Source organism: Sapajus apella, unplaced genomic scaffold (assembly GCF_009761245.1).
Source record: "Sapajus apella isolate SASKATOON/1434 unplaced genomic scaffold, GSC_monkey_1.0 scaffold14, whole genome shotgun sequence".
NCBI classification, from domain to species: Eukaryota; Metazoa; Chordata; class Mammalia; order Primates; family Cebidae; genus Sapajus; species Sapajus apella.
Genome location: NW_022436954.1, coordinates 5,334,357 through 5,399,479, shown reverse-complemented (window position 1 = coordinate 5,399,479; position 65,123 = coordinate 5,334,357). Strand labels below are relative to the sequence as shown.

Below are 65,123 nucleotides of genomic sequence, written 5' to 3'. Positions count from 1 at the left end.
CCTCGGCCTCCCAAAGTGCTGGGATTACAGGCTTGAGCCACCGCGCCCGGCAAAAGCTCACTGTTTTAAAGCCATCCTAACCATTCTAAAAGCTACAAACATCACAGGTTTATCTAGGTAAAAATCTTTAAGTTAAATTTTAGAAGATATAAAATTCCCTTCAAAATAATTAGTCTTATTTTTTAATTTATGAGTTCTCTTTTATTTGTAAGCCAATTTGATAGCATGCTAAATACAACACACATCACACAAATGAAGTGACCTTACACAAGACAGATGGATCCAATTACTTATAAAATTGGGACCTGTCTACCTCAACAAATTTTGTTTACCCAGATATGTAGGGAAGACAGGAAGAGGCAGGAAAGGGGACCCTGTAGCATCAAATAAGGAAGGGAGGAGGTAAACCATGTTGCTCTGGTGGCTCAGAGTCCTTGAGCCACCGAAGAAAAATGTTTGGGTGGCCACTTGTCTACCACTGCAGAAAGCTGTCTGTTGGGTCATGGGTCCAGGAGACTGAGTAATTTTACTTGAGCAAGGTGGCTCGTTGGGACATATGGAAGGAGGTTAGTTCTAAGATTGATGGGGAGCTTTTTTGTTGGGGATGGTTAGGACATTCTCATTATAAATGGTCCTTTTGCTTATGGTAGGCACATTGATTCTGGACCAGGAGCCAGTGAGTTGCCGATCTTGTGACACTTTCTCCGGATTGGTAATTGCAAGGTGGCAGGGGGCTTAAAGTAACAGTTAACGATTGCACTTTTTGGCTATTTCTTTTCTTTTTTGAGACAGGGTCTCACTCTAGTTGCCCAGGCTGGAGTTGCAGTGGCATGATCTCAGCTTACTGCAGCCTCCTGGGCTCAGGTGATTCTCCCCACCTCAGCCTCCTGAATAGCTGGGACCACAGGCACATACCACCATGCAGAACTAATTTTTCATATTTTTAGTAGAGACAGAGTTTCGTCATGTTGCTCAGGCTGGAGCTATTTCTTTTGTCTTTTTTTTTTTTTTTTTCTCTACCTTTTTTGCCTGTCTCTAATATTGTAAATTTTAAAGGTCAAGTTTACATATTGGCTTATAGAGGTTTGAGGTTCCATTGCTACTTTTTTTAACTTCCTCCTAATTTCAGGGGCAAGTTGAGTAATAAAATGCATACCCAGGAGAGTTTGCCCTACTGGGGAGTCTGGGTCTGCATTAGTATATTTCCTGAGTGCCTCAACAAAACAACCCTGAAACAGAATGGGTTTTTCATCTTTTCCCTGAGTTACTTTTCTAACTTTGCCGTAATTGGTTGGCTTAACTACACACTTTTTTGTCCACCATTTTTTCCCATGGCACAGCAAGGAGACAACAATACTTGCAAGTCATGGCAAGTTAAATTTAAAAATGTTAACAAATTCTTCCATAAAATTTTCTAGATTCTCTGAAAACTGGCCATATTTTTTTGCATAAAGCCAAATCTGACATAGAAAATGACACATGTATTCTAAGTATTACCCCATTTCCATCAGCCACCTCCTACAATGGACACAAGTTTTATTTTAGAGGTTGATATGGGGCCCCACTATTGGTGGTACTGGTTAGGCTTACTACCTTGGGAAGTGAGGAGTATAGACTGGGGCTAGCTGGATAAGGGTGGCTGATGACCTTGGGGTGGACTCCCTCAGAACTGGGGTACTAAGGAGACTCCAGGAAAGATGTAGGCTTTCTAGGGGGAGCAGCTAGGAGGGGAACCCTTAGGTATGGCTTCCTGGTTTCTGGAAGTAACATGAGCCATAAAAGGGCCATAAATGCCTGTACATAAGAGACCTCCTCCCATTTTCCTTCTTTTCTACAGAATAAACCCAATTGTAAAATAGCATTGCAATATATAGAACCAAATCTATATATTAGGCCAAATCTCTTGGTTTTCTAATTTGTTTTGGACCCAAGTGGTGCTGCAATTATAAATGAGTCTCTTTTTCTTTAAGTTGAATTTCAACTTGCTCCCACAGCCTAAAAGACACCCTAGTGGTGAGTATTCTGGGATGTTCATCATTGTCTCCATGTCCAACAAGAATTTATACTGGACATAGAAGTCTTTCTTTTTAATTTTAATTTTTTTTTTTTAAGTGGAGTTTTGCTCTTGTTGCCCAGGCTGGAGTGCAATGGCATGATCTTGGCTCACTGCAACCTCTGTTTCCTGGGTTCAAGCAATTTTCCTGCCTCAGCCTCTTGAGAAGCCGGGATTACAGGCATACACCATCATGCCCAGCTATTTTGTATTAATTTCTTACTAGAGACAGTGTTTCACCGTGTTGGTCAGGCTGATCTCGAACTCCTGACCTCAAGTGATCCATCCATCCATCTCAGCCTCCCAAAGTGCTGGGATTGCAGGGGTGAGCCAGAAGTTTTTCTAAGCCTAGTGAGAGGGAAAGCAACTGGGCTGTCATTATTTTTCCCTTTTAGATTCTCACTTCCTGCAGAAGTGTAAGCAAGGCATTATGAAAGTGGAACAGGCGTTTTCCAGTGGATGAAGTATGACAAGAAAAGTATTTTTATCAAGCAAAATGTAGAAGGAAAGAAAAGTGTAAATGAAGTGACAATAAGAAAAGAAAATGCTCTTACGGAAAATAATAACTTTAAGGCAGAAAACAAGAAATGGCAAGACCAAGATTCTCCTAGGGTTGGTCTCTATCTCACCATCCTGAGACGGAGTGCCAATGACAAAAACCCTTGGAGTGTCTAGGTGGCAGCCAACAGTGAACCCGAAAGGCCTGGTTGGGGCCACAGAGCAACATGACTCTGGTGTTCTAGTGTCAACACAACAGGGGACCTCTCAAAGACAAGTGTTTTGCTTTAAACAAGTGCCCAAATACAGTCTATCAGGAAACAAAGCAAAAACTACAAATGAAACATACATTTCAGAGCAAAAATTACAATAAAATAAAAGGCTGGGCATGGTGGCTCATGCCTGTCACCTTTGCAGTTTGGGAGGCTGAAGCGTGTGGATTGCTTGAGCTCAGCCCAGCCCAGCCTCTGGCTAGTCCTACAGCTCTGCAGCATTTATTGCTGTAGCACCAATCACCGTCTCCCTTACTCCCATTCATTGTCTTGCTGCTTCTCATTGCCTCTCTCTGATTGCTGCCTCTCCTGTCTCACCGTCTTGCCAATTGCTGTCTACCTGAGTGCCATTTCTCACCGTCTCTCATTGCTTCACCCCTTTGCCAATCACTGGTCACCAGTCTCACTGTCAATCACTGTCTCTCACCACCTGTCCACTGACTGCTGCCATCTCTGCTGTCACATCACTTCTCTGCTGATCACTCATCACCACTGTCTCACTGCCACTTCACCAATCACCAATAGCTGCCATCTCTGCTGTCTTTGTCGTCTTTGTGGTCACCATATGATACAGAACAGGTGAGCCCCAAAATTGGGGCTTAGCTTGGGAGAGTTCTTGGCTTCACCCAGGGAAGAATTCAAGGGCAAGCCAGTGGTGTTAAACAATAGCAACTTTTACTGAACGGTGCAGCTCCTTGCAGAGCAGGGCTGACTCATTGGCAGTGCACCCAGAGTAAGAAATGTGTGGGCTCTTGGCAATTGTGTTTATATTCACTTAAACACATTTTCAATTATATTCAAATTAAGGAGTAAGTCAATGCAAATTGAGGGGCTGGTTATTCAGAACTTTCTAGGAAAGGGAAAGTCTAACTTCTGAGTTGTTGCCATGGAATTTGTAAAATGTCTTGGTACTTGTGGGAGTGTCTTACACTAATGAAAAATGAGGGCAGCCAGGGATCACTTTCCTTACTAGCTACTGGTTCCTGCCAGTTGCCTCACTTTGTTCTGTTTTGGTCAGCAGTGTTTTGATCAGAAAACAAGTCCTACTGGTCTCCTACCTCAGAAAGAGCATACAATTGGCTAATTTGAATAATCTGGTGGGTGTGGGGGCATAGGGACTGTCCCTCGTTGTCTAGTACCTGGCCTGATTTTATTCAGGGCAGGAGAAATACTGGTTTGGTGTGTGAGGGTTAGATAAGAAAGTAGTTCAGAGTATGGGCTCTGGATCACAGGAAAGATGGAAACAACTTTAGCCATTAGTTTGGCGCTTAGGTTAATGGGTGCTATATAAACAAATACAGAATCTAAGTAAACACAATGCAGAGCTCTGAACCAATGACCTACATGTGATGTTTTCTCTGTTTTGGTCTTAATACAACAGTCTAGGAACCAATGGTTAGAGGTGGGAGTGGCTTCTCTTACTTATATGCAATGACCGTCTGTCTTCAACTGTTTGGGCGGCTAAAACAAACCACCATACGCTGGGTGATTTATGAACAACAGAAGTTTATTTCTCACAGTTCTGAAGCCTGGGAAGTTCAAGATCAAGGCACTATCAGATTCGGTATCTGGGGAGGACCCTTTCTGCATTCACAGATGGCGTCTTCTTGCTGCATCCTCACATGGGGGAAGGGGCAAGGCAGCTCTCCAGGCCCTTTTTAATAAAGGCACTGATCTCATTCACGACAGTTCCAACCTCATGAATAATCATCTCTCCCCAAGCCCTATCTCCTAGTTCTATCACATTGTGGGTTGGGATTTCAACCTACGAATTTTAGGGAGACAAACATTTAGACCATAGCACCATCTCATTACTTTTTTCATATCTTATTGACATAGTTTTAGACTTACAGAGAACTTGCAAAAGTAGTACAAAGAGTTCTTAAATACTCCTCACTTGGCTTCTCCTAATGGCAGAGGCAGCCCATCTGGAGCCACAGCTGTGAAGATGCAGGCTGCAGCATGGGAGTTGTAGCAAAGGAGGTGCAGTGGAGGATGCACAGCAAGGCTGTGAGCCCGAAGGAGCCAGCTCCCGCTAGGGAATACACAAAGGCCTTGCCCCATACTGAGTTGGTGGGGCAGGAGCCAGAGCCCCTGGTGCAGCTGCAGTCACCCAGCCGCAGTTCCAGACCCCAGCTTCCCTGTGCTTTTGGAAGCCCAGGAAGCCTCTTGCCCTCAAAGGCTTGAAAGTGTCTGCTCCCACTCCCTGGCCTCTCCTTGCTCCTGGCACCCGCTCTGGGGTGGAGCATAGTTGTGGCTGAGCCTGGGCACTGACACGCCAGCCCCCTGCTGCCTTGGCTGCCTCCAGACTTTGGGCACTGATAAGCATGGGAGGGAGGCCAGGGCCAGCTGGGTTCAGGCCTGCAGGTGCCCCTCAGCAAGAACATCCTGGGCACTGTGGACAGCACGTTGATGGTGGCAGGAGGCAGACTGGCTCCTGGGTAGAAAGGGGTGGGTCCAGTGAAACCCTACCTTCAAGTCAGGGACTGCCTGAAGCCCGGGGACTGGGCTGCCAGTTCTGGGTGGAGTCCAAAGTCAGAAGTGAAAATTTATGGTGTTTTTTTCCAGGCCTGCCCATGGCCATCCATGGACCAATCAGCACGACTTCCTCCCTTCTGAGCCCATAAATACCCAGGACTGAGCCAGACTCCAGCAGACTTCAGGAGTGCCAGCAGAGGGAAGGAGCTATACACTTTGGGTCTCCCGGGCTCTTCAGGATGACGTGCCTGCAGAAAGGAGCTACCTACTGGGGTCTCCTCTCTGCTGAGAGCTGGACATTTGTGGAGACGACCTGGCTGCAGAAGGGAGCTACTCACTTTGGGTCTCCTGAGAGCTGTTCTGTTGCTCAATGAAGCTCCTCTCCATTTTGCTCATCCTCCAGTTGTCCATGTGCTTTGTTCTTCCTGGTCTCAGGACAAGAACTCAGGACCTGCCAAATGGCAGGACTGAAAGAGTTTAACACAAACAGGACTAAAACACACCTCCTCCACACACACCCCTTGCCATGCTGTGAGAGATAAGAAGGAGAGAAGAGCTGAGGCCCTTTGAGTGCCCCAGACCAGGAGCTCCCCAAGCCAGGGCCGTGACAGCCTCTTTTGGGCTCTGTGGTTCCTGGCATCTCCAAGCTTCTGGGTGCCACTGTGTTCCCCTCGTCCAGATGCAGGAGCTCACAGTGCAAGCTGTGTGTGATATATCTGGTCCAGCTGCAGCCTTGCATGGAGCCAGCACATGTGTCGACACCTAGAGCTGCCTGCCCTGCAGCAGCAGCCAGTATGACTGCTTTGTGCAGTGTCTAGACCCCACACTCACTGGTGCACACACCCGTTGCTTGCCTTTGGCAGGTGTGGGCTCTGGGCTGCTGGCACTAGCCAAACACAGCCTGCCAGGCCAAGTGGGTGGAAGGAGCCCAATGGGTGCAAAGCCCAGGTATAGGCACCGCAGGCCACAGAAGTTTCCAGCTGACGAAGCGGCACCCTAAGGATTATGACACTAATGTTACAGTCTTCCATATCCATAGTCCAATGATCAAAACGAGGAAATCTACACTGATAAAATAAGACCAACTGACTGATCTTTAGTTGTTATTAGACTTTTGCCAGTTTTCCCCTGAATGCCCTTTTGCTGGTCTAGGACTGACTCCAGGCTCTCACATTGCATCTGGTTTCCATGCCTTCTAGTCTTCTGTCTGTGATGCTTGCTCTGTGATTCTGCGATGACTGTGACTTGAGCACTGGCCATTATTTTGTTGAATATCTCTCCATTAGGATTTGGCTGATGTTTTCTCCTAATTAGATGGATGGTATGTATTTTTGGCAAGAATGTCACATAAGTGCTCTTGTGCCCTTCTCAATGCAGTACATTACTGCTCCTACTGCTGCTGGTTTGCACTGATCACTTGCTTAAGGTGGTGTCTGTCATCGTCAGAGTTCTTCACTGTGAAGTTACTAGTCTTTATTTTGTAACCATAAGTGTCTTATAGGGAACTATTTTGAGACTATGCAAACAACCTGTTCCTCATCATGCTTTTGCCCATGTGAGCACTGATTCATGATTCTTGCCCGAAACAATTATTATTATGGTGTTTGCCTAATGGTGATTTTCTATTTCCATCATTCTTTCTACATCTGTTTTCTTTTCTGAGACAGGGTTTCACTCTGCTGCACAAGCTGGAGTATAGCAGGGCACTCAGGGCTCACTGCAGCCTTGACCTTCTGGGCTCAAGCAATCCTCCTGCCTCAGCCTCCTAAGTAGCTAGGATTACAGGCACACACTATCATGCCCAGTTAATTGAAAAAATTTTTTGTAGAGATGAGGTCTTATTATATTGCCCAGGCTATACATTTTAAAATTTGCATTCTGGGGCTGTTCTTTCTCCCTAATTTATTTATTCAACTATTTATTTACATCAACATGGGCTTATAGATATTTACTGTAAAGATTTTAATTTAGGCCAGGCATGGTGGCTCACACCTGTAATCCCAGCACTTTGAGGTGGACAGATCACTTGAGTCCAGAAGTTTGAGATGAGCCTGGGCAAAATGCTAAGACCCTATCTCTACTAAAACTACAAAAAACTAGCCAGGCGTGGTGGTGCAAGCCTGCAGTCCCAGCTACTCAGGAGATTGAGGTGGGAGGATCACTTGAGCCTGGGAGGTCAAGGCTGCAGTGAGCCCTGATCATGCCACTGTACTCCACTTTGGGTCATAGAGTGAAACCCTATCTCAAAATTAAAAAAAACGTTATTACTCTCATTGTTTATTTTGTTGCTCAATTTGTTCCAGATGTGGCCATTGAGATGTCTTTCAATTTTGCTGCTTTTGTACATTCATCATTTAAAAAAATCTTATATCAATATTTATTTCACCTATTATAAAATTCTCCCTTTTAGCTGGGCATGGTGGCATGCGTCTGTAGTCTCAGCTAAGCTACTCAGGAGACTCAGGCGGAAGGATCCCTTGCCTCCAAGACTTCAAGATCAGCCTTGGCAACATAGCAAGACCCCATCTCAAAAAAAAAATCCCTTTAAAGTGTAAAATTTAGTCATCTCAATATATTTGTAAGACTCTGGAATCATCACAGCTATCTAATTCCAAAATATTTTCATTACCCCAAAAGGAAATGCCGTATCTGTTTGGTCACTTCTATTTCTCATTTTCCCCAGCCTCTGGCACCACTAATTTACTTTCTTTCTTTAAGAATTTGCCTGTTTTGGACATTTCATATAAATTGAAACATATAATATGTGGCTTTTTTGTGTCTGGCTTCTTCTTTCACTTAGCATAGTATTTTCAAGGTTCAACCATGGTGCTGCATGTATCAGTATTTCATTCCTTATCATGAGTGAATAATATGACATTGTATGGCTAAACTACATGTTGTTTCTCCATTTACCCATTGGTGTATATTGGTTTGTGCTGTGGTTTGAATATTTGTGTCCCTTCCAAACTTCATGTTGAAATTTAATCCGCAATGCAGTAGTATTGAGAGGGAGGATCTTTGGGAGCTGATTAGGCCATGAGTGACCACTGAGGACACTACAATAATGTGCCGTCTCGGAAGCAGAGACTGAACCCTTCCCAGACACCAAGGCTGCTGGAGCCCTGATCTTGGATGTCCCAGCTTTCAGAATTGTGAGAAATAATATTTTATTGTTTATAAATCAGCCGGTCTGTAGTATTTTGTTATAGCAGCACAAGCGGACTAAAACAGGTTATTTCCACCACGCCCGACTAATTTTTGTATTTTTAGTAGAGACCAGGCTTCACCATGTTGGCCAGGCTGGTCTGGAACTCCTGACCTCAGGTGATCCAACCGCCTCGCCCTCCCAAAGTGCTGGGATTACGGGTGTGAACCACCGCCACTGGTGCGATGATCCATTTTGAGTTAATTTTGTATGAGCTGTGAAACCTGGGCTACGCTTCATTGTTTACCTGTGTCTGTCTAGTTGCTCCAGCACCATTTCTTGAAAAGACTGATCCTCCACCTGCTTTTGGGCCTTTGTTAAAAACCAGTTGAATATATTTATTTAGGTCTTTTTCTGGGTTCTTTATTCTGTTCCATTGATCTGTGTGTCTCTCTCTCCACCAGTACCATAATGTTTTCATTAGTATAGCTAACAGTAATCTTGAAATTAGGTAGAGTGATTTTTCCCACTTTATTATTCTTTTTCAGTTTTAACTATTTTAGAGCCTATGCCTTTCCATATAAATCACAGAACAAACTGTCCGTGTCAACAGAATTCCATCCTGGAATTTTAACAGGAATTACATTAAAGCTACAGATCAGCTTGAGTCCAGGAGATTGAGGCTGCAGTAAGCCATGATTGCACCACTGCACTCCAGCCTGGCAACAGAGCAAGACCCCGACTCTAAAACAAAGCAAAAAAACCCCTATAAATCAATTTAGGGATAATTGATGTTTGCTATGTTACATCTTTAAATACATGAACACAATATGCCTCTCCATTTATTTAGGTCTTTTATTTCTTTCATTAGCACTTAATTTTCAGGAAAAGGCTGGGCGTGGTGGCTCACACCTGTACTCCCAGCACTTTGGGAAGCCAAGGCGGGTGAATCATGAGGTCAGGAGTTCAAGACCAGCCTGGCCAACATGGTAAAACACCGTCTGTACTAAAAATACAAAAATTAGCTGGGCATGGTGGCACATGTCTGTAATCCCAGCTACTCAGGAGGCTAAGGGAGTAGAATTGCTTGAACCAGGACCTGGGAGGTGGAGGTTGCAGTGAGCTGAGATCCCGCCACTGCACTCCCGCCTGGGCTACAGAGCAAGACTCTGTACCCCCTATTCAAAAAAAATTTCAGCAAACATATCCTACACATATTTTGTTAGGCTTATACCTGAGTATTTCATTTTCTTTTTTTCTTTTTTCTTTTTTAGTTTCATCTAATAAAGCAGAGTATTTTATTTTATTTGGAATGAGTGTATGTAGTATTGTGTTTTAAATTTTGGTTTCCATATGTTCATTTTTAGTATATAAAAATGTGAGTAATTTTATGTTACTCTTCATCTGCAAATTTGCTGAACTGACAATTAGTTCTAGGAGGTTTTCTGTTGTCTTTTTACTTTGTTTGTGGTGATTTTTGCCATGCAATTTTTAAAAATGTAGTCAAGCTATCATTCTTTTCTTTTCTTGTCCCTGGATTTTTTTTTTTTTTGAGTCAGAGTCTCCCTTGGTCACCCAGGCTGGAGTGCAGTGGTGCAATGTCGTCTCACTGCAACTTCTGCCTCCTAGGCTCAAGCAGTGCTCCCACCTCAGCCTCCTGAGTAGCTGGGACCACAGGCAGGCACCACAACGCTCAGCTAATTTTTGTACTTTTTGTAGAGAAGGTGTTTCACCGTGTTGCCCAGGCTGGTCTGAAACTTCTGGGCTCAAGCGATCTGCCATCCTCAGCCTCCCTAAGTGCCGGGACTACAGGTGTGCACCACTGCCCCTAGAGGATTTTATTTTTTTTAACATGAAGTCTTACTCTCTTGCCTAGGCTGAATTGCAATAGTGTAATTTTAGCTCACTGCAACTTTGAACTCCTGGGCTCAAGCAGTCCTCCTGCCTCAGCCTCCCAAGTAGCTAGGACTACAGGCATGTGCCACCATGCCCAAATAATTTTTTTAACTTTTTGTAGAGACGGGATTTGGCTTTGTTGCCTGAGCTGATCTCAACCTCTTGGCCTCAAGTGATCCTCCCATCTCAGCATCCTGAAGTGCTGGGATTACAGGTGTCAGCCACTGCATTTGACCTATTTTTTTTTAAGCGGTCAGAAATTCGGTGAATATATTTTGTTTTAATGTCTGACAGAGCTAGTCTTCATCACAGTTATTCCTTTTTTGGTATTTTTCTGGCTATTCTTGCAGGTTTTTCTATGTAAATATTAGTTATCAATTTATGTAATGCATGTAAAAACTTATTGGCATTTTTATTGGGATTGCATTAAATCTATTAAGTAACTAAAGGAAAGTCAACATCTTTATAATGTTGAGTTGTTCTACCTGTTTGTATAAGTCTATCTTTGTGACTTTTGGGAGTATTAAAAAATTTCCTCATATAAGTTTTGCACATATCCTGATATTTTTATTTCTAAGTATTCAATCTTCTTCAGTACTATTTAAACGAGTTTTATCATTATGTGCTCTAACTATTGTTTGTTTGTATGAAAGCTATGGCTTCTTGTCTGTTAGCTTTATATGGTATTACTTTACTGGACTTTTTAGTTAATTTTATTCTTGATTTGAGTTTTTCCAGCATTGTTGGCAAATAGAGATAATTTTACTTCCTCTTTACCAATCTTGCTTTGAATTGATTTATCATGCTGAATTGCAAAGGCTAATACCTCTAGACAATGTTGAATAGTAGCAAAGATGGTGAGCATCTTTGCCTTGTTCCTATCTAAGTGAAAAACACTTTTAGTATTTCTCTTTTAAGTAAGATGCTGGCTAAAGCTGTGATGTTTGGATATAATAAGAAATATATACTTGGTTTCTGTCCCATTTTCTGGCATAGAGCTTCTAATCCTTTGGAATCTCTTGAGTTATAGGAGCATCCATTTTCCCCTAAAATCTATTTATTAGGAAGAATGACTTTTCAGAATTCTAGTAGCAAATCATACTATAGAAGTATCAGACAGAATTCTAGGCCTTGATATATTGTCTCAATGTTATAAGAAGTTGACTTCCAGATCAACATAGTCAACTGAAAAATATCCTTTGTTGATATCTTTCAGAGTCCAAGACATGATTTTCTGACTTTTAAATCTTTTATTTTCCACTTAGTGGCAGAAAGGAATCTCTATTATGCAAAACTAATCTGAAAATTAATAGTTACATAGTGGCTACAGAAAAATTTTCTGTAACGATGTTAAATGTGATTCTCTGTTCATTGCCTAATTCTCACCAAATAGAGCAAGTAATTAAGGTTTCATAAACACCTTTTAGAATAGGCAACATTACATCAGAGGAGAATGGTCATGTTATTTAAAGTTGGTTCACCACTCTGCACCTCATTCTTATGTAGAAACTTGACTGACCACAAACCCAAATATTTAACATTTAAATATCTGTGTATTCATTTTTATACTTCTTGAAAGTACTTCTAGGAGTTCAAACATGAACTGCTAACAAGTTCCTCTTGGTGATTCCTGGATGGGGCCTGGTCACCAGAAAGATCAAGCCATAATGAGAAGCTTGGACCTTTCAGTCCCAACCGCCATCCTCCGGGAAGGGGAGAGAGGCTGGAGGTTGAGTTAATAATCAGCCATTCCTGGGTGATGAAGCCTCCATAAAAATCCTTGAACTACAGAGTTTGGAGAGCTACTGGGCTGCTAAACACATGAAGGTGCCTGAATGGTGGCACGTCCCAGAGAGGGCAGGGAAACTCAGCAGCTCTTCCCACGTGCCCTGCCCTGTGCCTCAGTTTTGTCTGTATCCTGTGTAATATTCTTTAGAATAAATGGGTAAATGTAAGTAAAGTTTCCCTGAGTTCTGTGAGCTGCCCTAAAAGTGATCAAACCCTAGGATGGGTTTGTGGGAGCCCCTGTTTATAGCTCACTGTACAGAAGCACATGTCACAGCCTGGGCCTTGTGACTGGCTTCTGAAACGTGGGCAGTCTTGTGGGACTGAGCCCTTACCCTGTGGGTTCTGACTCTAACTTCAGGTAGATGACGATGATGTCGGAATTGAATTAAATTATAAGACACCCTGTTAGTGTCCACTAGAGAATTGTTTGGTGTGTGGGTTTGATCACCCACACATTTTGGTGATTAGAAGCATTCTGTGTTGAGTGTGAATGTAGACGGAAAAACAGTCCATTGTTTCCTAACTCATACAAAGGCTAAGGTGCTATATGTGGGAAGTCTTTGCTTTGCCCAGTTCTGTACGCACATTTTTCAGTTACTACATTTTAGTTAAATAACTCCAGTCCCCTCCACCAACATGGTTCAAACTTCATTTACCATGGCATTTTAACTGGGAGTAATTGTGTAATGTGCAAATCTTGCTGCTGGCTCTTTAGTCCAAAAAACATGACATAAGTAACAGATGGGCGTCATGATTAGGACATCACTGCTTTCGAAGTCTGATGGTGATTGCTTGGTCAGTGCCAGTCTGTTAGTTCATGCAGACGTCAGTCAGGTGTATACTTGGGTTGCCTCCTTGTCTCTCAGTGATAAAACAGATATAACATTTTACAAAATTGAATAATTGGGCCAGGTGCAGTGGCTCATACCTGTAAACCCAGCACTTTGAGAGGCCGAGGCAGGTGAATCACTTGAAGTCAGTAGTTCAAGACCAGCCTGGCCAACATGGTGAAACCCCATCTCTACTAAAAATACAAAAGTTAGTCAGGCGTGGTGGCAGGCACCTGTAATTCCAGCTACTACCCAGCGGCTGAGGTAGGAGAATCGCTTGAACCTGGGAGGTAGAGGTTGCAGTGAGCAGAGATCGCACCACTACACTCCAGCCTGAGTAACACAGTGAGACTCTGTCTCAGAAAAAAAAAAAAATGAATGGATGATTAGAAGGGGGAATAGCTAACAAATATAAAAGTACAGCAAAAAAAAAAAAAAAAAAAAAAACAAAGAAGAAGACAAATAATTGAAAAAGCTGTGGTATGAGCTATATTGAAAGTCTGATGAATATCATAATATGGTTTGGATGTTTGTCCCTTCCAATTCTCATATTGAAATGTGACCCCCCCCACAACGTTGGAGGTGGGGCTTAGTGGGAGGTGTTGGTCATGGGGGTGGATCCTTCAGGAATGGCTTGGTGCCTTCTTTGTGGTCATGAGTGGTGGTAAGTTCACATGAGATCTAGTCATCTAAAAGAGCGTGGCAGCTCCCCCTCCCTCTTTCTTGCTCCCTCTCTTGCCATGTGATACACCGCTCCCCCTTTGCCTTCTGCCATGATTGTAAGCTTCCTGAGGTCTCACCAGAAGCAGGTGCTAATGCCATGCTTCTCGTACAGACTGCAGAACTGTGACCCAAATAAACCTCTTTTCTTTATAAATTACGTAGTCTCCAGTGTTCCTTTAGAGCAACACAAAATAAAATAAATGAGATAAAGTTGCTTCAACATATTTTTTATTTTATTATTTTTTGTTTGTTTCCCAGGCTGGTCTCCAACTCCTGAGCTCACGTGATCCTCCCACCTCAGCCATCCAAAGTGCTGGGATTACAGGCATGAACCGCCACACCCAGGTTGCTTCAACATCTTTTAGTTTAAATTGCACTGTAAATAGAAGTTGTTTGTGGTTGAAATGGAATGTTTACTTCTATGTTGGACTGAAGACTGTAATTTGTTAACAATCTCCATCGGTTTGGCCAGCATTCAGGCTGACGCATTGAAGTTAATTGCCACATTGACAGAAAACAGTAATTTCAAGGAGACTGAAGAAGAAACTTTTACTAACAGTAAAAGGTGGTTTGTTTCATCATTTCAGAAGTTGGCATGCGTTGATTAATATGAAACTAAGTACAGATGAGGATGTTGCTGTGAAATCTGCCCCCAGATGTCAAGATTTATTTATTTATTTATTTTAGTCAGAGTCTCGTTCTGTTGCCCAGGCTATACTGCAGTGGCACAGTCATGGCTCACTGCAGCCTCCAACTCCTGAGCTCAAGCAAACCTCCTGCCTCAGCCTCCCAAGTAGCTGAGATGATAGGCATGTGCCACCACACCCAGCTAGGTTTTTAAACTTTTTAAGAGATGGGGTCTTGCACTATTGCCCAGGCTGGTCTTGAACTCCTGAGATCCCCCCACCTTGGCCACCCAAAGTGTTGAGACTATAGGCATAGACCACTGCACCCGGCTGATTTTATTTTTTTAACTAACCACTATACTAACAAGGATCAAGGACAATTATTAAGGCAGCCAGTGGTCACAAAAATGATAGATATCCTGGAAGAAATGCCGCTGGCAAAAAGTTTAAAAGAACTTGGAGCTATTTCACAACATGGGAAGTACAAAGGATAAGATGTTGAAAACTTAGAAAGGAGTGTGACAATTTTCCAAGGCATGGAAAACATGTTCTTTTTTTTCTTTCTTTTTTTTTTTTTTTGAGATGGAGTCTCACTCTTGTTGCCCAGGCTGGAGTGCAATGGCATAATCTCGGCTTAATCTGTCTTCTGGGTTCAAGCAATTCTCCTGCCTCTGCCTCCCAAGTAGCTGGGATTATAGGTGCCCACTACCACACCCAGCTAATTTTTGTATTTTTAGTAGTGACGGGTTTCACCATGTTGGCCAGGCTGGTCTTGAACTCCTGACCTCTGCCTGCCTTGGCCTCCCAAAGTGCTGTGATTACAGGTGTGAACTACTGTGCCTGGCCAGCATGTTCTTTCTATGTCCTAAGTTAAATGACACGAGGAAAACAAGCACTATTCACACTACTCCTGAAACGACTTTTAAAAAGTAATAAAACACTTGTTTGTAATGTTTTAAATTATAGTGTACTTAAATAGGTATGTGTTTTTCTATTTTTTCCTTTCTGTATACATTTATAACTGACAATAAGAGAGCTTTTAAATTTTTAATAAAAATGTGTAATGGTCATGCAATGATCATAATTTCCCCCTGGATTATTAATATCATTTCGCATGACTTCAGTGTGCATGGTCATTCTTATGGTCCTGCTCTATTCTGCAAAGTGAATTTTGTTGAATGTTTTTTAAGAATCTGTGGAGATAACTGCTTTTTCCCTTACATCTTCACTATGGTATAATACGGTATGGTAGCATTGAACCAACTTCATATTCCTGGAATAAATTTCGCTTTTCTTAGTGTGGTATTATATCCTGTTTATTACTATTTTATTTAATATTTTTTTGAGATGGAGTCTTGCTCTGTTGCCCAGGCTGGAGAGAAGTGGCGGGCTCTCGGCTCACTGCAACCTCTGCCTCCTGGGTTCAAGCGATTCTTCTGTTGCTGGAATTGCAGGTGCATGCCACCATGCCCAGCTCATTTTTGTATTTTTAGTAGAGATGGGGTTTCACCATGTTGGCCAGGGTGGTCTTGAACTCCTGATCTCAGGCGATCCGCCCACCTCAGCCTTCCAGAGCTGGGATTACAGTTGTGAGCCACCATGCCTGGACTTTTATTTAGTATTTTTATGTTAACATACATCATTAACATTGGTCTGTATGGAGTTTTTGACAGTTTTTAAAATCAGGTTTAGGTATCAAGAATATACTTGCCTCACAAAATGACCTAGAACGTTTTCCTTCATTTTTAATATTCTGAAAAATTCATAGCACATAGAGATTTTGAAGACTTGTAGAGATCCCCTGTGAGACCATCTGGGTCTTGTACTATTTTTTTGGGAATAGATCCTTAATAAATAACTTTCATCATTTCTTGTATGGGAAGAAATCTGTTTCTGTTTAGGTTCTTAAAGTTTTAAAAGCTTTTAACTCCAATAGGAGCAATTTTGGTCATCTGTATTTCCCTGAGAAGTTATCCATTTCATCTAGGTTTTCATTTATTTGCATACAGTTCTGCAAAGTAGTCTCTTAATAATTTCTTTAAATTTCTGTTTCCATGATTTTCTCCTCTTCGTCTTTCTTATTTCGTATATTTGTGTTTTCTCCTTTCTTTTTTTTTTTTTTTTTTTTTTTAGATACGTTGGGTTTATTTTTTCTGTCCAGAGTACAGTGGCACAATCTTGGCTCACTGCAACCTCCACCTCCTGGGTTCAAGCAATTCTCCGGCCTCAGCCTCCTGAGCAGCTGGGATTATAAGCATACACTACCAGGCCTGGCTAATTTTCTTTCTTCCTTTCTTTCTTTTGTAGAGATGGGCTTTTGCCATGTTGGCCAGGCTAGTCTTGAACTTCTGACCTCACGTGATCCACCTGCCTTAGCCTCCCAAAATGCTGGGACTACAGGAGTGAGCTGCCCCACACGGCCTCTCCTCTTAATCAAGTTAACTAGTTGTTTGCCTATTTCAAGGGTCAGCAAACCTTTTCTGTAGATGGCAAATATTTTATGCTTTGTGAGCCATACAGTCTCTGTAAGAACTGCTTAACTCTGCCATTGTAGTACAAAAGCAGCCATAGAAACAGTATGTGAATGTGTTCCAATAAAACTTTATAAAACTTGTGGCAGGCTTGATTTGGCCTGCAAGCCATAGTTTGCCAAAGCCTAGTGTATTTCATTAATTTTCTTCAAGAAACCAAGATTTGGCCAGGCGCGATGGCTCATGCCTGTAATCTCAGCACTTTGGGAGACCGAGGCGGGTGGATCACGAGGTCAAGAGATCGAGACCATCCTGGCCAACATGGTGGAACCCCCATCTCTACTAAAAACACAAAAAAATTAGCTGGGCATGGTAGCGCATGCCTGTAATCCCAGCTACTCGGGAGGCTGAGGCAGGAGAATTGCTTGAACCCAGGAGGTGGAGGTTGCAGTGAGCCGAGGTCACACCACTGCACTCCAGCCTGGTGCCTGGTGACTGACTAAGACTCTGTCTCAAAAAAAAAAAGAAAAGAAAAGAAAAGAAAAGAAACCAAGATTTTGATTTATTAATTAGGTCTACTTTTCTCTATTTTCTACTTTATTAATTTCTGGGTTTTTTTATTATTATTATTTCCTTCTTTGTGTTTTCTTTGGGTTCACTTTGTTACTCTTTTTTCTAACTTTTTTGAGTTGGGAATTTAAATCATTTTCAGCCTCTCATTTTTGCTGACAAAAGGGTTAGGGCTGTGAATTTTCTTCTGATTCTTGATTAAAATATATCCCATAAGATTCTGTATTGTTTGCATTACCACTATTTTTCAATTCTGTAATTTCAGTCTGTATTTTCTTTTCCCTTGAGAATTATTTAATAGGCTGGGCATAGTGGCTCGGGCCTGTAATCCCAGTGCGTTGGGAGGTCAATGCAGGAGGATCACTTGAGCCCAGGAGTTCAAGACCAACTTGGGTAACTTAGTGAGATCCTGTCTCTACAAAAAAATTAAAAAAATAAATAGCCAGGTGTGGTAGCACACATCTATAGTCCCAGCTACTCAGGAGGCTGAGCTGGAGGATCACCTGCGCTGAGGAAGTTGAGGCTACGGTGAGCCATGATCACACCACTGCACTCCAGCATTCTGTGTGACAGAATGAGACCTTGTCTCAAAAAAAAAAGTTATATAGGCCAGGCGCGGTGGCTCACGCCTGTAATCCTAGCACTTTGGGAGGCCGAGGTGGGTGGATCACCTGAGGTCAGGAGTTCAAGACCAGCCTGGCCATCATGGTGAAACCCCATCTTTAAAAAAAAAAAAAGTTATATAATAGTTATATAATACAAGGTGTTTTCCTAATGGTTCTTCACTTGGATCTGTGTGGGGGTCAGGGGAGAATTCCTGACGGAAGGGCCTTTCAAGTTTTGTTTGTTAATAATTTTTAGTTTTATTGCATTATAATCAGAAGATATTATAAAATCTATAATTTTATGAGTTTATTGGTGTTTTCCTTATGACCTAATTCAAGTTTTACAAATATTCTGTGAGTGCTTGAGAAGAAAGTATGTTCCCTATTGGCATAGAATCCAATATATATATCCATGAGATCTACTGTATTTATTATGTTGTCTAAGTCTTCTAGCTCCTTACTCATTTTTTGTCCTCTTGATCTGTCTCATGTGTTTCTTTGCATCTCCTGTGGTATTTAATCCCTTAAAATTGGTTGCTATACTACTTGGTGCATAAATATTCATAAGTGTTACAGCTTTGTGGAGAATGATGGCTTTTATATTAAAACATACCTTTTGTCATGTTTAATGCTTTGTGGCTTGAATTCTACTTTGTCTGATGAGATCACTACCTCTACTTTTTAATTGTTTCCATTTGCCTTGATACCTTTGTCCATCCCTTTATTTTTAACCTTTCTGATCATGTTGCTGTGGGTGTTTCTCTTGTATATAGCATATGTATAGTTAGGTCTTGCTCTCTGAGCCAAATTCAAAACCTTTTTCTTTAAATAGGTGAGTCAAGCCCCTTTACATGTGTCAGTAAAATCGGTCCATACTCTGTCATAATATTACATAATTATGTTTATTTTATATTTGTTATTTATTTATGAGCTATATTCTTTGCTCTTTATAAATTGGTACTTAGCAAGGCTTTTATTTTTGCTCTAGGGTCTACCTTTGTACTCACATCTTTAAAAATCTCTATCTGGATTATCCATTTAAACTTAAAAAAAATTTTTTTTTGCCTTTCTTTTTTTTTTGAGATGGAGTTTCGCTCTTGTTACCCAGGCTGGAGTGCAATGGCGCGATCTCGGCTCACCGCAGCCTCCGCCTCCTGGGTTCAGGCAATTCTCCTGCCTCAGCCTCCTGAGTAGCTGGGATTACAGGCACGCGCCACCATGCCCGGCTAATTTTTTTGTATTTTTAGTAGAGACGGGGTTTCACCATGTTGACCAGGATGGTCTCGATCTCTTGGCCTCGTGATCCACCCGCCTCGGCCTCCCGAAGTGCTGGGATTACAGGCGTGAACCACCGCGCCCGGCTTGCCTTTCTTTTTAAAATTTTTTTTAACGTTTTTTTGAGACAGAGCTTCCTTTTGTTACCCAGGCTGGAGTGCAGTGGCATGATCTTGGCTCACTGCAAACTCTGCCTCTCAGACTCAAGTGATTCTCCTGCCTGAGCCTCCCAAGTAGCTGAGACTACAGGCATGCACCACCACATTTGGCTATTTTTTGTATTTTTAGTAGAGATGGGGTTTCACCATGTTGGTTAGGCTGGTCTTGAACTCCTGGGCTTAAGTGATCCACTGGCTTTGGCCTCCCAAACTGCTGAGATTATAGGAGTGAGCCACTGTGCCTGGCCTGGATTATCCATCCTTATTGATAGCTTTTTCTCGTTTGAGAGATGGGGTTGCTCTATCACCCAGGCTGGAGTGTAGTGGTGTAGTCATAGCTCACTGCAGCTTCAAACTCCTGGGCTTAAGTGATCCTCCTGACTCAGCCTCCTGAGTAGCTGGGACTACTGGCACACACCACCACACCTAACTAATTAAAAAAAATTTTTTTTTGGCCAGGTGCAGTGGCTTATGCCTGTAATCCCAGCACTTTGGAAGGCTGAGGTGGGCAGATCACAAGGTCAGGAGTTCGAGACCAGCCTGGCCAATATGATGAAACCCCCTTTACCAAAAATATAAAAATTAGCCGGGCATGGTGGCAGGCACCTGTAGTCCCAGCTACTTGGGAGGCTGAGGCAGGAGAATTGCTTGAACCTGAGAGGTGGAGGCTGCAGTGAGCCAAGATCAAGCCACTGCACTCCAGCTTGGGTGACAAAGCAAGACTCCATCTACAAAAAAAAAAAAAAAAAAAAAAAAGGAACAGTTTTCCCTGGCATCGCAAGAGGATGTTCTTCCAGCAATTTCCACTGGCACCAACTTCTCTGCTGTCCTGTGAGCCACAGGCATACCCTGTCCCGCAGATCTGGATCTCAGACCTGGGGGCAGGAAGGGGGCTTTTCCTTGGGTGCTCCATCAAAGTCCTAGGGCTGAAGGCTGCTCCCTGTATCTATTATTTCTGTGTTCTTTAGCATTCTTGTCACCTCTTGCTAGCTAATCTCATGTTACTTCCATCCCCTATTATAGTTAATATTTCTTTAAACTTCTCTATTCAAATTACTGTCTGGTTCTCTCCTAATTGGACCATTGCTGATACTATGGGCAATAGGTGAGAGTTAAAGGTACCAGCAAAAATTGGCCAGGCATGGTAGTGGCTCACACCTGTAATCTCAGCACTTTGGGAGGCTGAGACAGGAGGATTACTTGAGGCTGGGAGTTCAAGACCAGCCTGGGTAACATAGCAAGATCCCCCGTATCTACAAAGAAAAAGAAATTTTTTTGAGGTGGAGTCTTGCCCTGTCACCCAGACTGGAGTGCAGTGGCGTGACCTCAGCTCCTCATTCCCCATGTTTTTAGTTGCAGTATTTCTACTTTTTCACTGTATATACACCACATATATATAACATTTCTACACATTTGCCCTCATATCCACCTATGTTTTAGTCTTAGACTCTCTCTCTCTATATATGTATGTGTATATATATGTGTGTATACATGTCTACATATATTGTGTATACACACTACACACACACACACACACACACATATAATTTTTTTTTTTAAGACTGAGTCTTGCTCTATTGCCCAGGCTGGAGTGCAGTGGAAAATCTCGGCTCATTGCAACCTCTGCCTCCTGGGTTCAAGTGATTCTCCTGCCTCAGCCTCCCGAGTAGCTGGGATTATAAGTGCCCACCACACCTGGCTAATTTTTGTATCTTTAGTAGAGATGGGGTTTCACCATGTTAGGCAGGCTGGTCTCAAACTCCTGACCTCAAGTGATCTGCCCGCCTTGACCTCCCAAAGTGCTGAGATTGCAGGCATGAGTCACTGTACCTGGCCTTTTTTTTTTTTTCTTTTGAGACAAGGTCTCACTCTGTCACCCAGGCTGGAGGTCAGTGGTGTGATCATGGCTCACTGCAACCTTGAACTCCCAGCCTCAAGCTTCCATCCTCCTGCCTCAGCCTCCTGAGCAGTTAAGACTGAAGTTATGCGCCACTACATTTGGCTATTTTATTATTATTTTTGTGTGTGGAGACAGGATCTCACTGTTGCCCAGGCTGTTCTTAAACTCCTGGCCTCAAGCAATCTTCCTGCCTTGGCCTCCCAAAGTGCTGGAATTATAGGTGTGAGCCACCATGCTCAGCCCATATATATTATTTATAATTGCTGTCTTTGGTGTGCATGAAACACATCTCTATCAGACTGACTCATGTGTGCAGAATTCCATAGGTACTCACTGAAAAACAGAAAATTGTTTCCTAAAATTGTGATACTTGAAGGACAGTTTGTCTGAATATAAAATCCCAGCTCACACTTGTAAAGGTGTAATGTCTAAAAACTGCTGCTCCGTTGCTGTCTTGCTTTGTATGCTAGTTTAAAAAGTCTGCTGTCATTCTAATTCTTTTGCCTTTGTAAGTTATTTGATCTTTTTGCCTGGAGACCTTGAGGGGTTTTTTTTTGTTTGTTTGTTTTTTAAGAGTCTTTTAGGCTGGGCATGGTGGCTCACACCTGTAATCCCAGCACTTTGGGAGGTCAAGGGAGGTGGATAACCTGAGATCAAGAGTTCCAGACCAGCCTGGCCAACATGGCAAAACCTCATCTCTACCAAAAAATACAAAAATTAGCTGGGCATGGTGGCAGGTGCCTGTCATCCCAGCTACTCAAGACACTGAGGCAGGAGAATCACTTGAAGCCAGGAGGTGGAGGTTGCAGTGAGCTGAGACCATGTCACTGCACTCCAGCCTGGGTGACAGAAACAAATAAATTAATTTAAAAATAAATAAAATTAAAGGGTCTTTGTAATTAGGGTTTTATTAGGATATATCTCAAAGTTGATCGCACGGAGTGAATTTTCCCGCACTCCCAGTGGGCTCTTCCAACATGTGGATTTTTTGCTCCTGGACGGTTTTCTTATAGTGTTAAATATTAGTTCTGGTTTAGTTGTTTAGTTTTTCTTCAGGGACTCCAATAATATACATGTGATTCCTTCTTTGGCTATCTTCTGTTTCCATTACTTTCTCTGGACCCAACCGACTTATTTATCTTATTTCCATTCTCTTGATTGGCCTTCCGTGTTCCTTCAATGCCCCTTATTAAATTTTTATTCTCCCTTGGGCATCCTGTGATTTAATCTTTACTTCTAGATAATTTTGTCGGTTTGTTGCCTTTCTTTCCCAAGTTCAACCAAATCTCTTTCATTTCTTCCTCCATTTTGTTGATTTCTGTTCTTTGTTTTGAAATTTCCCACCAAAGTGGCTTTGCATGTCTTCAAATGCTTGTTTTGAATATATTTGGTTCTGTTTAGAGTGGTGTACTACAGCTCTCTTCTTCTTCATGGCTATTGTTTCAGAGGTTTGTGTGAATTTTTCTTGGTTCATATGTGATGGAATTCATTTTCTGATATTTTGCAATAACTTTGTATGTATGAACCTATCTTTTTATTATTCACTTTCATGGTATTGGGTGTCTTACACGATCCCTAGATAATGCGCCCTCTTCTGGCAACATTGTAAAGTCCAGATGCTTTAGTGAATTTGTTTTGCAGGGGCGGGAGTGGGGGTTGCGGGTCTTTTTTTTTTTTTTGTCTTGGAGGACAATTAAACTTCTCCATTTGCTTCCCTCTTCACACCTAAATGCCAAAGGACACTTTTCCCTTCTTTTGTGGGTAGTTGCTCCCCCAGGAGCTATGTGTTTCCAAGATGGTGGCTTCACATCTCACGGGACTGTTTTCGTTTTTTTTTGAGACAGAGTCTCACCCTGTCTCCCAGGCTAGAGTGTAGTGGCACAATGTTGGCTCACTGCAACCTTCACCTCCTGGGTTCAAGCGATTCTTCTGTCTTAGCCTCCCGACTAGCTGGGACTACAGGCATGGGCCACCATGCCTGGCTAATTTTTGTACTTTCAGTAGAGATGGGGTTTCACCATGCTGTCCAGGCTGGTCTCGAACTCCTGACCTCAGGTGATCCATCTGCCTCGGCCCCGCAAAGTGCTGGGATCACAGGTGTGAACCACCATGCCTGGCCTCATGTGTACTTTTAAATCCCCCACCTATCGTCCCAGCTTCGACACTACTGCAGACATGTTTTTACATTTTCAGGCTCAAAGTGTACTTAGTCTTTTTGGTGAGGTCTTAGATCAAGCTTAAGCCCCATTACAACGTCCTCCTCACCTTTGCCCCAGTTTTCCTCAGCTAGTCTTGTCCCGACACAAAGCCTGTGGCATGTGAGGTTGGAATGGGCATGTGGAAGGGAGACATCCTAAGCTGTCATTTGTTTTTCCTTCCTTCCTTCCTTCCTTCCCTTTCCTTTTTCTTTCTCTTTCTCTCTTTCTTTCTTTTTGAGACAAGGTCTCTGACACCCAGGCCGAAGGGCAGTAGTGTGATCAAGGCTCACTATAGCCCATACCTCCTGGGCTCGAATGATCCTTCCATGTCAAACTCCCAAGTAGCTAGAACACCACCATGCCACCACACCCAGCTAATTTTTGTATTTCTTGTAAAGACAGGTTTTCGCCATGTCGCCCAGGCTAGTTTCGAACTCTGGGCTCAAGGAATCTGTCCACCTCAGCCTCCCAAAGTGCTGGGATTACAGACATGAGCCACCACACCCAGCTGGGCAATTTCTATGTTATTTGTTTTTCTTGTTCTTTTTAAGTTTGAGCATTCTTGTCTCCATGTTATCCTGAGGGCTTGCTGTTGCATAATTTTATCTATTCTCCTCATTACATATTGTTTCTCTAGGTGACACTGGGGACTTCTGCTGCTACCATTATCCTCCTACCTGAAAGCCTCTGACAAAATATTGCCTTCCCATTCCTTCTAAGGGTTAGAGCCCGCAGTGTCCAAGGGAGAGTGCTACCAGGAATGGACACTGTATGGTTTTTTTGAACTGGAGGTAAAGGCTGCCCCCACATCATCATTTTGCCTGGGGACCAACAGCTCCAAGAGGAAGACTGATCCTGACTGTCCACAGAGAGGCTGTTGCTGCCACACAACAGAGACAGTGAGTCCGTGGTACCCAGGGGATCCCCTGAGACGTCGCTGAGGATTGCTGGGTTCAGTGATAGTGTTAATGAAAGCCTCAAGTGATCCAATACAAGCAGAATTACCAAGGACTCAGACTCTTCAGGAATGAAGTTTGGGTCACTTCATTAAGATCCCTAAAAGAACCATAGAATGGGTATGGAAGAAAGAAGTTGTAAATAACAATCCAGGGTTAACAGATAAAATACAGGATGCTCAGTGATAAAAGGAAAACTTTAGTCCAGGTAAGTTTAACAGAGTTTAACTGAGCAAATAACAATTCAAGAATCAGGCAGCCTCTCATGCCAGAGTGGGCTCAGAGACTCCAGTGCAGCAGTGGTGGAAGAATTATGGACAGAAAAAGGAAAATGAAGTACAGAAAACAGAAGTGAGATCTAGAAACCAGCCAGATGGTGTTTGCCTTATCTGAACACAGTTTGAACAGTTGGCCACCTTTGATTAGCCAAAACTCAGTGATTGGCACAAGCACTGGCTACATTCGGTTTACAAGTCCGTTTAGGTTACAGTTCACGATGCACAGAGAAACCTTTAGGCCAAATTTAAAAACTGTAAGGAGGCAGCTTTAGGCTCAACATGATTTAACACTGGTTATAGCCCAGGCACAGTGACTCACGCCTGTAATCCCACCACCTTAGGAGGCCGAGGTGGGAGGATCACTTGAGTCCAGGAGTTCAAGGTTGCAATAAGCTATGATCGCACCATTGCACTCCAGCCTCGGAAAGGGAGAGTTCCTCTGGGAATCGTGCCTCCAGCCAAGACCAGAGACAGGCACTTCAAAGGAGGAGGGGTTACGGTAGAAGTTTCATGCTCCATGGACTGATGAAACATACACATTCAATAGCTTACATGAGGAGCTATGAATGTTCATGAAGGTGGTTCTGACACATGCATATTGAACATACATGCATGTAACATACAACCCATGCTCGCTTTGGGGTGGAGACTTAATATTTAAATATATTACGATTAGGCCCTATATGGCAAAAGCTCTTTCCACGCAAATGCACGAGCTCTGCAAACCAGCCAGAACCAGTCCATGGTGGGTGGTCATCAGGCAAGTTACTGAAATCAGTCTCTTGTCCAACCAAAGCCGTAGTTATGGCTGGTGGAACACTGGCTGGAGGTCAGTTAGTCAGCATCTGGTGAAGCTGAAAGTGTTTTTAATATTGCTTATCTCAAAAACAGTGCTTGGGCTGGGTGAGGTGGCTCACACCTGTAATCCCAACACTTTGGGAGGCTGAGGCGTCCGGATCACCTGAGGTCGGGAGTTCAAACCAGCCTGGCCAACATGGTGAAACCCTGTCTCTACAAAAAATACAAAAATTAGCCAGGCATGGTAGTACATGCCTATAATCATAGCTACTCAGGAGGCTGAGGCAGGAATATCACTTGAACCCAGGAGGCAGAGGTTGCAGTGAGCCAAGATTGGGCCACTGCACTCCAGCCTGGGTGACAGAGTGAGGCTCCGTCTCAAAAAAACAAAACAAAAAAACAGTGCTTTTTTTAGCGTTTTAGCTGCTACAGAAAAAAACCTTGTGCAATTAGAACATAGTTTATTCATAAGTAGGGGACAGGGGAGGCAGAGCATGGAGTGGGGGCCCTGTATGACTTAACCCTTGCCTGGCATGGCCTTAGGTCCTGTTTACCATTTGGTATCTTATTGGCACACAGTCTGTTCTGTCCATCTCATTATTCCTATTTTGTTCATTCATGCTGGTCAGTTGTGTCTAAACCATAAAGGAATAGGGTATAACAAGTTACATCTGACCTCTCAGCCTGTCAAGGCCAGGAACTTTTTTCTAGGGTCCCCTTGGCCACGAGGGAGCCTCTATTCAGTTGGTGGGGGTTTAGGATTTTTAGTTTACATAACTAATTTGATAATCCAGTGCATTTGTTGCAGCGTATCAAAGTGAGATGACTCAACTATTTAGCACCTCCAACATGTACTTCCCCAACTGTCATGGCAGAGGGAGAGAAGGCTGGAAAATTGAGCATTGGCAATGACATATTTTGCCCCAAAACTGACCCTCTTCACATTTCATTAGCCAGGGCTGGACTTGTAGCCAGACCTGCCTTGGAAGAGGCAAGGAAGGGTACATGAACAGCAGCGTCCACACAGGTGGACAAAGTGACCCATGTGACTTTGGTTCCCTCTTTTTAGGAAGAATTTTTGGTTGTACTTTGGATAATTACAGGCGTGCCGCTATAGATCTTCAGGAAGCTGAGATGATGAGCAGCAGTGTGTGATGCTGAGGACACAGAGGGGTGGGGTCTAGGAGCTCTCAGGAGGGCTCACTCAGCACCATCCTGCCTCTTGGTGCCTCCCTAGGAGCGCTGAGAAGATGCAAAACCAAAAGCTTTTACTCCAACATTGCTTAGCCAAGCCACGAACATACATGCCCTCCGATTCAGCAATTCTGCCCCTAGCATATATCCCAGAGAAAGTGTTACATAGGTCCACAGGGGACATCTAAGAATGGCCATTGCAGCACAGTTCTGGTTGGCGGGGGAGCTGAAGGTCATCTGGTGTCCAACACTGGAGGAGTGGATGGATAAAATGGGATGGATGCACAGGTGGGCAGAGAGATGGGTTAAAGGATGGCCAGTCCTTGCATGGACCAGTTACCTTACTGTTAGGCTAAGGATGAGCATCTTCAGGCAAAAAGATTCCCTTGCCACTGGGGTTCTGTGGAAGAGAAAAATTGAGTCCACTAATGAGATGTCTTTTGAAGGAGGTGGACGGAGGAAACAGGGCCAGGGCCATTTGCCCTGTGGGCCCAGCCTTGGAGATGTTCAGTCCTTCTGCAGCAGCACCAGGCTTCTAGCTTTGTGGGTGTCAGGAGGCAGAGGTGGCAGTCCCACCCCACTTGCCAGGGCCCAAGCCCAGTTTCCTGGGTGCTGAGAAGGGGTGGATGGCAGGCAGGACAGTATGTTTTGATTTCAGCTCCAGTGGGAGCCTCCTGGAGGTAGCTTCTCCAGACTTCCCCTGGACTTTTAAGTACCCTGATTCCCTCAAATCTCTTTCTGCCAAAAACAGCTGGAGAAATTTCTGTTTCCTGAAACGGACCCCTTCCTGATTTGGAAATCACTTGCTGAGGTGACAAAGCAAGTTACTGTCACATATCAAGTTTGAGACAGGCCCCCTGACTTGACCTATAACACTCCCACTGTCCCAGGCCTGGTTCCCATTTTTTTTTTTTTTTTTTTTTGAGACAGAATCTCACTGTCACCAAGGCTGGAGTACAATAGTGCAATCTCATCTCGCTGCAACTTCCACCTCCTGAGTTCAAGCAATTCTCCTGCCTCAGCCTCCCAAGTAGCTGGGATGACAGGCACATGCCACCACACCCGGCTAATTTTTGTATTTTTAGTAGAGACAGGGTTTTGCCATGTTGGCCAGGCTGATCTTGAACTCCTGGCCTCAGGTGATCCAGCCGCCTCGGCCTCTCAAAGTGCTGGGATTATAGGTGTAAGCCACCACACCCAGCCCAGGCCCGTCTTTCTTCTGGCCTGCCCCAATCAGGGGGATCAGGAGGGGTAAAGCTGACCCATGGGGAACCTGTGGCTGGGAGCCCAAGAGGCAGGGGCAGCAAAAGAGGGCAGAGAGGGTTGGGACCTCTGTGGCCCTGGCTGAGGTCTGCTCTGATGACGTGATAATGGAAACCTGCTACCAGATGACAAAAAACAATTACCAACCAGCTGGGTGACCTTAGGAAAATCACTCAACTGCTCTGACCTACAGATTTCCTCATCTGCGGGGCCCTGCAGAGCTGTTGCAAGGATGAAATGAGGCAACACATGTGCCTGGCAGCAGAGCTGGCCCCCACACAGCTGAATCCTGTGTTTGGATGTTTGGGGGAAAAAAAACAAAAACTAGAGGAACTAGTTCTTCTTACCTGGGAAGATTCCTAAGCACAAATTAGGTTTCTTAGGGGCTGAGATTAGAAGAAGTTTAGTCTTAACTCCGATCATGTGGCTCCCTCTCTCAGCCCTCGAACCTTATTAGCAGGCCCTTCCTAGAGCGGGCTCCAACTGGCAGAGCTTGGGAAGCTCTCTCCCTGGAGAAACTACCTGGCCGCCACAGCCTTTCTGTTTCTGGCTTAGGCCCACTGTCCTGCCCGGCCTGAACTCTCTGGGGTAGGGTCCCTGCAAACCTTGGTGGTTGAGAAGTGCTGGCTTGGCGGGGTGTGGTGGCTCTCACACCAGTAATCCCAACACTTTGGTGAGGCTGAGGCAAGAGAGTCACCTAAGCCCAGGTGTCAGAGACCAGCCTGGGAAACAGGGAGATCCCGTCTGTGCAAAAAAAAATACAGTGATGGCTCACACCTGTAGACCCAGCTTCTCAGGAGGCAGAGATGGGAGGATCACCTGAGCATGGGAGGCAGAGGCTGCAATGAGCCCTGATTGCACCCTGCACTCCAGAGCACCAGAGTGAGAGCCTGTCATTAGCGCCCCCCACCAAAAAAAAAAAGAAAAGAAGAAATAAAAGTACTGTCCCACACACTCTAGCTCCAGCCCCTTCCTAAATCACTGAGCGGCCTTGAGCAAGGCCAGGCCCTCTCTGGGAAGCAGAAAGATTTTTCCCCTGCCTCCTGGGCAGGGACCCTGGAGAGCACTAGTGTGTCTGGCTGAGACACAACTATGTAACTCTGCAGTCCCGAGTTCTGTCTGGGGGCTTTCCTGGGGCCTATGACCCTGCTACAGTCTGAATGCTCATCCCCTCCCACACTCATGTTGAAACGTAATTGCCACTGTAACAGTATAAGACTTAGGACCCTTAAGAGGTGATCAGGCCAAGAGGGCTCTGCCCTCCTGCATGGGCCCAGGCTGTTATCTTGGTAGTGGGTCCTCTATCATGGGATGCAGAAGGGTCCTCGCTGGGCTCTGGGCCCTCAACCGCAGACTTCCCAGCCCCAGAGCTGTGGGCCAATACATTTCTGTTTATTATAACTTACCCAGTCTCAGGTATCTTACTAAAGCAGCAAAAACAGACTAAGACCCTCACCCCCATGAGCCTGCTCCCAACCAGGGCCCAGAAGAAAACAAGCCAGCGAGGGCACTGGGGAATGCAGGGTTTTGGGAAAAAGAGCCACAGGAGTGTGCCCTGGCCCCCACAAGGGCCACAGTCCTGCCCCACCTGGCCTCCTGGGGCTCAGACGGCAGCCGCCAGCCCGCGGAGGTAGTCCCCCACCAGGGGCAGCACGGCCCAGTCATCAGTCCGCAGGGCCACAGGCACTCCGTCTGCCAGGGCTGCCTCCAGCCGCAGCAGCAGCTTTGAGTCTGGGGGAAGGTGAATCGCTACATAGTAGCTGGTAGGGGGCTGGGCCACCACCACGAAAGGCTCCAGGTGGCGAGACACCAAGCCCTCCAGGCCCTGTGGCCCAAGTGGACACCAGACACGACTCTCAGCACCCTCTGGCAGGCAGGAATCCCAGAGCTCCTCAAAGAAGCCCAGACCGGCCCCCTCTGGCGGCTGGGGGAAAGGCAGAAAGAGGTCGGCAAAGTTCACAAACAGGGGTGGCAAGTGGACATGGCACGTGAGACCGGTGGATGTAGTGTAAAGGGCGTGGACATCCAGCCGTGTTGGGGCTGGGCGTCGGGGCTGCAGGGGCAGGAGCAGAGGGCGGGCAGGGCGGCCAGGACACAGGTAGGGCACACGGACAGCCCCTAGGGGTGCATATAGCTGTCCTTCCACGCGGAAGCGCAGCTCCAGAGAGTAGATGGGCTCCAGCGCCTCTGGCAGGAGCTGCAGCACTGGCAGTGGGCCCTTGACCTCATGGGACCCCACGCTCAGCCGTATCAGGGCCGGGGCCTCCTGCACCATCAGTGCTGCCACAAAACCCTGGTTCTCAGCCACCAGTGAAGAGGCCAGTGCAGGTGCAGCAAGGGAGGGGCCCAGGGCCACCCCCAACTTGGGTCCTGCCAGGTGTGCCAGGAGGATGTAGTAGAGTCGGGCGTGGTCACGCCCATCAGGGTCCTCCAGCTGCCTGGCCAGTACCTGCAGCAAGTCAACCAGGCCACCTCCCACCCCTGCCCGCAGCAGTGCCCGGCAGACCTGCAGCAGGCCCTGCTGTAGGTCCCAGCTCGTGCAGTGGGCAGCCGCAGCCCGTAGAAAGTTGAGGGTAGCACTCTGGGCATCTCCATCTGCCACCCTTGCCAACATTTGCAGGTGCCAGCAAAGAGCTTCATCCCTGCCTGGCCTGGACACCACCTCCTGCCGCAACACCACCTTCAGGGGCTCCCTCAGCTCAGGGTCCACGTGATCCAAGAGGTCCACAAAGTGGGGAGCCAGCATGGGCCGGGCTCGGTACAGCTGGGCCAGTCCGTGGATCAAGGGGGTCAGCACCGTAGGTTGCCCAGCCAGGCAGTGGGCAACCAGGTATGAGCCCTGGAAGCAGAGAGTGGCCAAGGCCCGGGGGCCTCCTTCCAGGGCTGCCCTCTGCCACAAGCCAGCCAGTAGCTCTTCCAGGTAGTGCCCTGGGCTTGGAAGCTGGCCTTTCTCCTCCTCTTCTTCGTCTTCGGCACAGAGCAGGCACAACAAATGCAGGCGGGCCAGGAGGGCCATCGGCTCATGTAGCAGACTGGGCAGGAGACCACGGCATAGCTGGGGCCCTAGCAGCAGTGGGGCGGCCTCCTCACCTTCGGGGCCCAGTGGACAGTTCTCAGGGAAGCTCAGGAGGCAGTGCAGGTAAAAGAGATGGGTGGACAGAGGCAGAGCAGGGTGCTGGGCGGCCAAGGTGAGCCGGCGGAGCAGCAGCGTTTCATCCTGGGCTGTGAACAGGGCCTCGCCGAAGGCCGCCTTGAGCGCCAGCACTGCATGCAGCAGTGTCAGCTGTGCTGTGCCTAGCAGCCGTACCAGCTGTGGCTTGAAGAGTGCTGGTGGCTGTCCCTGAAGACCCCGCAGGGCCCAGCCCAGCAGCCACAGGAGCTGGGCCTGGGCCACAGGAGTGAGTAGATAGGAGGTGTCTAGAAGCTGGGCCACCGCAGCCCGCAGCTCCCGCGCCTCCTCAGGGCTGTGCTCTCGTGCTGTAAGGCTACGCTCCCCCTCTCCCTCCTCAGCTACCGGCCAGCTGGGTGCCTGGGGCTGAAGGCGTCCATCGCCCTCCTCCACTAGTGTCCAATCCCAGGGACCACCCCCAGTTGGGGAAACTCTAGCCGTGAGCAGTGCCCCCAGACCAGCCCCAGCCCGGGACTGGAGCACCAGGGTGTTTCGCAAGGCAAGGGACAGCAGCAGGCTGAGCGGCTGGACAGGGCCCTCCTGCCCCAGCAGGCCCCGCAGCAGCCCCAGGGAGCCCCCAAGCAGCCCAGGCTTGCAGCTCTCTAGCTCTCGCAGACACTCGCAGGCGGTGGCCTGCAAGGGACGCTGTTCCGAGGCGGGGACAAAACCTCGCCCCAGATCGCTGCCCGCGGCCAGGCCGAGAAGTAGGGGCAGAAGCCGGCAGGAGGCGCCCGAGGTGGGGCCTAGTGCGCCGCCCACCGCCAGGGCTGTGGTGGCCGCCAGCAGCAGGGGCCGGCGGAGAGCTGAGGGCCGCGGGGGTAGGAGGACCAGGGTGTCCAACAGGGAGGTGGCAGCCACCTCGGCCGCAGAGGCGTCGGGCCACAGCTGGGCTGGGTACTCCAAACTCAGGGCCAGCAGGGAAACCTGGATGGGGGATTAGGAGGGAATCACGAAGATGAGGTTCTGGACAAGGCGGGCTGGAGTGACCCTGCGGGCCGGGGCAGAGGACACGTGGGGGCCTACCTTGGTCTGTTCGCTCAGCTTCTCACTCCTCAGGTCGCCCAGCAGGTCGCGACCCAAATCCTCCGCCTCGGGACCTGCCATGAAGGCGGACGGGCTGGCCCGGAAGGCCCCCAGGCGCTGGGCCCAGACGTCCCGGCTTAAGGGCCCCATGGTGAGGCGCGCAGGTCCCTGCGCTGGGGAGAGGGAGCCTCAGGCCGTGGCCGCCAGGAGCGCGGGGCCCGCCGCCAACCCCAAGGGGCTACGGTCACCCCTGGCCGCCGCGCAGATGCCGGCGGGACCCGCGCCCTGCTCCCACGATGAAACCAGGGCTCTCCGGGAAGACGCCGGGGCTTGGCGCCTGGGCCCCCGCGGGACAGGAGCGGGGAGGAGGCGGGGGCGGGTGCGTGCCGAGAGCTCGTTAGGCCGCCGCCCTCTCGCCCGCGGCTCGCACCGAAACCACAGCGCCGCCCGGGCCCCCGGCGCCCGCGGTAACGGGCCGCGCTCGCCGCCTGACTCAGCCGCCGCGGGCGCTCAGGCCGGCCGGCTCCTTCCGGGCTGGCTGCGCGGGGCGGGGCGCGGGGGCGGCCGGGGCTGGGCGGGGCGGGGCGTAACGGGGCCGCCGCCTCCCGCAGGTGCCTACTCGCCGGTTTCGCGGGGGCTAACTGTCCCGCCGCGCAGGCCCCCTTCCCAGAAACCGCCGCAGGCCCGGGCAGGAAAGGCGGAGGGGAGTGAGTCGGGGCGGCGGGGCGGGGTGAGCCTGGGCCCCCGATCCCAGATCCCGCCGCGCGGGGCTGCGAGCCCGCGGCCCTCGGCGGACAGCGGCCCGGCCCCACCAGCGCCCGCCAAGCCGCGCAGGGCGGCAGCCAGCGCGCCCCCCGCAGGCGCCGGGGCGCACCGCACCCTGTGCCTGACGCGCGGCCCCGGGGGGCGTGGGTGCGGGTCCTAGGGCTCCCGGAGTGGCCGCTGGGGGTTAGCAAGGTGCGGTCGCAGGGCGCCCGCAGGAAGGGCGCCCCAGTTGAACCGGTCGGGCGGGCGCCGCAGGGCTTGGCTTCGCTTCCCTGACGCCTGCCCAGGCCCCCCCACCCGCTCGGCTTGGGGGCGAGGAGCCGGCGCCGCGGTCGCGGCCCTCCGGGAGCTGCTGACCTTTGTTTGCTCGAGGCCGCGCTGGCGGCCCGCAGGGGTCGTGACGGCGAGGGCGGGGCAGGGCCCTAAGTCGAAAACAACGGGATCCATACTCGGGAAGTGCGGGCTGTCAGGGCCTGGCCGGTCACGGGGCTCGAGGCACGCCTAGTGATGGGGAAAACAAGGCCCGGGAAAACAAGGCCCGCGAGGAGGGCGGCCTTGCCAACCGAGACTTGGGGGCAAGCAGGGCCGGAACCCAGCACTCCTGACTTCAGTGGGCTGGATTCTGGCTGTTTAGGGGTGTTCGGGGGGTCTGGGCCGCGGTCTCTCCCAGGCCAGAGGCCCAGGTTGCAGGTGTCCCACAGACCACCGATTTCCAGGGCACAGAACGCCGGCGCCCAAACCCCACCACCCACCTCTGGCTCTAATTAGCCGCTTTGAAGATGAAACAGGCCTGAGCCCCCATGCAAGGCACTGCCAACTGGTCTCTCCCTACCCCATCCTGCTCTAGATGGGAGGTGGTGGAGAATTGAGGGGTGGAGAGTGCCAAAAAGGAGGCTGTCTGGGTGCCCTTGGGGATAGGGAGATAGGGACCCACCCAGAGGGACAGGTCCAGCCAGAAGGCCCCGTTCTGGCTCCTCTGGGCCCTGGCTCCACAGTTGACTCACAGGCGGCAGTCCCAAACCACTTCCCTCTAGGTGCCTCAGTTTCCCCATCTATAAAATGGGAGTAATAACTCCCACCCAAGAGGCTGTGGGGTGAGGCAGCCTGGCTAATTAAACCCAAGATGAAAGAGGGCAGGATGAGAGCAGCCCTGGGGAGGGGAGGGGCCTGCAGCAGGAGCCAGTCTGGTTTCCCTGTCTGAGCCCAGAGGGTGCTGGTAACTGCACATCCCTGACCCTCCCCACTCTCACGGAGTGGTTATTAAACCCCTCGCAGAGTTGAGGAGACAGGCTTCCAAGGGTCAGGAGGACTGGCACTGGCTCTGGCCCCTGGCTTAGCCTCTGACAGCGTGGCCTCTGCCACCTCCTGCCTGAGTCTTGGCTCCTTGGGGCTGAGGGAGGAAACCCACACCTATGGTCTCCAATGCTGCAATGGACAAATCCACATAGACTCACTGAGTCTCACAGCAACCCCAAGTACCAAGGGTAGGTACCAGTCACAGATGAGAAAAGGGAAGCCCATGGAGGCGCAGTCACTCAGTCACAGAGCCCCTCAGAGTGGAGCCTGGACTTCCACAAACAGCCCCTTGCTTCATCTGACCTGGTCCTTCCCCCACACCAGGTACCCCCGGCCTTCTTGGGTGTCCAGGTCCCTGGGTGGGCCTTGTTCTCGCCTGTCTGCTTCCCTATGGGTGGGTGGTGCTGGTTCTGTCCCTGGCAAAGCCAGGCATGGCACTGAGCTCAGCCCATCATCAGACTCACCCAGGACAGCAATATCCCAGCCAAGGGCCCAGGTGTGGGCCACTGCCAGATGCTGAGCTGGGAATTCCCCGCTCCATGCCTTCCCTCATTTCTTCTCCTCCTGCTGAGTTTCAGTCCTCCTCATGCAGCCCAGTTGTGGGCAGTCACTAGACACGAAGCTTGGAAAAAGGAAAGTCAATTTCCCAAGGGGTCCTGAGCCTCTGTTTTCTCATCTGTAAAATGGAGCTACAACAAACACACCCTCACAGCACTGGGTGATAAGGATACAGGAAGGCTTAGGGAAGAACGAGTCAATAGGCAAACCCATGGAGATAGAGCAGACAGTGAGTGCTGGGCCGGGGGGAGGGGAGACAGAGTGACAGCTAATGAGTAGAGGGTTTTCTTTTTTTTTTTTTTGAGTCGGAGTTTCGCTCTTGTTACCCAGGCTGGAGTGCAATGGCGTGATCTCGGCTCACCGCAACCTCCGCCTCCTGGGTTCAGGCAATTCTCCTGCCTCAGCCTCCTGAGTAGCTGGGATTACAGGCACGCACCACCATGCCCAGCTAATTTTCTGTATTTTTAGTAGAGACGGGGTATCACCATGTTGACCAGGATGGTCTCGATCTCTTGACCTCGTGATCCACCCCCCTCGGCCTCCCAAAGTGCTAGGATTACAGGCGTGAGCCACCGCGCCCGGCTGAGTAGAGGGTTTTTTTTGGTGTGATGAAAATGTTCTGGGATTTAGTGGTGATGGTTGTACAGCTCTGTGAGGTTAGTAAAAACCACTGAATTGTATACTTTATGAAAGGGTGAATTTGATGGTATATGAATTATATCTAAATAAAGCTATTTAAAATGGCGTTTAAAAAGGGGACCCACCCCAGACCAGCAGAGGCACAAAAAGCAAAAATAAAATATAAAGGCCGGGCACTGTGGCTCACACCTGTTAATCGCATCACTTTGGCAGGCAGAGATGGGCATATAACAAGGTCAGGAGTTCGAGACCAGCCTGGAGAATATGGTGAAACTCCATCTCTACTAAAAAATACAAAATTAGCCAGGCGTGATGGCACAAGCCTGTAGTTCCAGCTACTCGGGAGGCTGAGGCAGGAGAATTGCTTGAACCCAGGAGGCGGAGGTTGCAGTGAGCAGAGATCCCACCACTGCACTCCAGCCTTGGCACCAGAGTGAGACTCCATCTCAAAAATTAAAACAAAAACAAAAATAAAACAATAAGGGGTCCCTCAAGTTCAGAACTTGCACTGGTGGGGAGGAGAATCAATAATAAGCAAGGACAAAACCAAAACGCCATGGAGTGAAAGTTGTGGCAAAGGAAACAGAATAGGGTAGTGGGACAGGGGTGGTGGGGACAAAGATTTAGCTGGGGTGAACAGAGAGCCCCTCACAAGAGGGGACAGTTGGTTGAAACCTGAATGAAGAGAGGTAGCCAGTAATCCAGTAGGGAAAAGTGTTCCAGGCAGAAGGCGCAGCAGGAGGAGGGGCCAGAGCTGGGAACAGGCCAGGACCTGTTCAGGGGACGCAGGAGCCAGCAGTGTGGCTGGCACACGGGACCCAGCTGGGAGCTGGGAGGTCAGCGGTGGCCACAGCATGCCAGGCCTCAGGCTCTCATTCCAGCTGCAGTGAAGTCATTGGAGGATGTGAGCTGAGGGGAGGCCTGGCCTGGGTTTTAACAGCACCTTGGGTGTCGTGGCCGACCTGCCTCTCCAACCTTGGCTCCCCTACTCTCTCTTCCCCTCACTGCCCAGCCAAGTTGCATTTGGGTTCGTGGCACACACCCTAGGCTCACTCCTGCTCTGGGGCCTTGGCATCAGCAGTTCCTTCTGCTGGTCATGCACTTCCCCGATCTTCACAGCTGGCTCCTCCCTCTCATCAGGCCTCAACACCCCCACCCACCACTATCACGCTCTCCCTATCATGCTCTCCCATCAAATGCTCTGCGTGCATCTTATGCTTATGCTTACATGCTTTCCTACTTCTTTGTCTGCCTTGCTTTGTAGAATCTCAGTGCCTGGCACACAGCAGGTGCTCAGGAATTGTTGACTGAATTAAGGGATGAATGAATGACATCTAGCTGGCACTGTGCTAGGTGCTGTGGTGATCAGAGCAGAAGGCGCCAGCCTTCATGGGGTTCACAGTCAGCTCCGCCTTTCCCCACCATCACATGCATCGTCTGTCTCCAGAGCTGCTCGTGAAGGCAGCCACACCACATACCACAGCCTGTGGGTCAAACCTAACCCACGAAGGTGTTTTGTTTGACTCATTCCATGTTTTCAGACTTTTTGGTTAGCTGGGTGTGGTGTCAAACATGTGTAGTCCCAGCTACTGGGGAGGCTGAGGCAGGAGGATGACTTGAGCTGGTTAATTCCAGATTGCACCACTGTGCGGCAGCTCACTCGAGCTAGTGAGACCTCAACTCTTAAAATTATTTTTTAAAAAATTGAGCTAACATTTAAAAAATTAGATTTCATTTACAAATCTGGACTTCTAGCTTCTCTTGGAAAATGGAAAGCTGTGGCCACGTGGGGTTTCTGTACCTGAGTGACAGGATTGTGACTACCTTTTAGATAGGCACATTCTCCCCAGTTCTTCCCACTCTGTTCACTTCCCTGACAGCCAGGGTCTGTTGTCTTTTATCACCGAATTTGTGGTATTGACTTCCCATATCTATGTCTCTACCAAAAGTTGGACTGTGAAAGGTGAATGGGTCACAGGAGTCAAGAAAATAGGATATTCATTCATTCAACAAACATTTATTGATCACCCACTTTGTGCCAGGCACAGATGGAGATGCCAGGCTATAGCAGTGAACGGCATGGACAACACTGCCTCTCACCTGGGGCCCCATTCCACACCCTGTAACTCACTGTGCAGGGAGAGTTTCCCTGGCCAGCTTCACTGTACTTATCCAGTGTCCTGGCTTTCTGGACACTGGAGTTGCTACCCTGATGTCAAAGACTGCCCCTTGGGTCTAGGGACATCTGTGAAGATTTCCAATAGTATCCACTGAGCATCCACTGTGTCCCGGCCCATTGGGGCTTGGCACAACAAAACTTCTCAGTATTTGTTGAATGAATGAACTAAATGCACCTCTCTCCTAGACAGACTGTGTTTAAGGTTGTTTCTCCTGGATTCACCTCAAAAGATAGGCACATACCAGGTGTTCGCTTAATGTCAGTTGAACTAGAAGGTCTGGCTGGGATCAGAGTGAAGGTCACAGCTCTTGGAAAGGCAGGGAAAGAAGCAAACACGAACGCCCCATCCCTATCCTTAAGTAGGTCAGCTAGTGAAGGAAGCCCAGCCACTGCCAAAGTGTCAGGATGACAGTGTGGGCTTAAAGGAGGCCTCCGAGGAGCGAGGACATCCCTCCTCGTGGGCCTGGGGCCTGAACCATGATGAGTGGCTGGGGGCGGAGGTCGCAGGCTGAACCTCAGCCCAGGGCAGGCCATGCGGAGGAAGCTCTCCGTAGTGGCCGCAGCAAGGGAAAGGCTGAGGTCTGAGGTCTGAGGTCCCCGGCCCTCCGCGCTCCACCAGCCTGGCTGCACCTGAAATCCACCTATTTGGGACAAGGAGGAGAGTTTTTGAGGGTGCATAAGCCCCAGTGGCCAAGATGAGGGGATCTGTCGGGCTTTGACGCCCTCCGCGAAGCCTGCCCCGGCAGAAGGCGGGCTGTCCGCCGGGTACTCGGCCGCGCGGCCCGCGCCTCCCCACACACCGGCCGGCGCGCTCTTGCGGCGCTGCGTGCCTTCTCGCACGAAGCCGGTGCCCAGCAAACACCTACCAGGCTGAGCCACGAGTTGCTCAGCCGGGCCTTTGGGATCCCGCGCCGCCTGGGCCCAGGCTCGGTTCAACAAGTGCGAACCGGGCCGCCAGTTCCCGCCTGGCGGCTTCGCGCCTCCGCAGGAGCCTCGGGCGCGCCGGGTTGGGCAGGCCCCAGTTGGACGAGTTTCGTGTCATCACCCGTGGAGCGTGCCAGCGCCGGTGCAAATAACGTTGCCCCCTCCCTCTCTGCTCCGCTCCCTCCGAAACTCCGGTTTGCAAACGCCAGCACGCCCGGTTGGGAGGTCCCGCCGGGGCCCGGCCGGCTGCGCAGCCGGGGGCTGAGTGCCAGGCGCCCGCCCCCTGTCCCGCCCGGCCGCCCCGCCCGGGCTGCGAGGCCACCTCACCCGCAGCGGAATGGAAACCGGTTCGACAGGTAACAAATAGGTGGGTTGTCACCGTTATTTCCCAACGCATGCGCCGTCGCTCCCTGGGCCACTCCAAGCTAATTAGATCAGATCACCGCCCCCCGCCCCCCCGCCCCAGCCACCAACACACAGCGCCGCGAGCCAATAAAGCGTGAACCCGTCCGTCCGGCTCGCACTTTAAGACTTCCCGAGCGGCCGCGGGGACGCCAGTTGAGCGGGGAGACGCTTACCTGCCGCTTCCCCCGCCGCCCGGTGCACCTGGCCGCAAGGGACCTGGTTCACAGGGAGGACGACCACACTCCGCGTTGTTGGAACAGGCGCGCGCGGTCCGCGCTCAGACCGTCCCGGAACGTGGGGGCGCCTTAGCGACTCCTTCCCTGCTGTGCCCCATTCCCGGCGACCAGCCCGGCCCCGCAAAGGTGGGACGGCTCCCGGCTTCAGTTACGGAAGCGGCCGGTGCCCAGCGACAAGAGTTCGAAAATGCCCCGCGCGTTCCTGGTGAAGAAGCCGTGCGTCTCCACATGCAAGAGGAACTGGAGCGAGCTCCCCGACGAGGAGCGCGGCGAGATCTACGTGCCAGGTGAGGCTCCAGCCGCCTTACGGCCCGGGCGCCCGCGGCGGCGTCGAGGCTGCAGGCGGGCGGGCGCAGGTACGCGGAGCCGGGCGGCAGCGCGGTGTGGGCGCCGGAGCTGAATGCGGCCGTGACCCAGGCCGGGTGGACCCGAGGCTCCCGACCCGGGGGGCAGGGGGCGGGGGCGGGGCTGGGGCCGGCGGAAGAGCGCCGGTGGGGGCGGGGGCTGCGCGGTGGACTGGGAGCCGTTCCGCGGGCCGAGGGGCGCGGGACCGCGTCTCCCCACCCCCTGAGCCGCGGCGCAGAGGAGGCAGCGGGGTGTGTCACCGCCCAGGCGACCCTCCGCTCCGTCGTCGTAAATCCAGAAAACCGGGACTTTTCAAGAGGCGGGAGGAGGGCACTGGAGCGATGCCACTTTGGGGGGCGGGGATCGAGCTGGAGTTTCGGCCGAGATTTGTGCTACAAGACTCAGGGCTCAAGCGGCTCCTACAGGTCCTTCCTCCTCCCCCACAACACTGGTGGCCGGGTTGGAGTGAGGGTCGGGCCGGTGGAGGGCGTGGGCCCTCATGTTCTCGTGGGGCTCCGGCTCCTTGGTACCGCGCAGTGCGCCGAGACGCCCGCTGCGCCCCGCTTGCCCTTAAAGCAGAGGTGGATCGGGTCTCGTCTCACCTCTGCTAGAAACGCACTTCCTTCACCTTGCGGAGGACACAATTACGTGGAAAGCAGCTGAAGGGAGCCCACCCCACAGTGGGTGACCAGGCAGGGGGAAGCTGGTGCACCCAGTTATTTTTGGCAGACGCCTCGACAGCGTCGACTGTGAATGAGTAACCCGAGTTGCTTCTTCCTCCAGCGGCATCTTCCTCTGCACGCCCCAAGAACACTCTTGCCCCTTCTCTCCTACCCCCACCCCCAACAAAGTCTTTGGTCTAGAGAAACCCAGCTTCCTTCCGAACGACCCCTCCGCAGGCCTTGGGGGCGGGGCGGGGACACTCTGAACGCCCGGCCCAGCCCCTCCGAGGGGGGAGGGGGAGAGAGTAATTAACCAACTGACTTTGACCCTTGATCTGCAGACTCCCTGGCACCGCCTCAGGCCTTGTAGGAAAGTGGGGAAATGAGGGCAGCAGTGAGGGGCCCTGTGAGGGCTTTTGCTCAGTTTCCCTCCTGAATAAGCTGTTGGAGAGAGTGAGTGTTGTGGTGAGGTCTTTGTGGCCTGACCTGCCAGGATCCAGTGGCCTGTGGCCCTGGCAGGATGTTTCACAGCTTAACAATTCCTCAAAACAAGGGAATGTGCCAGAAGTCCCTGATGTCCCCAGTGGGGAAACTAAGGTAAAAACGGAAGTGAGTGGCCTCCTCACCTGAGGCAGATGAGGGTGTGGGCTCAGGATTCTGTTTATAGCTTCTTGCTTGGCTACACTCCCTGGTGAGCTGGCTGGTTCTCTACCTGGGGGTGGAGCAGGGGGCGCAGAGGGCCAGAGCCCCCTCCTGCCTCTGCCCTCCGCCCTCACCTGTGTTTGACTTGCTGCTTAGCTGCTCCTTGGGATCTGATAAAGTGAACTTGGACTGTGGTAAAGGTGAGCTGAGCCTTGAGCCAGATTCAGTGTGCTGTTATTTTTAGTTTTATTTCACATCCCAATCAGTAACAGATCATGTGTTGACTTTTACAAAGGACAAAGAAATTCTCGTAGAAATCACTGACTTCTTTGTGTCCTGGCAATTTTCTCTGCCACAGTTCTGGTGGTCACAGTGGAAGTGGCAGGGGAGACTCAGGCCCCAGGGGCTGTCCCGGCAGGTGCAGGGGAGGGCCTCTGGGTGGTCCAGGTGAGGGAGACCTGCCTCATCCAGACCTGTAGGCTCATCCAGGATGGGTAGCAGGGGTCTAATCTCAAGGGTGAAGGGAGAAGGAGAATTTGCCCTCCTCCCTCTGGCAAGGGGAGAATCCGTGGGGTCAAGGGTAGAAGATAGAGAACTTAATTTTACCTCTGAAAGCCATGTGGCCCACTGGAGAGTTTTCCCACAGTTTTTGGCAATGCGAAAGGGAATGTCCTCAGCCCACGCTCGGGTGCCTCCAATGGCTGGAGAGTGGGGGTGTGTTTTGTGCTGGTCTGTCCCCTGGCTAGGCCATTCCATCACCAGCCAACCATGACCCCAGAGCCAACCGGGCACGTTTCCGTTCACCTCGTAGACTCCTGGCACGTTGTGACCAGCTAAGCGTTTACCCCATTTCCAGTGGAGGGCCCGGGAACATGGAAGTGTTTGAGTTCTGACTTTCCTGCCAGGTTACTCTGAGACCCTCAAGGCCTCCCAGAGACCCCCTGGAAGGGGAAGGTTTTACTGGCCAGAGACGCTGGGCCCCAGCCCAGCAGCACTGACTCCAGAGACCCAGTTTGACAATCACATCAGCCTCTCTCCCATAGGCAGAATTCTAGAACTTCTCACTCCCAGGGCAGAATCTTTCCCCTGGGAAGAGGTGAAGATGGCTCCCTGTGCCCTGGAGACTTGAAAGGATTACTGGCTAGGAAGCCACTTTGAGGCTCCCCCGCCCCCACCCTCTCGCCTTCCTTTGTTATGTCAATATTGACTTGGAGTGACAGGGAGTAATGCTGGTTCCTTGAAGATAAACCCAGGCACTTGTACCCAGGAGTTAACTTCTACCTCCTAGACTGACCAGGAAAGGGCTCCGGGAACAGGGTTGAGCCCCCGCCCCTGCTGAGTGAAATCTCCAGGCCAGGCAGGCACCTGACAGACCCGAGGCTGGAAGCTGGAGCCAAGGAGCATCCCAGGGCCTCTTCCAGGCCTCCCACCACCGCTTCCCAGCCTCCCCTCTGTCAATGGGCTGGCCAGGGTCTGCTCTGCTGCTCGCCTGGTGGACACTTGAGCTCAGGGAGGCTGGGACACTGGAGCTTCCTTCAAGGAATGTGGCCCAGCCTGGCTCTACTACTAGGTGGCGTGGGCACTTGGGCGGGTCTCTTTCCAGCTGGTCAGGAAGGCTGAGAGTCAGCTTTGGGTCCCAAGGATGCGACGGGGGTGAGGATGGGGAGATCTCAGGCCTCTGATGGTTACCCTACTCATTCCTCGGCCGTGTTTGGCAGCGAAGAAGATGTTTGCTGTGCTCGCCAGGGAATAGGGCTGGGAGAGTGAACAGCAGACAGTGGACAGAGGCAGAAGAGCAGCGTAAGCCTGGGCAGCCAGCTAAATGGGACTCCTACCTATCCCTGGGGTGCTGTCACCCAGGCTTTGAGGCTATCTGTGCTGAGCTTGGGTGTCCCCAGGCAGAAACCTGGCAGACCATTTGTCCCAGAAAGAACAGGTGAGGGGGCGGGTCCTTTGGCCGCAGGGAGGATGGCGAGGGAAGCTGGCGTGGTCGAAGTTGGGGCTCCTTTGTGTCATCGGCCATTTCCACAAGTCCTGGATGGAGTCCCACAGGGGTGCCAGGCCTGTGCCCGGCTGGGTGGGGGCTGCAACAGGAAGTGCTGCCCCACTGTTCTGGGCAGGCACCCTGGCTCGAGGGCTGAGGCACCGTTTTAACATCTTTGTGGACACCCAGTGAAAAGTGGTTGGGAAAGAGGGGAACCATCCTGACTGAGGGAACTTCTAGCAGTTCACAGAGAGTAAATAAAACGTCAAGAGACTGGCCCACATGTTTCGCGGCCTGCCAGCCTCCAGCTGGTACTGAGTCCTTTTGGACGATTGCTAACTGACCTACGAAGGACTAGAGGAGGTGGGCATGGGGGGTACCAGCCCTTCCTGATAAGGGTGCAAGGCTGCTGAGAACCAGCTGCACTGTGCTGAGATGCTGGGCTTCTGCCTCACACTCAGAACTAGGCTGACCCCCATGCTCCGGGCAGCACCCATGCGGTCAGCGGGGCCCAGGAGGGGGTCATCCTTGCATCTGCTTCACTTGCTTTCCCCAGAGAGCCAGGTACAGGCCTCATGCCCAGCCCTCTCCTGAGGCCTTGGATGGGGGGACCTGGCACTCTGCTCAAAATCTGGCCCAGCAGGTTTCAATCCAAGAAATAGGGGACTTGCTGAGGCTAAGGCAGGAGACAGGCCTCGATGGGCGGCTGCCCTGGACACGGCCCCTCGGTGTCCGTTCCTCTTCTCTGAGCCTGACCCTCAACATTGTCCAGGTAGAGGCAAGTTGGGCCAGCAGGAGGGAACCCATAAGCCCTCAGGCAGTAGGAAGAGGGCCAAGCTAGTCTGGCCTTGCCACACTCCACAGCTGTAGGCGGGTGATGAGTGGTCACAGCGCCACCGCCTTGCCGGAAACATCTAATTAGGGACAGAGAGCATCACAAGCAGGGCCCAACCAGTTCTGCTTCCTGCCTCCTGCCACTCAGCGACACTCAGTGCCAGGTGGCACGCCAGCATTCACTCCCTGTGCGTGTGGCCACAGCAGGGACATGCTCACGGGGGTGGCAGGGAGACAGGTTTGGCGGGGTGGGTGGGATGAGGCAAACATCCCCACCCTGGCAGCGGGTGGCCGCCCATCCAGCCTCCTCTGCCCCTCGCTCAGGGTGGAGGCGCCCAGAGAGCTGAAGCAGGCAGGCCCACTCCCTGTCCTGGGTCCCCAGCACCAGCTCTGCCAGGTTTGTGTGGAACAGCAGAGGCGGGCAAAGGACACAGGTCTCCTCCCAAATGCGTGGATCTCAGGACTCTAACCATGAGCCTCCCCTCTCGTGGAACAAGGCGGCCCAGAGCAGCCACCATTGTGGGCTGAGCCCGTCCCTCACCTGCTGTCTCCTGCCCCACTGTGGTACAGCTGGGGGGCCTTGCTCACACCATCCAGTACTGACAGGCAGGGGAGGGTAGAGGTTCCTGTTCGTCTCCACCTGGATTGAGAAATGGAAACTGTCATCCAGCTTTGAATTCTCAGCCAAGGTCTCCAATAGCTGGTGAGCTGGCATCAGAAGCTCACCACCTGACCCTGCCCACTCCCCACCCTGTGGGCACAGACAGCTCCTGGTGCAGGGGAACAGGCCGGGATGGACAGCCAGACCTCAAAGACTGAAGACTGACACGCAGGCTCAGAGAGAGGTGCGATCCCAGCCCAGAGGCCACGCCAGGGCCAGGCGCTGGTGAATCAACCCCAGGAATGAGGTGGCTCATTAAAGGTCCCTGGACAGATGGACGCCAGGGCCTGCAGGACGGGTTCTGGGCGTCGGCAGGCGCATTCTTCTCTCAGACCTTTGTTGTGTTTTGAGGGGGCGAGAGCTGGGGCCTCTCCTGAAACTTCAGCACTATCAAACGCACCCTTGCTCCTCGATCACATTCCTCTGCTTCCCCCACGTCCCTTCCTCCTGGGAGAAGAGGTGAGGGCGGCAGCCCTCGTGCCCAGCCCTCGCCAGTTCTCTGCCTTACTGGCTGCGGAACGGTGGGGCGCACAGGGCGGTGCTCATGCTTCTGCAACCCTACGTCAGCCTCCCTCCGAGGCTCACTCATCCTTTCGGTCCTAGCCCTCTTGATTCTTTCTTCTGAAACTTGGAGGATATCTTAGCTTACAGGCTTCAAGTACTGAGCTCAGGCTCTTTAGAAGAAAAATACTAAGTTGAAAAATTTGCCCCAGCTCTGTTGGCTTTGAGACTTGTCTCTCTGTGTCCCTCGAGAGCGCCATCTTTCTGGTCCTATCTAGTCAGGACTGGGCTGAGGGTCTGAAGCCAAGCCTCCTACCTGGCCCGTTCGGCGTGAGGTATCTGCCGTGGGTGTGGCTGCATCCAAGGGCTGCCAGGTATCGGTGCTGCTGCTGCTGAGGGTGCCCAGCCCAACATGCCCCGGCGAGCGGTCCTGCCGAGGGGGAGGGTTGCGTAAGCCTGGGCAGGCTGCCGAGACTGTTAGGCTGCATCCACCTGCTGCTCCCTGACCTCCTCCCTGTTCCACCCACCTGGCCTGTTTCCCTGCAGAGCTGTGACCAGCTGGGAGTGGGGAACCTGGAGCCCTGGGCTGCAACAGCAGGGACCGGCCTGCTGGGTGGTGGGAGGCAGGGCTAGGACCACCCAAACCCCCAAGGCCAGCAACCAAATTTGCCAGAGGAGAGATCTGGAGTGGCCCAGACCACCAGGGACCCTTCTGGGATGAGGATGAGGCTCCAAGAGCTGTCTCTGGGCACAAGGCCTCCACTGGTGCCCTTTGTCCCTGCAGGAGAGTGGAATTCAGAGGGACCGGCCAGGTGGGGCAGGCAGACAACTCCGGAGGGGTAATTGGCAGGGCAGCTCGGTCCTCCCAGTTCCGCTAAGACACAAATTACTCAGCGGGTAGTGGTGCTTGGCTGGCATCACCTGCAATTACCTTAATAGGGCGGGAGGGCGGTACAGCTGTGGTGGTCGGGGCAGCCCCGCTCTGCCGCATGCCTGTGATGGGAGGGACGGACTCTTCAGGTTCCAGCCGTCTCATGGCTAGGGAAGCTTCCAGAAACCCCTCTGGATCCTCTTTCTACCAAGGCCCTCACCTCTCTGTTCTCTCCCCAGTCAGCCTGGGCTTCTGCCCACCACAGCCATACCGGGAGCCAGAACCCTCCGTGGCCGAACCCCCTTCCTGCCCCCTGGCTTTGAACATGAGCCTTCGAGATCCCAGCTACAGTGTGGCCCCTGGGCCCTGTGTGGTGGCCCAGCTGCCCTCTGAAGGCATGGGCCACTTAACAGACCCCCAGAGCAGAGACCATGGCTTCCTGCGCACCAAGATGAAGGTAATGCGGCTCACACTGTCTTCAAGGGCCAGGGGCATGTGTGTAGACCTGAGTCCAGCTCACGAGACGTGACACAGATGAGACGTAGGCAGAGACTGACCTGGGACCTGGGCCAAGGTCTGCAGAGGACTGAACAGAGCTGGAGCACAGATGGTGGCGGCGAGGAGGGATGTGGGGCTGGAGTTCTTTGCGGTCTGTGCCCATGGGCTGTTCAGTTTCTTTTCTGGCCCCAAGAGGCAAGGGGTGCTATAGGAAGAGCCAGCTCTCCTACAGAAGTCCTGGGCTAAGCAGGGACACGCGGGCCCAGCTCAGCTCTGCTTCCTGGCCTCCTGTCGTGCCGCCTCGAGAGTGAGGGCTGGAGTCGGGCACAGTGGTTGACTCTTCCCTGAGGCACTTGCCCGGTGATCACCTTGCCCAGGTCTGCTGTCTCCAGCCCCTGTTAGTGTCCAGGCCAGGGCCTGGCTGAGCAGCCTCCAGCGTTCAGCAGCACACAGCCATGAGGAGTTCACCAGGCAGCCCCTGCTTCCAGGGAGAGCATAGGCAGCACGGCCGTCCTGGCTGGGTCTGCATTCCTGAAAGCTCCAGGATCTGGGAGGATCAGCCTCCTGCTGGAAGATGACCCTGACCCTGCAGAAGAGTCCTCCTCACAGTGTTCTCCTTGTGCCAAAAGATTGGGGAGAACTGGCAGCGGGGTGTGCCTGCCTCTCCCACCCTCGGAGGCCAGGCCTGTGTTGTAACTGGAGGGGAATAGCCAAGACCTATGCTGGGTGGTTGGCAGGAGCCAGCCGGGGCTCTCCTGAGGCTCATGGTACCCTTGTGCCCTTCCCCACTCCTTGGACCCTGTGGGTAGGGAAGGCATGGAGAGAGAATAAAGGGGATGGAACAGCAGATGAGCCAGAGGAGTGAGTGCCTGGGACCTCAGGAGGCGTCTCCAGTGACATAGCCACCCACAGAACACAAGCAGAATCTGGAATGCCAGCAGAGGGGCAGCCCGGAAACCACACCACCCTGTTCTGGCTGCCACTGTGGGGCTGGTGCGGTTCCTCTCAACAGCTCTTTCCAAGGTGGCCAGCAGCATCCGGGGATCCCTTCAAATAATCCAAGGCATGGGGACAGTAGGAAGACAGAGGTGAAACAAGGCTGGTCCCGCTTGACGGGACACAGGGCTCATGGCTTTTGTCTCTCCACGTTTGTATAAATGTGGGGTTTTCTGCAATTAAAAAGAAATCAATAGGGTTTATAGGCAGATGGGTCCTCAGGGTGGGAAAGGCCTGGCTCAAGTAAAACCAGGCAGCTGGGCTGGCAGTCAGTGGACTCCAGGCTTACAGAGCTGCTCGGCCTGGGGACCCTGCCACAGAGGCCCTGGCCTGGGCATTTTTCCCTGCGCGAAGGGGGCGAACAAGAATGAATGGGCAGAAGCTACAGAGGGGCAGATGTGGCCTCAGCTATGGGAGAACTTTCTAACAGGTAGAGTTGCTTGACAATTAAACGGTCTTTAGGGAGTGAAGTTGCGTCTCTAGGGACGGTGAAGGAGGCTTGGTGACAACCTTGAAAGGGGACTTCAGAACCCAACTGGAGGCTGGGCCAGCAGCCCAGAGCTTCCTTCCAGCCCCACACTGCCGATCTCTGGGCAGACAGCACAGAGCTATGGCCTCTGGGAGGTGGGTGCCACCCTTCTCAGGGACGCTGACGGCTGGCATCTGCGTCTTCCCAATCTGCCGGCCTGTGGCCCCAACTTCTGGATGTCCATAAGCAATGCCATCCTCACCCACAGGTGACCCTTGGGGACAGTCCCAGTGGAGACCTGTTCACCTGCCACATCTGCCAGAAGGCGTTCACCTACCAGCGCATGCTGAACCGCCACATGAAGTGTCACAACGATGTCAAGAGGCACCTCTGCACGTACTGTGGGAAGGGCTTCAATGACACCTTTGACCTCAAGAGGCACGTCCGAACTCACACCGGTAAGCGGAAGCCATGGCTAGGAGGAACATGCTGGAACCCTTGCTCTCCCTTGGTGACGGGCAGCCTGGGAGCTCAGGTCAGAGGTCCTCCTGAGCTCATCAGTTAGAAGTTTTAATTTGAGAGTCACTTGGGAAATTGGTGTTGGACAGGCTTCTGTCCCTCCCTTGGCCCTAGAGGCAGGGGGCCTGTCCTTTCTGTGTCTGGAAGCAGCCAACAGGCTCCAAAGTCCCTGCCAGGTCTCTGATGCTGGCCCCTGTCCTCCCCACAGGCGTGCGGCCCTACAAGTGCAGCCTGTGTGACAAGGCCTTCACACAGCGTTGCTCTCTGGAGTCGCACCTCAAGAAGATCCATGGTGTGCAGCAGAAGTACGCGTACAAAGAGCGGCGGGCCAAGCTGTACGTGTGTGAGGAGTGCGGCTGCACGTCTGAGAGCCAGGAAGGCCACATCCTGCACCTGAAGGAGCACCACCCTGACAGCCCACTGCTGCGCAAAACCTCCAAGAAGGTGGCCGTGGCCCTGCAGAACACTGTCACTTCCCTGCTGCAGGGCAGCCCCCACCTGTGAGTGGCCCGAGCTCCCAGGGTACTCCCAGAGGCCCCGAGAGGGTCCAGGGTTGCCTCCCAGTTGCCTGGCCAGCCCACCCTCCTGCGGCCTCTTGACCAAACACCAGTGATGAGGACTGGAGCCCCCAATACCTTGGTCTTGCCCCTGGGCACATGTGTTCACTCAGGCCCAGCAATGATCTCTGTTCATTTTTGCAGTTTTGACTTACGGGCCAAGGCTGCTCTGAGCCTGGGAAGATGTGCGTATGTCTAGAAGGGATGAGGCCAAGGCTGGCTTCGATTAGAAGCAGCCGCCCACTGGGACAGGCACTGTGTGCCTGGCAGCAGGACTTCCCACCCAGAGGAGGTGTGAGCTGGGCTCCCACTGCCCCGCTTCTCCGCACAGGGCAGGGGCTGCAGGCCTCCGGTGGACAGCAGAGCAAAAAGCACTGGCAAAGGGCACCCCTGCAAACACCTGCAGTGGGGGCTGGCCGCGGCCCCACACCCGGCAGGACTTCTAATGCTCAGGGTTCTGGAGGGCACTGTCCTTCCGGCAAGGAGAGGCACACGTGTGCCCAGCCGTGTGTGTGCGTGCACTGCCTTTCCACATATCACCTCATTTCTAAGAAATAAACTGCAAGGTGCCAAGAAGGTTTTATTTCCTTTTTTTTTTTTTAAGATGACAAACGTACAGATGTTAATATATTTTTGGTGCCAATGACAATGTTTTTAAGAGGGGGATGGAGCTGGCTTTTCTCCATTCCCATGCGCTTCTATTTATCCTGGACATTTCAAACCTCCTCTGTGCCTTGGCTCTGGGGGGTGGCTGCCCCAACCCACCCCCATTCTTTATATGTCCTGAGACAGTCACTGGAAGACCTTCCTCCAGCCTTGCCCTGGACGGCTGCTCCTGCAGACAGCACATGGCATCTTCTGCTATTCCCTCCTGGCTCTGCCCTGCACATCCTGTCAAGGCAGGCCCCAGTGCCCTGGGGAGCTAGCCTGAGGCTGAGGGTGTGTCCCTCTGGGGCTTTAGGGGGAAGGCAGGGGGGACAAATGACGATGCCCATCCACTACCTGAAGCGCTAGGACCAGCCTGGAAGGCCGGCCCTTTTCTTGGTTGAGTCAAAAGCCCTAGCACAGTGGCAAAAAAATGGAACAGAACGATGACCAGCACCTCAGAAACTTCCAGAGGGAGGAGAGGATTCGATGGCTACCAAATTTTATCTGTTGCCTTTTTTCTGACTTTTTCATCTGGCCAGGCTGGGGTTTCGAGTGCCTCGGAAAGAGCCGTCCTGGCTGGCTGGCGCCCTCGATGCAGCTGGGAAAGGGGTTGCGGGTGTAAAGGGGTGTGTGTCTGTGGACCAAAGGGAGACAGGCAGGGGTCAGAGCCTGCCAGAGGCAAATGCAAAGAGGTCCCCAGAACACAGCCGGCCCAGCAGCCCCTTAAAACCAAACCCCACCCGAAGCAGAACCACTTCGGCCTCCCCTGCCCAAAATGGTTAGAGTCTGCGCCTCCCTGCCCAGGCTCAGGCCCAGCGGACCTAAGAGGAAGGAGCCATCCTGGACTGCCCTCTGAAATGTGTATAGATTGATTCTGAAAACTCTTGTTTCAGTTGCCTTTAGCGTGTCTGGGGAGCTGCCGTATTCTGAGTTACACAGCACACAGTAATGTTATCTGCAAGCTCTGTTTTTGTTTACATTTCTGTATCCCTGGGTTGACTGCCAATCTGAGGCTGTCATGAGGCTCTGTGTTGTCTGCTTTATTTTATAACCTTCCCCTCAGCTATTAAAATTTGAGAACTAATGTCTTCTGTGTTTCTGATGCTTTTGTCTTCTGGGCCCCTTTTTCCCCCACACAGAGAAGTCATCAAAACAATCGACATTCTTATCCAAACTCTTCCTCCTTATGGTCATCAGGGGGCCCTGGTCAGGACCAGAGCCTGGCCCAGATAGCTTAAGTGGCCTGCCAAGGGCCTCTAAAGCCCGCTGAGCTCTGGTTCAGCATGGTCCGCTCTTGGTGGCAGCGGCCTGGCCCCACTGGGCCCCATCCATCTGCCTCATACCACCCTGCATTCTGACTGGTGGCCTCTACCAAGCCGAGACCTCCAGGCTCTGTGCAGTCACACGGGGATCCAGTCTTGGCCTCCCTGGATCCTGCCAGGGTTAGACCACAGGAGGAGCCATAGTCCCAAAAAGAGGGCACAAAGCTCACGTCACTTCCAGTCAGACATGCAGGGGCGGCCCACACTCTGTGTCCATGCACCTAGTGACGGCCACACTTGTATCCAGGCACCTAGGGACAGCCACACCTGTGTCCATGCACCGAGGGACAGCCACACTTGTATCCAGGCACCTAGGGATGGCTACACTCTGTGTCCACACACCTAGGGATGGCTACACTCTGTGTCCACACACCGAGGGATGGCCACACCTGTGTCCACACACCGAGGGATGGCCACACCTGTGTCCATGCACTAAGGGACGACCACACTTGTATCCAGGCACCTAGGGATGGCTACATTCTGTGTCCACACACCTACGGATGGCACCTGTGCCGCCCTTGTTCTGTGCCCGGCACACTTGGAAGTGTGTTATGTGTATTGGTTCACTTGACTCAACTTGCTTCTGAGGCAGCTGCTGTGACCACCTCCACCCCAGCAGAGAGAATCCGGGTAGCTGGCACAGTGTCTCATGACTGACCAGCAGTGGAGCTGGGATGCCACCTGCCCGGCCTGGCCCAGGGTCTGCTCAGTAACTGCTCACACTATGGATGGAGAAAGCAGGAGAGGCCTTAGGGTTGCTCTGGGAGACTGATCTCTCTGGGGCCCTGGTCCCTGGGTCCCAACTCAGGGCTCTTCCACCACAGCCTGGCCAGATGGATGAGAAAGCTACAGGCCGGGGACTTTGGTCTTGCTCCGGGAGGCCTGAGAAGGGTTGGTACTGGTCACTGTGAGGTGAGGGAAGACATCCTTTCCCAAGGCTCCCGGTAGCAAGCCCAGAGGCCTAGAAAGGGCCCCAACCCTCCTTCTGTCTCTAAATAGCCAGGCATGAAGGATATCTCTTATCTAGAGAGGCCTCTCTGTGAAAGGCCAGCCAAATCCCATTTCCTATCCCAAGACGCGCAGCCCCACTGTTGGGAACCCAGGGGACTGCTCACCACCTGAACCTCAGGAGGCAGGACACGCCTCTGGGAAGCAAGGGTGGGGTAGGGGCGGCAGGGGCTCCCTCCCATGCCTCAGATGAGCTCAGGTGGGTGCCGTGCCCTGTGCCACCCAGAAGATCTCTCTTCCCTAGCAGGGTGGGGCCAGACAGTCACATTTCAAGGCCTAGAATATTCTCCAGGCTCTGTAAGATGGCGGCTGTGAGGGAAACACACAGCCGTGCAGGGCCTCTGCTGACTAGGAAAGAGAGAGGAGACTGATTAACCCAGAACAAGTGGCATGGCCAAACTATAAACACCACGGAACCCAAAAAGCAGTCTTCTGCATCAGAAAGAACAAAGGCTTCTTGGAAGAGGTGGGGCTGGAAGAACAGGAGGATGTGAGCAGGACAGAGGACCGAGGTGTTTCAGGGAAGGGAGGTGGGCTCAGACCTGGGGAGGGGAGTGAGGCAGGAGGAGGGCGGAGGGCTCCCTGCCTCCACTAACAGCCGACGCCTCTTCCTTCGGCCAGTCACACCGCAGGGATTGTTTGAGTCCTGCCTAGGTGCCAGCAAGAACTGGTAACTAAACAAGGTTTGGAGACACAGGAGAGTTGGGGGACCTTGCCAGACAGCCTTATCAAGGACGACTGGAGAGCCCTCTTTTTATCCCTAAAAACACAGCAGCCAAGTGCAGGGTGGGAAGAACTTTACAATAACAGCAAGTGCCACTAAAATTTATATTCTATCTTGGAATTAAAAAAAAATTTTTTTTTTGAGTCGGAGTCTCTCTCTGTCACCAGACTGGAGTGTAGTGGCAGGATCTCAGCTCACTGCAACCTCCACCTCCCGGGTTCAAGCGATTCTCCAGCCTCAGCCACCTGAGTACAGGCGCACACCACCACGCCCGAGTAATTTTTGTATTTTTAGTAGAGACAGGGTTTCATCATGTTGGCCAGAATGGTCTCCATCTCCTGATCTCATGATCTTTCTGCCTCGGCCTCCCAAAGTGCTCCAAAGTGTTGGGATTACAGGTGTGAGCCACCGCGCCCTGCCTTTTCTTTTTTTTTTTTTTTTTTGATGGTGTTTCACCCTCTTTGCCCAGGCTGGAGTACAATGGCGCCATCTTGGCTCACTGCAACCTCTGTCTCCTGGGTTCAAGCCATTCTCCTGCCTCAGCCTCCTGAGTAGGTGGAATTACAGGCACCCACCACCACGCCTGGCTAATTTTTATATTTTTAGGAGAGACAAGGTTTCACCATGTTGGCCAGGCTGGTCTTGAACTCCTGACCTCAGGTAATCCACCCATCTTGGCCTCCCAAAGTGTTGGGATTACGGGTGTGAGCCACCGCATCTGGCTCCAATTTTTTTAATAGTGAATATGTATTATTTTTGCAATCAAAACAAAAGTTATGAGACAATTTAGGTGTTTTCAGTGACCTGAAGTTCAACAGGTCAACAGGAAAATGGGGTGGTTTCTTCCCCTGCCACCCAGAAAAGAGCTAATGAGGGCTGAGAATGGTGGCTCACAGCTGCAATCCCAAAACTCGGAGGCTGAGGAAGGAGAATTGCTTGAACCCCAGAGATGGAGGTTGCAGTGAGCCAAGATTGAGCCACTCCACTCCAGCCAGGGTGACAGAGCAAGACTCTGTCTAAAAAAAAAAAAAAATTAGCTGGGCATGGTAGCATGTGCCTAGTCCCAGCTACTCCCCAGGCTGAGGTGGGAAAATTGCTTGAGACTCGGGAGGTCAAGGCTGCAGTAAGCTGTGATCTCACCGCTGCACTCCAGCCTGGGTGACAAAGCAAGACCCTATCTCCCAGAAAAAAAAAGAGCTCATGTGATTTGGGGCGATATCAGAAGTATAGCATCAACAGCCAAGGCTACCCCCCTCTGCTTGGCCAGGCACCCATCAGTGGAGCTGGGGAAGAGCAGGGCCTCAAATCAGGGGCCTGGTCTGAGCCTCGTCCTCTGTCACTGTCTGCGTGACCCTGGGAGAGCGATCACCTGTTTCCTCATCTATAAAATGTGGTGTGTTCCGAAATTCAAAAGTTCTTCTCTGCTCCAAAGACTCTATAAAAACTATTTTTTTTTTAGACAGAGTCTTGATCTGTTTGCCCAGGCTGGAGTGCAGTGGTGGTGTGATCTCAGCTCACTGCAACCTCTGCCTCCTGGGTTCAAGTGATTCTCCTGCCTCAGCCTCCTGAATAGCTGGGATTACAGGCCCCTGTCACCATGCCTGGCTAATTCTTGTATTTTTAGTAGATACAGTGTTTCACCATGTTGGCCAGGTGGATACTGACCTTGTGATCCACCCACCTTGGCCTCCCTAAATGCTGGGATTACAGGCGTGAACCACAGAGCCTGGCTCCATAAAAACTCTCGAAGACACTTGCTGGCAAACTGGCAGAGGCGAGAAGGCTAAAGGCTGGGGAATTGCCCTGGAGGAGGGGCCGAGGGCCAGGCCTGCTCCTGGAGAACCTGGGGAACATGGGCTGGGAGGCGAAGAGGGCAGTGCAGGCAGCGGGAGACTCTTCCAAGCACCCCAAACCCCAGCTGCTGGGAAGGGCTGGAGGGCTGCTGGCCTGGCTGGAGGTCGTTTGCTGGGACTCACTGGAGGGACCCAATTCTGGTGCTGCTCGTGGGTGGGACACAGCCACAAAATCCTCTAAGGCCAAAGTGAACTGGCTGTGACTTCCAGGCCTGCTCATCAGATCCCAGATGGCAGAGCCAGGGAGAAAATGCTGGTGAGCTGAATGGGATGGAAAAGACAGCCGAGCAGACAGCAAGGCCTGAGGCAAGGTCGCTCCCTGCACTGAACCTGGACTCGCAGTGGGCAGAGGCTGCCTCTGACCCTCTCACTGTCCCCTGGGTCCACTCCCTTGGGCGATGGCAGCCACCTGACCCAGGATGTCCCACCCTCTTCACAGCCAATGTCACTCTCTCTTCCTTAGCCCCTCAGGCCAGCTCCCCCCTCCCCCCAGCTCTGGAGTCTGTTTGGCTCCTGCTCTCCTGCCCCTCAACCCCAGCTCCAGGGCTGGCTCTTTCAGTCTCTACAACCAGTTCACTGCCCTCCTCCCCCACTCCAGTTCTCCTCTGCAGAGGTGGTGTGGGAGCGGTGGGGGTGGCGGGCGGGCTGCATGTGGGGGCTCAGGCACCTCGTCCCTGCGGGGCCCACGCTGGGGAAAGTAGAGTCAGGTGCAGGGATCAGGGTCTTGGGAAGGAAGCTCCCTTGTGAGTGAGTCTTCCAGGTTCTGTTTCCTGATTGTAGCAGCTGGGTGTCAGTGCCTGATTTCCTCCGTTCCTCACTTTCTGTCTCTCTAAGAAATGGTTCCATATAACCCTACTTTGATCACTCTTTTAAAACAGAATAAAACACCAAAAAAACAAGTCATATAAAACGTGTTCAGAGGCCAGGCGTGGTGGCTCACACCTGTAATCCCAGCACTTTTGGAGGCGGAGGTGGGAGGATCACCTGAGGTCAGGAGTTCAAGACCAGCCTGGCCAACATGGTGAAACCCCGTCTCTACTAAAAATACAAAAATTAGCCAGGTGTGGTGGTACACGCTACTCGGGAGACTGAGGCAGAGAATTGCTTGAATCCAGGAGATGGAGGTTGCAGTGAGCCTAGATCGCACCACTGCACTCCAGCCTGGGTGACAGAGCAAGACTCTGTCCCAAGAGTGCTTGAGGCAAGATTTGGCTTTAAGGGCAGAAGTGAATAGTCCTGTAATCACAGCTAATCACGGCTTGGGCTGCCTGAGCTCCTACTACGCATCAGGCCGAAGCCTCTGACATCACCTCTAGTCCCCAGAACAATCTTAGGAGGTAGCTATTATTGTTGTTATTTTTAGACAAAAAAACTGAGGCTCAGGGAGATTAACCATCTTGCTCAAGGTCACATGGTGAGTAAATGGCGAAGCTGGACTCTGGCCTGACTCCTGCTAGACTCTAGAGTTGGGGTTCTTGTCACTCAAGTCCTCAGTGCTTATGACACGAGAAATCCTTCCCATTCAGTTCTTCATTCCATCTCTGCACATTCAGTCTCTGCACCCGCTCTGTGCCAGGTTTTGAGGATGCAAAGATGCCTAAGATGAGCTCCATCCAGAAGGTTACCTTCGAGTGGGGGAAACAAATATGGCCCAGTCCAGGCAGCAGAAGAGGAGGGTGAGAAGTGAAGATTGGAGGGGGCCTGGCTGCCCCAGGGTGCAGAGGCTCCACCACCACTGACGCCACCCTCCAGCAGAAATCGCTTAAGCTCCCGAATATCACACCATGTCAGAAGAGTTGAGAAAAGACAAAGGAGGAAGAAATGTACAGGTGGGCACCTACCTGCCATCTGTCTGGCACATTGCGCATGGCATCTCATTTACTCTTCCAGCAACCCCTAGAGGCTGGCACTGTTACTGTCACTTGATAGACAAGGACGGTCAAACCTAAAGAGGTTCAGAAACAGCCAAGGTCAGCCCACGTTCCCTGCAGAGCAGAGCGTCCCACTCCGAGCCTGGGCTCTCTCTAAAGCATGACACTGTCTTCCCAAGAATGTGTGAAGGTAGAAGGAAAGATAGCGGGGACAGCACGAAGCCCAACTGCAGAGAACTAAGCCCAAGATCGGGAGGGAGACCACAGGTGCCCGGGGCTGGTCCCACCATGCCACTGCCAGGTGTGTTTGCTCCTGCTAATGTCACAGCCATAGCTGTCTCTGAAATGTCCCAAACCTGGAGGAAGGGTGGGACAGAAGGGCAGGAAGGAAGATGCTGGGGGATCCGGAGGGAGAGAGGACATTCCAAAGCCACAGGATCTCTGGAAGGAACTCCCAACATCCATCCCTGACATGCCCTGACCTCTTCCTACAGTTTCCATTTTCCAAAGTAATGATCTTGGTGGGTAAGAAACTCATCCTGCCCTTACCGCCTGGGCCTTGGCGGGGCCAGTCCAGCCGGTTCCCTCCACCCTCCCCCTTGAGGACTCCAGGCAGGTAACAGGCCTGGGCGCCTCCCTCCCCACGCACAGCGGACTGACAGAGGAGACCAGGAGGACTGGAAGGACTTGCATCCCTGTTACCAACAGCACAAATAAGAAGCCACCAGTGGTAATAACAGGGCAAGGACGCTCTCACCAGCACTCAGGCCTTGCTAGAGCTGGGGCCCTGGTGGACTGGGGCTCCCTGTGTGCCAGCCAGACTGGTGCCTCCTTGCCCACCCCAACCAGCACGCTCTCCTTTGATTCAAAGGCCCCCTAAGCGTTTGCTCCCCTCCACTACCTTCCCGGGAGCTCTAAGTGGTTTTCCTGCCAGGGTTCTCTGAAGCCTTGTGTAGGAACCTCTGCGGGGCGACCACAGCCCTCAGGCTACAGCCCTATAAGGGAGGTGGTGGGTGCTGGAGTCAGGGCAGAGGGGCTGAGAGCTGCCCTGGCTGAGTTAGGTGCCCAGGTTGGGAAGAAGCATTTCCTAAGGAGGCCAGGAGCCCTCTAAGAAGTTTGATTTGTTTGGGGTTTGAAATTTCAGTCTTAATATAAAGAGTTCCTACATCTCTGTAAGACAAACAAAATGAGGCCAGGTGTGGTGGCTCATTCCTGTAATCCCAGCACTTTGGGAGGCCGAGATGGGCAGATCCCTTGAGGCCAGGAGTTGGAGACCAGCCTGGCCAACATGGCGAAACCCTGTCTCTACTAAAAATACACAGAAAAAAATTAGCCAGGCCTGGTGGTGCACACCTCTAATGCCAGCTACTCTTGAGGCTGAGGCACGAGAATTGCTTGAACCTGAGAGGTGCATGTTGCAGTGAGCCAAGATCACACCACTGCACTCCACACTGGACAGCAGAGCAAGACTCCGTCTCGAAAGAAAAAAAGAAAGAGAAAGAAAGAAAAGAAAAGAAAGAAAGAAAGAAAGAGAAAGAAAGAAAGAAAGAAAAAAGAGAGAAAGAGAGAGAGAGAAAAAGAAAAAGGAAGGAAGGAAGGAAGGAAAAAATAAAATGTGCACCATGGGAAATGCAAACAGTATGGATTAACTTCATAAAAGAGCTTCAAATAATAATTATATGAAAAAATTCAACTTCATTCATAATCCAAGGAATAAAAATGAAAATTAGATACTTTTTACCCATAAACAAGTCTATCAAGGCCTGGTGTGGTGGCTCACACTTGTAATCCTAGCACTATGGGAGGCTGAGGGGGGCAGTTTTGTTTGAGGCCAGGAGTTCAAGACCAACCTGGCCAACATGGTGAGACCCCCCCATCGCTTAAAAAAAAAAAAGAAAAAAGTCTATCATAAAACTAGTTAGGCCAGGCGCGGTGGCTCACGCCTGTAATCCCAGCACTTTGGGAGGCCGAGGCGGGTGGATCATGAGGTCAAGAGATCGAGACCATCCTGGTCAACATGGTGAAACCCCGTCTCTACTAAAACTACAAAAAATTAGCTGGGCATGGTGGCGCGTGCCTGTAATCCCAGCTACTCAGGAGGCTGAGGCAGGAGAATTGCCTGAACCCAGGAGGCGGAGGTTGCGGTGAGCCGAGATCGCGCCATTGCACTCCAGCCTGGGTAACAAGAGTGAAACTCTGACTAAAAAAAAAAAAAAAAACAAAAAAAACAAAAAAAAAACTAGTTAGATATTGAAAAAGTAGAAACAATCTAAATATTTATCCTGAGTACATTAAAAATTATAATGAGGGCTGGGAGCGATGGCTCACGCTTGTAATCCCAGCACTTTGGGAGGCCAAGGCAGGCAGATGACGAGGTCAGGAGATCGAGACCATCCTGGCCAACATGGCGAAACCCCCGTCTTGACTAAAATACAAAAAATTAGCTGGGTGTGGGGGCGCACGCCTGTAGTCCCAGCTACTTGGGAAGCTGAAGCAGGAGAATCGCTTGAACCAAGGAGAAGGAGGTTACAGTGAGCCGAGATTGCACCACTGCACTCCAGCCTGGTGACAGAATGAGACTCCATCTCAAAAAAACAGAAAAAGAGAAAGAAAAAAAATTATAATAAAATAAGCCGTATGTAATTCCAGCACTCTGGGAGTCCAAGGCAGGCAGATCACTTGAGGTCAGGAGTTCAAGAAAGAGCCTGGCCGACATGGTGGAACCATGTCTCTACCAAAAATACAAAAAAAAAAAAAAAAAAAAAAAAAATTAGCCAGGCATGGTGCTGTACTTCTCTAGTCCCAGCTACTTGGGAAACTGAGGCACAAGAATAGCTTGAACCCGGGAGACAGATTGCAGTGAGCTGAGATCACACCACTGCACCCTCTCCTGAGCAACAGAGTGAGACCCTGTCTCAAAAAATATATCTATTCTAATGAAATATATGTATCTATTAAATATGATGGTATAAAAGTATTTCAGGAAAATGCTTATATTAAGTTTAAAAGCAGGTTCCAAAACAGTATTATGGGGTAGGCACACTTGTTGTTTTTATAAACGTAAGTCAGTCCTCATGTCTGTAGGAAAAATGCTTATCCATAGCCTGGCACGGTGGCTCACACCTGTAATCCCAGCACATGGGGAGACCAAGGTGGGCAGATCACGAGATCAGGAGATCAAGACCATCCTGGCCAACATGGTGAAACCCCATCTCTAAAAAAATTTTTTTAATGAATTTTAAAAATGCTTACAATATATTAAGTTTAAAAGCAGGTTCCAAACTGGACGTAGGGGCTCATGCCTGTAATCCCAGAACTTTGGGAGGCCAATCATGAGATCAGGAGTTTGAGACCAGCCTGGCCAAGATAGTGAAACTCCATTTCTACTAAAAATACAAAAATTAGCTGGGTGCAGTGGTGGGCACCTGTAATCCCAGCTATTCTGGAGGCAGAGGCAGGAGAATCACTCGAACCCAGGAAGGAGGTTGCAGTGAGCCAATATCGTGCCACTGCACTCTAGCCTGGGCAACAGAGTGAGACTCTGTCTCAAAAAAACTAACTAAATAAAAAATAAATAAATAAAAGCAGGTTCCAAAACAGTGTTATGGGGTAGGCACACTTGTTGTTTTTATGAACATAAGTCAGTCCACATGTCTGCAGTGTAAGTCAGGGAGGGGTAAACACTACAGTGTTTATAATCTTAAATTCTTGCTCAATGGTGAAATTATGGTTTTTATTTTCTTTGGTTTTTCTATATTTTGTACTGTTTTCTTCAATCTTCCCATATTGCTTTTGTAATGAAAAGAAATTTTCTTAGTGATTTGAAAGAGCTCTTCAGGAATGCAATGTTGGAATAATTCGCTGTACAAGGATGTTCTTTGAAAAGTGAAAATTCCTGCTAATTTAGGCTGGGCATGGTGGTGGCTCACACCTGTAATCCCAACATTCTGGGAGGCTGAGGCAGGCGGATCACGTGGGAGGAGTTTGAGACAAGCCTGGCAAAACCCCATCTCTACTAAAAATACAAAAAAATCAGCAGGGCGTGGTGGCGGGTGCCTGTAATCCCAGCTACTTGGGAGGCTGAGGCAAGAGAATCACTTGAACCTGGGAGGCAGAGGTTGCAGTGAGTCAAGATTGCGCCACCGTCCTCCCTCCAGCCTGGGCAATGGAGCGAGACCATGTCTCAGAAAAACAAAACAAAACAAAGATTCTTGCCCATTTGATAGTTACAGAAATGGGCTGGGATGGCAATGGGTGGGAGGAAGGCCAAGGAGGTAGACTGCTCCAAATCTGTGAATTCTGACTTTGATGTTAGCATGAAATCTAAAGGGGGGTCAGCAACACTGTGTAGAAAGCACAAAGAATGTGGAGTCCCCGGACACTGAGTTCAAATCCTACGGCTGCTTTGAGGAAGCGGCCTTAGCTTTCTGAGACTCACTGTCTATAAAGTGGAAGTAACAGCAATGTAGGATGACGGTGAAGATTAGATAAGATAATGAGTTGCTTTGTGAGGCAGAGAGTGCTAAACAAATGCTGGATGCAGCAAACAGTAACATCTATGACTAGTTTAGCTTTGGCCAGAAGGGCAGCAGCTGCCGTGGCTGAATTTGCCCCGACTGCTGAGAACGCTGAGCTCTTTGCGGGTGAGAGACAATTTTCCCATAGCATTCAGTCAAACTCTTGGATTTTCCAATCCACAGTAATCTAGAATATAAAAATAAGCTAGCTGGGCACGGTGGCTCATGCCTATAACTCCAGCAGCTTGGGAGGCTGAGGCAGGAGGATCACATGAGCTCAGGAGTTTGACACTAACATTGTGAGATTCTGTTTCTGCAAAAAATTTAAAAATTAGCCAGATGCAGTGGCACGTGCCTGTAGTGCCAGCTGCTTGGGAAGCTGAGGTGGGAGGATCGTCTGGGCCCAGTTTGAGGTAATAGTGAGCTATGATGACACCACTGCATTCCAGCCTGTGTGAACAGAATGACACTCTGTCCCAGAAAAAATTTTTTTAAATTAGAAATAAAAATAAAAATAAGCTTATTCTGAGTTAAGAGGAAGGTGTCTGGTGGCCTGCTGACTGCCTTTGAGGGGTGAATGTGTGACCCCTGGTGTGCCGTGTACTGAGCACTGGGAGAGAAAACGGCACAAAATGCAGACACCTGTGACTTCCTTCACCTACACCTGTTTACTGATGTTTTGGCAAAATGCTTGGGTGCTGAGTTGGGTGGACAAGGATGCCACAGCTTGTCATCTAAGGAGCCTGGGAGAGGCTGGGTGGCGGTTCTGGTTAGATGGGTCCCCACCCTGCACAAGATAGATGGGCAGACTCATGAATCATGAGCCCCTAGTGCTCATAACCGATTAGCTAGGTTGTCGCAGCACCACTCTTGATGCCCCCACAGTGTGGCCCCAGATATCCTCAGAGGACACCACGCTCTTCAGTCCACCCAGATGAAACAGATTTACAAATCCAATGACAAGTTGAGTACTGACTGACTTTGGAGGTTGGTTCTTGACTGTACCACTCCAAGTCTTCAAATGAAAGACAATGTTCGGGCCGGGCACAGTGGTTCATGCCTGTAATCCCAGCACTTTGGGAGGCCGAGGTGGGCGGATCACCTGAGGTTCGGAGTTTGAGACCAGCCTGATCAATATGGTGAAACCCTGTCTCTAAAAGAAAAAAAAAAGACAATGTTCGCCCTTTTTTTCTTCCTTTTCTGCTCCTTCTAGGATATCTCTCGCCACATTTTCTGTTTTACCTCCTTTTCTTTCAAGGGCTCATTTTAATTGTTCTTGCTCTCCTTGTTCCTCAGTTTCCCTCACCTTCTCCTCATGTTCTCCTCTCTCTGCCTCTGCATCTTAGCATCTTCCTCTGTGCTCTTCATGTCACAGGCACCTGCCATCAGGAGCCACTGATGTCAGGCTGTCCTGAGCTAACACACGGGAAGAACCGTGTGACGAGGGGGCGCAGATGGCAAGGCAGTCACTGGGCAGCAGGATGGGGGCTGTCCTTGCCATCCGGGCCACCCAGGCTGTGGCTCCTGAGCTTCATGGTCCTCCCTCATCACTCACCCCCTCTCTGAATTCTCCCGCAAGCCTTTTATAACTTTTCAAACAGCTTTTCTCCCCATGCTCCTGCCAGCCCTCCTCCCCTGCCCTCCCTCTGCAGCTGCTGGTGTGGACATGCCCTAGACTGAAAGTGCCACTCCAAGTGTGGTTTTGCCTGGTGAATAGAGAGGCAGGGGGTGCCTCTGTGTCCAGAGGTGGGAGAGGCCATCTAGGACTGGCCTGGCACTTGGGTTCAGCCAGCTTGGCTGCCCCTCGTCCATCCCAGGCTGTTCTGTTGATCCCCGCTATCAAGCGGAGCGTCAGGACAGGAGTTTTTCTGTCTCCTTCCTGTCTCGGAACCCCACCCACTATGTTTTTGCTAATCTGAATTTCATTTCGAAATCTCCAGCCCAAGGGGTTTCCCAACACCTCCCAGTTTTGAATCAACCTGCTGATGCCAGCACTCCCAGATGAGGAATAGAAATGTGAGGTGGGACCTGGCCTGGCACTGTGCCCTGGAGACACTCCTGTGTCCGCAACAGTCATTGACGGGTGGCATCTGGACAAACAAACCTAGTCCCCTCCTTAGTTTCCATGAAGGAGATAAACAAGTGGGTATAAGTTGAGGACAAGGCTGGGATTGGAAGTGTAAGAACAAGGACTGGCCAGATGGCAACACCAAGGTGGCCACGCTCCTCCCCTAGAGACGCAGCTGCAGGTCCAGCCTGCATCAGGTGGTCCTCTCTGGCAGCCACAGAAACCTCTGCCCCCACACTGTCCCAGTGGAAGCCATGCCCAGTCTCTCTCGGGCCACCCCACAGCAATATGCGTTTTAGTTCCTACCTATGGCTTCGTGGAGCAGACTTCTGGCAGCAGGGGTCCAGACCCGGTAACAGGGTCTAGCGCAAACACAGAGAATTGAGCAGTCTTCCACTTTGTCCCACTGTGGCGTTAGGGTACAGTCATTCTACAAATGGGGGCTGAAGGGCAGCAACAGGGACAGAATGGCAACCTAGGTCTGTGTGTCATATTCTAGCCAACAAAACATCCCACCTTGGATTTTATTTTTAAAATCTATTCAAAGCCTCAGTTCTGCATCCAATTCCCAGAGAGCCCAGAGGTCCAAATGGGCAGAGTGGCATGCCGGCACCAAGACACCTCTGGAGGGGTCAGCACCCTCTCACAGAGGTGACCACCACTGCAGACTGGAACTGAGCCTCTCTCTGCTCCTCTGATTTGAGGAGAGTGAACACCTAATACCACAGCAGGCACCTGCTCTTGGCACTTGGTGTCACTCTTGCTTCATCGTGGCTCAGCTTAAAGCCTTCGACAGACTGGTGGTGATCACCACAGAAGAGAACTCTCTCCTTCCCCCTCCCCGCCACACACACACACACACACACTCACACACTCACACACATGCATACACACATGCATACATGCATGCACATGTACACACATGCACACGTGCACACGTGCACACACATGTACACACATGCACACGTGCACACGTGCACACACATGTACACACATGCATCTACACGTGCATGCACATGCACACACACGCATGCACCCACATGCACGCACACACATACACACACGCACACTCATGCACGTGCACACACGTGCGCACACACACGCACACTCATGCAAGCACACATACATGCACACTCACACATGCACACACACTCACACACAGGCACACACCCACACGCACCCTCACATATGCACATCCACACTCACACATGCACACATGCACACTCAAACATGCACACATGCACACACACCCACATAAACACTCACACACATACCCACCAGGGCAGGAGCCCATCTCTCCAGGAGGCAGGGCACGTGTCCAGGCAGAAGGATGAGAGCCATGTTGTGGCACAGGAGGCCCCCATGGCGGATGATGGGGAGGAAGGGCCATGTGGACAGGCAGGGGTAGGGTTGGGAGGGGTCCTCATCTTCTTGAGAAGGGCTCGGGAACCAAGTCTTCTGGACTTGTTCATCGTTGACTTCACCAACATATTCTTAAAACTCGAAATTACTCAGAAGATAACCTAACAGCATAGACGTACACACATAAACAGCAAGCATCCATTGGCATCAAATTGGCAAACTGTGGCAGAAACACAGAGGGATCCATTCCAAGTGTGAGGCTGGCTCTCCCTCTTCAATGTGTTGGCTACCAAGCCTTTGTCAATTGCCAGTGCAGCAGTTCACAGGCTTTTTTCTGCTTTTGGCCACCCAGAAAATGTGACGTGCCCTTTCAGTGGGTATAATTACTTGGCATAATAGAACATGTCCTCCCCTCAGGCATCAGCACCGCTGCTGCAGCTTCCCAGCCCCTCTCAGCCTCGGTCCGGTCACCTTTCCTCACTCAGAAAACAACAAAGTGATGAATACCATTGGACTTTGGGGGTCCTCTAGAGTCACCTGCAAACTCCACTCCTCCCTCCCACCGTTGTCTCTAGAAGATTCCTTTATCCTCAATGCTCTCCTTTCGGTGAAGGACCCTAATGGGGACACAGTGCCTTCTCCGGGACACACAGCCATAATATTCTTCTCATAAGAAATCCAACTCCTTGGTCAGGCGTGGTGGCTCACACCTGTAATCCCAGCACTTTGGGAGGCTGAGGCGAATGGATCACTTGAGGTCAGGAGTTTGAGACCAGCATGGCCAATATGGTGAAACCCCATCTCTACTAAAAATACAAAAATCAGCTGGGTGTGGTGGTGCACACCTGTAATCTCAGCTATTTGGGAGGAGGCTGAGGCAGGAGAATCACTTGAACCCAAAAGTTGGAGGTTGCAGTGGGCTGAGATCGTGCCACTGCCCTCCAGCCTGGGCAAGAGAGTGAGACTCTGTCTCAAAAAAAAGAAAGAAGAAAGAAAAAGAAAGAAAGAAAGAAAGAAAGAGAGAGAGAGAGAGAGAGAGAGA

The 65,123-nt window shown here is 50.8% G+C and overlaps 2 protein-coding genes and 2 long non-coding RNA genes across 5 annotated transcripts; 1 reads left to right on the top strand and 3 right to left on the bottom strand.

The window, feature by feature from the left end:
- Positions 1-4,312: 4,312 nt before the first annotated feature.
- On the bottom strand, positions 4,313-7,081 carry LOC116554740. Its single transcript, XR_004270289.1, has 2 exons — positions 5,640-7,081; positions 4,313-4,858 (listed from the first exon to the last, which is right to left on the bottom strand). It is a non-coding gene; the product is annotated as an uncharacterized LOC116554740 (long non-coding RNA).
- Positions 7,082-11,579: 4,498 nt separating this feature from the next.
- On the bottom strand, positions 11,580-25,718 carry LOC116554741. Its single transcript, XR_004270290.1, has 3 exons — positions 23,454-25,718; positions 14,457-14,463; positions 11,580-11,589 (listed from the first exon to the last, which is right to left on the bottom strand). It is a non-coding gene; the product is annotated as an uncharacterized LOC116554741 (long non-coding RNA).
- Positions 25,719-29,346: 3,628 nt separating this feature from the next.
- On the bottom strand, positions 29,347-32,397 carry AP5B1 (adaptor related protein complex 5 subunit beta 1). The gene is made up of 2 exons (XM_032282819.1): positions 32,168-32,397; positions 29,347-32,068 (listed from the first exon to the last, which is right to left on the bottom strand). Exons 1-2 carry the CDS (start codon positions 32,315-32,317, stop codon positions 29,579-29,581), a joined length of 2,640 nt encoding a protein of 879 aa, XP_032138710.1. The 5' UTR covers positions 32,318-32,397; the 3' UTR covers positions 29,347-29,578.
- Positions 32,398-38,883: 6,486 nt separating this feature from the next.
- On the top strand, positions 38,884-49,284 carry OVOL1 (ovo like transcriptional repressor 1). Of its 2 annotated transcripts, XM_032282818.1 has the most exons (4): positions 38,884-39,456; positions 45,909-46,126; positions 47,901-48,090; positions 48,360-49,284. In XM_032282818.1, exons 1-4 carry the CDS (start codon positions 39,357-39,359, stop codon positions 48,653-48,655), a joined length of 804 nt encoding a protein of 267 aa, XP_032138709.1. In that variant the 5' UTR covers positions 38,884-39,356; the 3' UTR covers positions 48,656-49,284. The 2 variants fall into 2 exon arrangements, with proteins under 2 accessions (XP_032138709.1, XP_032138708.1); XM_032282817.1 differs by lacking the exon at positions 38,884-39,456 and having other exon boundaries at positions 45,770-46,126.
- Positions 49,285-65,123: the final 15,839 nt, after the last annotated feature.

Coding starts and splice junctions, on each gene's coding strand:
- AP5B1 (XM_032282819.1), bottom strand. CDS start 32,317: ATGGGGCCCTTAAGCCGGGACGTCTGGGCCCAGCGCCTGGGGGCCTTC. Junction 32,069..32,167: donor AGCTGAGCGAACAGACCAAG/GTAGGCCCCCAC, acceptor TCCCCCATCCAG/GTTTCCCTGCTGGCCCTGAG.
- OVOL1 (XM_032282817.1), top strand. CDS start 45,788: ATGCCTGTGATGGGAGGGACGGACTCTTCAGGTTCCAGCCGTCTCATG. Junction 46,127..47,900: donor TCCTGCGCACCAAGATGAAG/GTAATGCGGCTC, acceptor CCTCACCCACAG/GTGACCCTTGGGGACAGTCC. Junction 48,091..48,359: donor GCACGTCCGAACTCACACCG/GTAAGCGGAAGC, acceptor TCCTCCCCACAG/GCGTGCGGCCCTACAAGTGC.